We start from the raw sequence: 71287 nt of genomic DNA on the forward strand, positions 1-71287 counted from the left end.
CTTAACCCTGGCGTGAGGTTCTTATAGAGTTTGTTGTTGCTGCTGCTTTTCATTTGTTTGTTGTCTTTCTTTTGCTTTTTGGGTTGATTCATGTGTGTTTTCAATCTTTTTCCTGCATTCTTGGGAAAGGTGTTGTCATTCTTGTTTTCCTTTCTTCTGTGTTTAATACTTTCTTAAGTGTTTCTTGTAGAGCTGGTCTGGAGGTAGCATAAGCTCTTAGGGATTGAATGTCAGGGAAGGATTTTAATTCTCCATTACCGATAAAGCTTAGCTTAGTTGGGTAAGTAATTCTTGGTTGAAATTGTTTATCGTTGAGAACTTTGAAGATTGAGCTACAAGCTCTCCTTGCCTGAAGTGTTTCTATAGATAAGTCTACTGCTATCTAATTGATCTTCCCTGGTAGGTAGTCTGACCTTTCTCTCTTGTTGCCTTTAGGATTTTTTATTTTATACCTACTTTGGGTAGACAAATTCCTATGTGTCTAGGAGTTGGTCTTTTCATTTGATGTCTTGCAGGGGTTCTCTAAATCTCTTGTGTTTGAGTGGTCACCTCACTGATGAGATGATGGACGTTTTCTTGGATAATTTCATGGAATGTTTGTTCCAGAGTGGTCTCTGTCTCTCTATCTGTCTCAAGAATTCCAATTAATCTTAGGTTTGGCCTCTTGAAATATTCTCTCATCTCTTGGAGGTTTTGTTCGGTCTTTTTAAGCTTCTTTTCTATGTTTTTAACAGTTTGGATTAGCTCCATATTTTGCCCTCAAGATCTGAGATTCTTTCTTCTTCTTGGTTAATTCTGCTTTCCATGCTTATCAATTTGTTGTTTATGCCCTTCACTGTATTCTTTATTGCTGTTATCTCAGTTATCAACTCCTTCATTCTTTTATCTCTCCTCAATTCTATTTATTTTCTTTATTAATGTCTTGATATCTGGGCTTGTGGTTTGAGACCAGTCATTCTGGGGGTTCTTCATTGTTTGCATTCCAAAGTCTGTATTCTCAGTAACTGATCTCCCAGGGGTCTGTGTGAGACCCATGTTCTTCCCTTGAATTTGTTCATTAGTGTAGATTTTCCTCTCCCCTTTTTTTAACCTCTTCTTTAATTCTATTGTTCTTGGTTGGGGGAGGGGTGACTTTTACTTCTGTTTGCTCAATCTCCTATCTTCCTCATGTGGATCCTCTGGCTTTGTTCAATTTTGAAGTTGGACTGTGGGTGGGGGCTGTACTTTTCGCAGTTTTGGGATTTAATTGAGGGGGAGCTGTGATTCAGATCCAGTATCCACTGACAGGTGTGTGGGCCCCCTGGAACCAACTTCTTACTACCTTACAATCTGCTCATGCAGTGGGGGTATAGGTTTGCCCCCTAAAAGCAGAATGAGGTAAGAAAAAGGAAAAGAATGGAAAAAAGAAGGAGGAGAATGAAAGGAAGGTGGAGAGAGAGAAGAAGAGGAAGAAGAGGGGAAACAGGCATACTAACTAACAAATGAAAAGAAATACAAAGACAAAAGATAAAAAACAAAATAAAACATACAAACAACCATACAACCACACAAACTGACAACCCTTCCTCCCCATTGATGTACTCTCGCTCAAAAATATCCACACACAAACAGGAAATCTAAAAAAGCAGCATTAAAATAACAGAAACAAAGAAAGTATGAAAACATAATCAAAAACAGAAAGAAAGAGAGAAGAGGAAAAGACTAAAACAAAAACAAAAATAAAACTTGCTCTGAGGTCGTTCCTGTAACTTTAATTTCCTTTCAGCTCTGGTCTCCAGCCCCTCCCCTCTGCTCTTGGTGCAAGCTGATAGGGTTGGTTTCAGCATGGGTCAGGTGCCCCACAGACTACTGTGGAGGATGGTGGATCAGATCTGGACTCACCCAGCTTGTTGCCACTGCTGTCAAGTCTCTCACTCAGATCTGACATGTCTGTGTCTGTCTGTTCCAGCATGGAGGAGGGGCATCTGTCTTTCAGAGTTTAACGAGGAGATAACCTCTAGGTCCCAGGTTGGAGGTTGGGTGGAGCTGGGTGGGGCAATGCAGGTCTCTGCCTGGTCCTGGGCTCTGGTAGCATTTCCTCACTGGCATTGAAGCTTCTTTCCAGCTTTCCCCTGCCCTCTATATGGATCTTAAGGACCCTGCCACTCTGCTGTCACAGGTGATGATGTGGGCCAGGCACCAAGTGGTAATGACCAGCTGCTTTCCGCTGCCTCTTCTCAGGAGAGCTCCGAGAACAGCAGATGATCCTGTACACTGGGGGCTCCAATCTCAGGGTGGTGGGGGTGTGCACTCACCTCTGGAGGAAAGCCTGGGGTCCATGAACCTGAGTATCCCCTCAGATGGACTTTCACTCACCCACTGGCAGACACCCACTCATGCAGGGACTCTTTATAGACATTTGCTTTTTCAGAGACTCTCACAATCTGACCTGTTCTGTTACCATCTGTTGGAAATGTTCTTCTTTTGATTATTAAAATGTTTCTTTTAGAAAAGTCAATGTAACAAAATAAGAACCTGTGTATTTATTATTTTTAAAAATTGACAATGCCAGTTCTTCTCCTCTTTCAGATCCAGACCTCTCTTTTTTTTTTTTTTAAATTTCAATAGCTTTAGGGGTACAAGTGGTTTTCAATGACACAAATGAATCATATAGCAGTGAAGTCTGGGTTTGTGGTGTACCCATCACCCAAATAGCGTAATTGTACCCAACAGGTAGCTTTTTGTCCCTCACTGCCTCCTCAACCTTCCCCTCATCTTCTGAGTCTCCACTGTTCATTATATACTCTGTACATAACCTGGCAACATCTGTCTGTGTCTGCTTTTTTGACACAGTGAACTCCAGGGCAGTGATGAAATCCCTTTCCTGCACATCCACATCATTCTGCCTCCATAACAGCTGCTACCAAACCAAACCTTTCACCTGGCAAGCTAGGGTGAGGGGAGCATTATCATTATGTTCTCCCACATTAAATCCTCCTCCCCTGAGCTTGCAGGAACTGGACAATTTTGTTGTCCTGCCCAAGTTGTCTCTGATGTACACTCTGGCCCACACAATGTCAATAAGCCTCTTTAAAATTTTTGTTTTATTTTTATTTTTAGAGATGAGGTCTTGCTCTATTGCCTAAGTTGGCCTTAAACTCCTGGGCTCAAGCAATCTTCTCACTTCAGCCTCCCAAAGTTCTGGGATTACAGGTGTGAACCACCCTTATGTTTGCCCTCCCTCCCTCATTTCCTGATTCTTCTATTTCTTCCCTTCTACTTCCCTTTCTTTGGCTCACTCTGTGAATGACATACCACACTTTTGTGTTCTTCAACACAGGCCAGGCATGAACATGTCCCAGGGCCTCTGACCTGGCCGTTCCCTCTGCTGGCTGGCTTTCCTTCAAATATCTCCAGAGCTTACTCTCCTGATTCTTTTTAGTTTTTGCTTAGCTGTCTCCTTGATGAAGTCCACTTGCCCACCTGATTTAAGTTTAATCTACCCTCCCTAACTACCAACCCTTTACCCTGCTTAACTTTCTTCCTGGTTGCTATCACCTTCTAGTATACTCTATCTTTACAAATGTTTATTTCCATCCCCTCCCCACCCCACCCCTGGATAGGCCTCATAAGGACAAGAATTTTGATCTAATTTGTTTACTGACTCATAGGGCATAACTTCCTACTTCCTGGACTGCTGAACAGCCAAGGCTTTAACATGAAAGTAACACAAATCTTCTGCCTTGTTTGAGTCACTGTCATTTGGTTTCTGTTAAAAGAGCTAAACAAAATCCTGCCTGATTATTTCCATTTTACAAAATATATTTTTTAAAAAGACTAATTCTCAAGAAAAGAAAATTTTCAGCAAGCAGAAAGAATGAAATTCTCTGTGCTTATGTTTCTCATTGTTTGGGCTCACTCTTGTAAACATCAAACTACTTCAAGATTCTTGTGTTAAATTTTTATAGGTCAATATTGTTACAGCCTGACTGGGTTCTTATGCCCACTGCACAGAAAAGAGCCAATGTACTGAGATGGCAGTTTTGCAAAGAATCTAATAATAATAAAGCAACTAAGTGAGAAGGATGGGAGATATTTCTCAAATCTGCCTTCCCAAGAATTTTAAACTAGGGTTTTAGGGGGGTTTTTAGTTTGTTATTTTTTGTTTGTTTTTGTTTTTTGAGTCAGAGTCTCACTTTGTCACCTGCACTATAGCACGGTGGCACACTCATGTCCACTGCAGCCTTGACTTGCTGGGCTCAGACATTCCTTCCACCTTAGCCTTCCAAGTAGCTAGAACCACAGGCGTGCACCACCACACCTGGCTTTTTTTTTTAATTGTAGAGACAAGGTCTCTCCAAGTTCCCCAGGCTGGTCTTGAACTCCTGGGCTCAGGCTCTCGTCTCCACCTCCCAAGTTCCCCAGGCTGGTCTTGAACTCCTGGACTCAGGCTCTCATCTCCACCTCTCAAAGTGCTGGGATTACTTGCATGAGCCACCATGCCTGGCAGAAACTAGGAGTTTTTTAAGGAATAATTTGTTAGGCAGGGGCTAAGAAATGGGCGCTGCTGTTTGGTTGGGGATGAAACCATGGGGGTGTTGAAGCTATCTTCCTGTGCAGAGTCAGTTTCTGGGTGGGGTCACAGAGCCAGTTGAGTCAGCCCTTTGGTATGGATCTCAGGTCCATATGGGGTCAGTGGGCCTGCCATAATACACAATCTGAAAAATACCTTGAACACCAGTCTTAGGTCTTACCATAGTGATGTTATCTACAGGACAAGTCTTGAGACCAGCAGTAAGCCATTATAGAGAAGTAAATGAGGGAACAATGGCTGGTTACTGTTTAACTGGTCTATATCTTAGCAGAAAGGTACGTGGGAGGTGAAGTCCCCAGAAATTAATGCTGTTTGTGCCCTTTCATCAAACATCTGGATGCCGTCAAGATTTACATGACAAAGGGCACATTGCTCTTTAAGAGAAAATAAGCTCATTAAACTTGTGACCAGTTCCCTTCTATCCTCCATCCCAGGTGGGGATCTGGGCATGACAGAATTAAGGCTCTTGTCACAGTTCTAACCTTGTGGCCCATTATTCATTTTATAAAAGCATTTTTATGATGGTGGTTTCAATATTAGTGACTAACATAGTAATGTTATTATTTTTGATTCTTTATAAATAACAAATGTTATTAACATCTAATTCTGTTCATGGCTTTCTAGAGTCTCAAAGAAATCCAGTTTCCCTGCTTTTTCTCCATCCACTTCTTTCTCATTGTTAGTACCATCTTTTGGTCTTAGGCTAAGCAAACAGACCATAAAACATTTTAAAAAGTACAGAAATAAGAAGCGCAGTGAAGGAGATAAGAGTTTGCTCTATTCTTTTTCTTTAATATTTTGGTTTCCCATGACAGAAGACAGAAGCAGCATAAACATTTTCTGCAAGCCTATCGTGTGCCAGGTCATGGTCTTGGTTGGTTTGGACCATTCAGTCCCTGGTGAGGGCTCTCTTAGTGACTTGCAGATGGACACCTTCTCGCTGTGTGCTCATCGGGCATTGAAAGAGAAAAAAGCGCTCTCTCTCTCTCCCTCTCTCTCTCTCTTTCTCTCTCTCTCTCTCTCTCCCCCCTCCCCCCTCTCCCCCCCCTTCTTGTCCTTACATTAATCCCATTATGAGGGCCTCACCCTCATCTAACCCTAAGGCCCCATCTCCAAATACCATCACATTGGGGATTAAGGCTTCAGTATATGAAGTTGGGAGGGACATAGTTCAGTCTGTAGCAATGATTAAGAAGGGCAGCAAGTAAAATAGAGCATGTAGTATATGCCAGGCCTGTACCAGGCACTAAGGCAATCCTGAGAAAATCTCCACAGAAAGGAAAAAGGAAAGCTGGATTCTCTAGGGACTCCTTGGAAGGAGGTTCTGCTTTCTTTACCCAAATCATCTTGAAACTTCACTGTGTTCTAAAGCAGATGGGATGAAGAATGAGAGAGCTGCCCTAGGAGTCAGTCCCAAGACTTACCTCTCTCCCAGGCTGCAGCTCCAGCAGAAACCCACCAAAATTCAATTTGAAAGTTTCTGCTCAATTCCAGTGGATTCAAGAAGTGACTCCTATACACTTATAGCATGTCACACACTTCTGCCCTTCCAGGCCAGAATATAACCCCCTACTGAATAAAGCACATAGGCTAGAGCTTTTGTACCAAACAAGTGCACAATGGTGCCAGAAGAAAATAATGTCATCTGAAAGCTGAGCCTTACAAGGGAGCTGGCTTGGAGGGAGGAACTGCTGACTTTGAATCCATAAGCCTGGCTATAGGACTTCCTGGATGCTCCGCAGGCCAGGGGGCATGAAGGACCTAAGAACAGTTGCTCTTAGGGGCAAATGCCTGCATTAAAGAATGTGAAGGATATCAGAAAGCATCCAAATATCCTTCCCTACTACCTGCTTTGGCGGCTGGAATGCCATCTTTCAAATACTTTTTATTCGGGTCTTGAAGATCTTTCTTCACTAAAAGCCCCACATTAATATGTCACAGCTCCCTAAAAGGAGGCAATCAACTAATTCAGTGTAATGGATTTTATGGAGCATCTATTCTGTGCCAAACACAATGAATAAGAAAAAAACTGTGTCTTTCAAGATGCTCACATTCTAAAGAAAGACACAGGCTTATAACGGGATAGTTATAACTCAGAGATATGTTGCAATTCTAGAAATGTTTGTTTCACCACTCAATCAATATTTATGGAAATCTGCTTTGTTTAGGAGACTGCATTGGACATGAGGGGAAAGATATGATGATGAGTAAGAGAGACATCATCACTGCTGTCATGGAACTTATATTCTCATCATGCTGAGGGATACAGAGACTAGCATGTAAGCCATCGGGCGTGGTGGCTCATGCCTATAATCTCAACACTTCGAAAAGCCTAGAAGAGAAGTTTGCTTGAGTTCAAGAATTCGAGACCAACCTGGCCAACATAACAAGACCCTGTCTCTACAAAAAAACAAATTAGCCGAGCATGATGAAGCGTGCCCGTAGTCCCCGCTATCCAGGAGGCTGAAGCTGAAGAATAGCCTGAGCCCAGGAGGTCAAGGCTGCGGTGAGCTATGAACATGCTACTGCACGCCAATCTGGGTGATAGAGTGAGACTTCAAAAAATACAATACAATACAATAAAAACAAAACCACACACACAGCCCTTTGTGTACACATAAACAAGTAAATTTGATCATTTCAAACAATGAATAGTGTTACAATATTACAAATTTAAAAATGAGAGCTGGAAGCAACTTTGGATTAGAAAGTCCCACCTAGGAAGTGACGTTGTAGCTGAAGCCTAGAAGATCAGAAGGAGTTAGTATGCAAAGTCTGGCAGAACACAACTTCAGGCAGAGGAGTTGCAGAATCTGTGACCCTGAGGAGGCAAGGGTCTCAGCATTTTTGAGGAACAGAGATAAGACTAAGGTGGATGGAGGTTGTGTCTGCAAGATATGCAGGTAAAAGACGATGGGCACCAAGTTCACGTGTGTGACAGTAAACTGTTTGGGGTTTTTCCTCACTGCAACAGGAAGCCACTGGAGGAATTTAAACAGGGAAGTGACTTCACCTGCTTTGCAGTTTTTAAAAGATCACTTCGTGGAGAATGAATTTTGGTGGGACAAGAATGGAAGTAGGAAAGTCAGTGTCGGGTCTCACACTTCAGTCCACATGAGAAATGATGGCGATTTGAGACAGGCAGCAGAGACAAAGGGTTGTGAAGTGATTTGGAATCTATTTTGGTGGCAGAACCAACTGGACTTGTTAATAGATTGGATGTTGTGGGATTGGTTAAAAAAAAACAATTGAGACTGATCATTCGGGATCAGATGAGGTGGATGGCAGTAACATTGAGGGAGGAAACTAAATTTCAAACCCTGGATCTCATCTACCCACTTATGAGACTCTCCATCTTGCTAATCAAAGAGAACATCTAGGAAAAGGGGGGGGGAAGTTAACTGCGTGAGGTTTAGCTTGGGGACACTAGAGAAGGAGCTGTCAAAGGACACTGGAGCAGCAACCGATGAGGAAGCAAGGCAGGTGAGTGCCGTGTTGAGGATGCTAAAGGAGACAGTTAAGCTGTGAGGTTAATGAAGATGGGTGTGAACCAATGGATTTGGCACTATGAAGGTCATTGGTAACCTTGTACTCCTAGGCTTCAATAGAGAGGAATGGATGAAAGCTCTGATACATCTGAAAAGTGGCCAGTCCAGCCTGCCTGAACTCATCACCTTTGGCACTCCAGAAAGACAACACCCTATGAACTCACTGCCCTGGGTCTTGGCTCTTGCACTTACTATCTGTATAATTTGGACAACGTACTAATTCTGAACATTAATTGTGTCTTCTTTAAAATGGAGACTACAGCTTACAGCATCATCACGGATGTTGCTGGAAGTCATATGCAAAAGCACTAGGCACGAGAAAACAGTAGGTGCTCAATAAGTAGTAGCTTTCTTACTTTTGCTATTGTCATCTCACCTATGTTGCTTTGTCCAGAACCCTCCTGGTGGACAACCTCCTCTCTTCTCTGTGTAACTGACACCTCTACTTGGCAAGTCCAGGCACTGAATCGCCTTCCCCAACACAGTGCCCAACAGGGGCTATAAAATATTGGTGGCAATGACAACTGAATGAGGAATATTTGCAAAATGTCAATGGAAACTCTCAGATAATTCAAACAGAGGGTAAAATAACCGGTTCATTTCTTCTCTCTCTTCAAAGACATCCAGGGCCCACACGGTTCCAGAAGAACCAAAAATAGCTCCTTTCCCCATTTTTAGAGAGCAGGATGTCCTTTCTTAAAACTCACCCAGGAATTACTTATTGAGTATTTTCTATTATAGGTATTACTATTCTCAAAGGAGAAATATCACTCAAAGAAAAGTAGACTTAGTAAGATGATTTAAAGTTTTATTGAGTAAGCTTTACAAGTGGGCATTTTGATTGACATATCCAGATATTCACTACATATCAGACAACTAAAGCTTAATTTTAAAACATAAAATAATCTTGCTGCTCATAAAAATCTTTATTTTAAAAACAGCCTTTGTTCCTTCCAACACTTTGGTGACACCCATTTACCCATTATTGGACACCTCCTTTCCAAAAAGAACCAAAGATACTGCTTTGTTCCTGTTACAAAGGTCCATCTTCACCACCACAATAATTAGGGGAAAGAACATCAGACTTAGCACCAGGAAATCTGTTCAAATCTAAATAGTCACACTTCCTAGTGACATGTACTAGAATCAATCAAAATGTTTCTAACCTTAGTTTCCTCAACAGCAAAATGAGGATACCAATGCTTACCCCACAGGATTGTTTCGAAAACTAAATGAGATGCAAATATAGTGTATAAATTATAAAGCATCATAAAAAAGTAAGGTTATATTATTATTCCTGTTCGAAGATGATTCATCCATTATTCAATCAATATTTCTTAAGCATTACCATGTGGCAGACACTTTACTAGGCAGTGAAGACACAAAATCAAAAAAAAGATACTCATTGTCCCTAAGAAGCTCTGGATGCTGTGGAGCCAGAAAGAGACCTGAGAATGGGTATGGGAAGTGAGGTTGTGGGCGGGGGAAATTCCTGAGGACTGACACCAAAAGGAATTGCTTGCCACAGATCCAGCTGCAAGAAAACAAATCCAAGTCATTCTTCTGTGGGGTGGTCCACACGCTCCACAGTCTTGGGTCCCTCAGCCAGTTTAAAAGCATCTCAGCCCTTTAAAGCAAGCTTTCTCTCTCTTTCTCTCTCTCTGTTGTTGTCTGGGTTTTTTTGTTTATTTATTTGTTTGTTTGTTTTTAGTCAGAGTCCACTCTGTCACCCAGGCTGGAGCGCAGTGACACAATCACATCTCACCACAGCCTCAACTTCCTGGGCTCAGGCAATCCTCCTATCTCAGCTTCCTGAGTAGCTGGGACTACAAGGAAGCATGATCACGCCTGGTTAACTTTTTCATTTTTTTTTGGAGATGAAAAATTGTTGTGTGGTCCAGGGTGGTCTCGAACTCCAAGACTAAAGCAATCCTTCAGCTTCGGCCTCCCAAAGTGTTAGGATTATAAGCGTAAACCACTGTGCCTGGCTCAGGCAGGCTCTCTCAACTTCAGCACCAATGATATTTTGGTCTGGATGATTGCTGTGAGGGCTGTCCTGTGCATTGTAGGGCCGGCAACATCCTTGGTCTCTACCCACTAAATGCCATAGCATTCCCCTCCCCAAGTTGTGAGACCAAAAACTTCTCCAGCCACTGCCAAAATCTTCCTTGAGGGGGAAAAACTGCCCCCAGTTGAGAACTGCTGCCTTAAGGGCATGGAAAATCAGTGCAGTTCTAGAAGTAATGGAATTTAATTAATTAATTAATTTTGAGTTGACATATCACTCTGTCACCCAGGCTGGAGTGCAATGGCATGCTTACAGCCACCACAACCTTGACTTGCTGGGCTCAACTGATCCTTCCACACCCAGCTAATTTTGTATTTACTGTAGAGATGAGGTCTCGCCAAGTTGCCCAGACTGGTCTTGAACCTGTGGGTTCAGGAAATCCTCTCACCTCTGCCTCCCAAAGTGCTGGGATTACAGGTGTGAGTCACAGCAACTGGCCTAGCAGATATGAAATTTATGTACATAATACCTAGACATATACTAGACACTCAATAAATATTAAACAAATAAATATGCCTCCTGCGGCCCCTTTGGCATATTCCTTTATGGCTGTCATCCAAAAAGCTGCTAATTAAGGTCTCAGGTGCCCAAGTAAGAGGTAACAACAGCATCACATCCACTTATACAGTGCTCTCTACAAGTTGCATCCCTTGGGTCAATAGCTCAGATTCTCTGACTTTCAGGATGCTTAGTTCTTTGTATTATTACTATTACTTTTTTGGTTGTTTTTAGTCAGGTTCTCACTCTGTCACCCAGGCTGGAGTGCAGTGGTATGATCATGGCTCAATGAAGCCTTAAACTCCTGGGTACAAGGGATTCTCCAGCCTCAGCCTCCTGAGTAGCTGGGACTACAGGCAAAAGCCACCATAGCTGGCTAATTGTGTATTATTTATTTATTTTTATGTAGAGACAAGTTCTCACACTGTTGCCCAGGTTGGTCTCAAACCCCTGGGATCAACAATCCTCCTGCTTTAGCCTTCCATAGTGCTGGAATTACAGTTGTGAGCTACTGTGCCTCATAGGATCCTCAGTCTTAAATGGAGATAGTAAACCCTGCTTTGCAAGGTCATTGGGAGAATTAAAAGACATAACTGTTGTAACACGTAGAGCATTAGAGATTGAGGCACTCACTCCTTTGGTGCAATTGTCAAGAGGACTCCTAGAAGAATATCCTTTCAGTTTCTGTCCATAAGCTTTACCTGCCAGTGCAGTCTGGGCATATACTGTTTTTGTTATAGAGACTGGCACATCAGATATCTAATTCATTTCTCACAAGCAATAGGATTAGTTAAGAGGCCCAGAAAGTTGTGACTCGCCAAGGATTCCGCAGCTAATAAGTGGCTCCCTGAACTCGAACGACTCAGTTCATCAGCACTCAGGGTTAGCCAGCCTGCTGGCCGCACCACCTCCATCACACTGAGGCTTGTTTGAACAGTGGATTTCTGGGAAATGCTTTCTGTATTCTGTGTTCTTCAGTTTTGTATAGACATAGATCACCAGATCTGGAAATTTCTCCTGGAAATACTGGGAAGGCTCTCCAATTTTCGATTTTATCCTGAAATAAAATACAAACAATTTGGCATGCTTACCCCCAAATTACCCTTACCCTCCTTCACAGCATCTAGCCCCAAAGATCTCTTGCTCTCTTGCTTTCTATAGCAGAATGGATAAGGACTTTACTAAGATTCATTTCCTGACCCTTTAACTAGTTGTGTAACTTTTGGCCACTTACTCTTTCGAAACTTCAGTTTGTTCATTCATAAAATGGAAATTATATAATGCCACAATCCCCTGTTGACAATTGTAAAATTTTCAACTGCAAAGTTTTTTTGTGAGTCTGCAATTAATATTTTTGCTATCGATCAGCAAAAGCTGATTTAACTAATGTGGGTTATTTTCAGACTTTTATAATAACTCGATGTTCACTTAACCCAGTCATTCAGTCTCCTGTGTTACTTCACACGAGGGAATCACTAACTTCTATCCTGCTTGTTTTACCTTTTTTTCCAGCAAAAGTTAAACAGGAAGATAAGAGCCTGCTGGACACATGTCTATCAATAATTGTAAGATAGTGATAGCCCTTTTCCAAACGGAGGGAAGGAATTACTTTTCTTCCATCAAAATAAATGTTCTTCTTTCCATAGCAGTTATGAGTTCATAACTCAATTTTTTAACTCTTCTTATTTAACATGTGATTTATAAGAGTAAAAACAATACTTTTCATTCTTTTTTTCATTAATGTGTTCTCCTATATTTCGGATAAACTTCAGCAGATCACCCACAGTGTCCTGGTAGACCTTGTCCTTTCTTCTTTTATAGAACTTATTCATTTCTTTCATAACATATTCATCAATCTAAAAAACAAAACACAGCAAATGCAAAAATGTAGTAGCAACACAAAACAAGTTCTGATGGAATATTCATACCAAAAGGCAAAATATAAATTTGAATATATGCTATCATTACCACTAATTAATAAAGCAAATCAATAGAAAGAAAAACAATGAAAGTAAACCCTGTATATCAAAATGCTAACAATAGTTGTATCTGAGTGCAAAATTATAAGTATCTTAAAATTTGTGCCTCTGTTTTCCAAGTAAATTGTTTCCATAAGAAATTAGATTATTAAAATATGGTAAAAAAAAATCTTTACTGCTCTAGAAAATCTACTCATTATATATACAGTATTCTTACCCTCATTATATATACAGTATGCTTATCCATTCCAAATTCATACTTGATTATATTTCCTCCTTAAAGAGGGTTGTTCAGACTGAAACCAGTTCTGGCAGCCATTGCCAAAGTATGAGTTGTTTTTTGTTTGTTTGTTTTTGTTTTCTTTATATTTCCAAGAGGAAGAATTAATATTGTTAAAATGGCTATACTGCCCAAAGCAATCTACAGATTCCTTAGCAAAATACCAATGTTATTTTTTGCAGAATTAGAAAAAACAATCCTAAAATTCATATAAAACCAAAAAAAGAGCCCAAATAGCCAAAGCAATTCTAAGCAAAAAGAACAAAGATGGAGGCATCATGTTGCCTGACTTCAAATTATATTTCAAAGCTACAGTAACTAAAACAGCATAGTACTGGTATAAAAATAGACACATAGGTCAATGGAGAACTCAGAAATAAAGCCACATGTCTACTGCCAACTAATCTTTGACAAAGTCAGCAAAAGCATACACTAAAGAAATGACACCCTTACATCATCAATCTAAAAAACAAAACATAACAAACACAAAAATGTAGTGGCAATATAAAATAAGCTATGCGTGCTGGGAAAATTGGATTGCCATGTGCAGAAGAATGAAACTGGGCTCCTATCTCTCACTATATATAAAAGTCAACTCAAGATGGATTAAAGACTTAAATGTAAGACCTCAAAGAATAAAAATTCTAGAAGAGAACCCAGGAAACACTCTTCTGGACCTTGGTCTAGGCAAAGAATACATGACAAAGACTTCAAAAGTACAAGAAACAAAACTAAAAAAAGATAAATTGTATTTAATTACACTAAAAATATTCGGCATGGTAAAATAATCAGCAGAGTAAATAGACAACCTGCAAATTATGCATCCGACAGAGGATTGATAACCAGAATTTACAAGGAATGCAAACAAGTCAATAATAATAATAACCTCATTGAAAAGTGCACAGGGGAAATGAATAAATATTTTTCAAAAGAAGACATACCTATAGGCAACAAGCATATGAAAAATGCTCGACATCACTAACCATCAGAGAAATGCAAATTAAAACCATAATGTGTTACCATCTTATACCAGTCAGAATAGTTATTATTTAAAAGTCAGAGAGTTACAGGTACAGGTAAGGATGTGGAAAAGGGAATGCATATGAATTGTTGGTGGGAATATAAATTAGTACAACCTCAATGGAAAACACTAAGGAGATAGCTCAAGGAACTAAAAGTAGAACTACCATTTGATCCAGTAATTCCACTACTGGGTATCTACCCAAAGGAAAATAAATTTTATATCAAAAAGACACCTGCACTTGTATGTTTATCACAGCACTATTCACAGTAGCAAAGATATTAGTAAAAAACCCAAGGGTCCATCAACAGATGATTGGATAAATAAAATGGCTGGAATACTATACAGCTATAAAAAATAAAATTATGTTTTTTGCTGTAACATGTTCAGAACTGGAGACCATTATCCTAAGTGAAACCCAGGAACAGAGAGACAAATAACACATGTTCTCACTTACAAGTGAGCGCTAAGCAATTTGGAGACTACAAAAAGTGGGGGGGGGGGGGTGAGGGATGATAAATTACTTCATAGGTACAATATACATCATTTAGGTAATGCCAGCCCTAAAAGCCCAGACTTTACCACTGTACAATACATCCATGTATCAACAAACAAACAAACAAAAAGGATCCTTGCTTCTCCTTGCTTCTAGGTATGCCAACTCCTTTCTTTCTTTTCTTTCCGCACTTCCTGGGCTTGGGCAATCCTTCCCACCTCAAGTCTCCTGAGTAGCTGGGACTATAGGCAAGCACCACCATGCCTGGCTAATTTTTAAAACAATTTTTGTAGATATGAGGTCTTGCTATGTTGTCCAGCCTAGACTTGATCTCCTGGGCTTAAGTAATCCTCCCACCTCAGCCTCCCAAAGTGCTGGGATTATAAGTGTGAGTCACCACAGCTGGCTCTTTCATATCATATGCCTTCCTCTTTCTCTGTGCTTGTTACCCTCATAGATGGCTCTCATATTTAGAAACAGTTTAGTCTAAGAGAACAAGATAAACAACTATGAAGCCAGTGGGTCACTTAGAAAGAGTAACTGATGAAAAGACCAACACAAGAGAGGAGGCTACTGAGACAGCCCCAGTGTACTATGGGCAGAACTCACATGAGAGACACCCAGCATGTATATGTGGCAGGGTGGAGCCAACTGAGAACAAATGCAGTTGTATCCGTTACAAAACTTGGGCTCTAGACCTGTGCTGACAAAATTATTTGTGTGAACTATGAAAATGGGCAAGTCACTAAAATCGGCATAAGAAGGGAAATGAAAAATAGGAATTGAAAGTCAAAACTTGAAGTCAATCAAAATTCAGTCTAAGTCAATGAAATTTAAGGAAAGAACCAATGAATTAGGAAACAAAGAAACAGGTTTTCTTTCCAGCTCTACCAGTCTCTGGCTGCCCAGACATGGGTAGTTTGGGAATGGTCTCTAAGCCTCAATTTCTTTGGTGATTAAATGAGTTGGTGGACATGCCACCATTACAGCTTCGTGTCGTGGAATAGCCCAAGCACATGGCCTCTGCAGCCATTATTCCCAGCATCAAATCCTGTTGCACCCCTTACTGGCTCTGTGTAGTTGGAAAAATTATTAGTCTGTGCCTCAGCCTGCCCATCTGCAAAATCTTGATTATTGTCTCAGGGTTATAATAAGAATTAAATGTGGTAAGTCACATAAATTCCTGAGAATTACAGCTGCCATATAATCAATCAAGCACCGCATAATCGTTAGCTACCACTGTCATCTACTCTGGTTTCAGATTTCTCTTTTCTTTTGAGTTGGAGTCTCACTCTGTTGCCCAGACTGGAGTGCAGTGGCCGCTGCCAGCCACCGCAGCATCGACCTGCTGGGCTCCGGCAATCCTTCCGCCTCAGCCTTCCAAGTAGCCGGAACTACAGACGCGTGCTACCATGCCCGGCTAGTTTTTTGATTTATTATAGAGATGAGGTCTCACCAAGTTGTCCAGGCGGGTCTCGAACCCGCGGGCTCAGGCAATCCACTCACCTCAGCCTCCCAAAGCACGGGATTACAGGCTGAGCCACCAAGCGCAGCTTGGTTTCAGATTTCTATTTCTGCAAGCTTAACCTTTATCTGAAGTTTTACAGATATTCATTCGGCGGAGCGTCATGGTGTGCCTATTCCATGCCAGGGATGCAGTAACTGACAAGACAATGGGCAATCTCTGCCCTCATGGCACTTACAGACCAGCGAGGAAAACGGACCTTAAGCCAGGAATGGGGTATAGTCTAGAGGCAAATGAGAGAAGGAAAGCAAAATGAGAATGAGAAACAAAGATGTATAGGAGAAGCAGAGCCCTAGGGCAGGCCTGGGAAGCTGTTGGTTTCAAGAACCTAAAGATGTGGTTCTCCCATAGTGCTTTGTGCATGTCCCTCGGGGACCATGCTGTATTCTGCTTTGAATGCTCAGGACCTCGCCCGGGCCTACCACATCATTGGTACTGTCATAGATATTTGGTAAAAATAATGAAAGTTCTGATACTACTGTCTAGATTGAAATGGAAGTTAACTTTGTAGAATTCCAGTATATTTGGTTCACATTAGGTAGAACTTTTCTTGAAGAGGGGGAATTTTACTTTTACATCTTTAATTTTACATCTTTACTTCATAGCCTGTTTCCCCAGGCAGAAGGTTTGTGTGTGGATCTTGAATGCTGGGATATTCACAGGCGGTGAAGGCAGTCAGACTCTCTTTGGACTGAAATGCCTTACGGTGGGTGAAGCTCTATTTAGTCAGCTGCTCTTGCCAAAATGGTAATAGGATTAGCAGGTGGCTCATAGACCAAGACAAAGCCATCCTAAGGAGGAGTCGGAATACGAGTCTATTAGGGAGACTTGAGTCTGTGGAGAAAAGGGAGGCCTGGCCTCTGAAAGAGGGAGCAGAGACCCAAAAGAGCCAAGGATGACTAGGAAGGGGAGGGAGGGAGAGAAAATCACCTCCTTCAGCACCTGGTTGGCCAACAGTATAAAAACTAAAGCAAAGCATTGCACAAATTCTCATTCCTGGAATAACCCTGGACCATAGAAATTGTTTGTACCTTAGAAGGCCACTTGTCAAAACTTTCGGAATGTTGCAGTAGTTTGAGGATATCACTGTTAGGTTTTGGCTTCTTGATGTCAGATTCATTTCCCACATTCCGCAGTGTCCTATAGCGACTGAGGATGACAGAATTATCATGGTCATTCCATCCTTCCCACTCTTTCCAGAAAAAGAAAACCATTAAATTTTGGTTTTTAATAAAATAGTAAAATTATGCTTTCAAATATTCTGCATGATGAGAGAGGCAGGCATCTTTTTTTTCTTCCCTCTTATTCTGCAGAAAAGAAAGCCAGAATCCAAAGAGGTTATGTCGTCTCTCTAAGAACACACAGCCAGAAAATGCCAACCTGAGAGGAAAGCCCAGGTGTGCTGATTCCCAGTCCCAAGTCTTGTCCACACCACCTCACCCTGTTCCGGAAGTCTGATAGCCACTCAAGTTCTACTTACCTCTCCCAAGTCCAGAAGAAGGGATGACCCAGCAAGTCACTCAAAAAACAGTCCCTCACATTGTTCTCCAGGTGGAAAAGATGGTGAATGAGGTCCTTAGTTTCCTCATCTGGAGAGAGTTGAACCACTTCTTCATTACTCTGAGCCTCCAATGTCTCAAAAGAGATAGCTCCCTTCTTTACCACATATAGGACCAGCCGTCCAAGGGCCTGCACAAAAGCCACAAGCAAGCCAAAGGTGCTCATGAATAATTTCTCTATTTGGGTAACCTTGGAGGTGTTAAGCAGGTTATTAGCAAACAGAAGACAGAAATCTCAAGGTGTCTACAGGCTTGCTAGGGAAAGAAGACACAGCTTTGTGCATGGAGAACTCTTCAAGACAGTATATGGTCCCACAATTTAGGTTTATGAAAAGCAAAAGATAATTCTAGGCCAGTGTTGCCAGGGCAGACTGCTGGGAGGGAGAGGGATTTGAGCTGGGCCTCAAATGTATGGATAGAATACAAATAAATTGGGGAAAGAAAGAATGTGTTAAACAAGGGGAGTACTGAGAGCCTGACTGGTAACCCAGACTTTGGGGCTGGGGCTATGTATAGCAGAAAAAAAAGGAGCCAGTCCAGTGACAGCCCCCGGAAACAGGTCACAGCAGGAAGGAAAGGCAGAGAAAGAGGTTATCTTAGGAACTTTCTGCATTAGCCACAAATCAGGGGGAAAGCTGAAATATGGAGCCACCAAACCAAGAGACCAGACACAAGGACAGAGAGCTCTTGCTCATGGGGTTGAAAGTTCAGTACCTTGGGGAGCTCTCTAGGAGAGAACTGTCCTGCCAGGGTCAATTAGCCAGCAGGCTTTGGTCTGCAGAGACCAGTCTCCATGTCCCCTCAGGAGCAACAGCTATTTCAGGGGTTTTTATTGTTGTTGTTGTTGTTGTTGTTGCCCAGGCTAGAGTGTAGTGGCATAATCACAGATCACTACAGCCTCAACTTCCTGAGCTCAGGTGATCCTTCCACCTTAGTCTCCCAAGTAGCTGGGACTACAAGTGTGAGCCACCATGGCCAGCTGCTTTCTTTGACTTTTTGCAGACACAGGGTCTCACTATGTTGCCCAGACTGATCTCAAACTCCTGGGCTCAAGCAATTCCCTCACCATGGCCTCCCAAGGTGCTGAGATTACAGGCGTGAGCTACAATGCCCAGCCTATTTCAGGGTCTTAACCCTTTTGGATAAGCTCAAGCTCTTTCAGGCTAGGGACTGACCCCATCCCTTCTGGGAGTTATCAAAGGGCCTTGGTATCTGACCTTCCTCAGAGCTTAGCTCACGAGTCTGAATGCAGTGGGAAAAAGAAATCTCACTTACTTTGTCCTTAGGCAGGAAAGTAACTCTTGGACGACTTTGGAGATATTTTGAAATTCCCTTCTGGAGGTATTTGGAGAAGAGGTGTGGCATGCTCAATGTATTTACTAATTTAGCTAGCAGAAGGAAAGAGAGTCAAAAAGATATAGAAAAAGGCCACAGCGACAGCCCACTCCACACTGACCCAGGCTGTTATGTCTTCTCTTCTTCATCTTGAAAGTTCTGCTGTGGGAAAGGCTCAAGGAAATGCCATGGTCATCAGGGGACTAAGGATAGTGAACAAGGTGGCAGAAAGCCTGGAATGTTCTTTCCTTCCTGATTAAAATGGGAACATTCTCCAGTTGGCCACAGGAAATAAGGTGGTGAGCAAATAAGGACTTGAAGGAAGAGAAAGTCGACCAGGTTATAGAAATTACCTCTAGATCATTCTTGATCTCCTGTGGGTCTCTAGTCCGCTGGGTGCTTTTGTCAAAATCTGCCAGGCGAACTGCATTCTTAGAATCTAAGGGAACATTTGCAGAGGCACATTTAAAATCTTCATTCTCTATGATGTGAGTCCACAGATTTAAATAAATATATAGCATGCTGTACAGCCCATCATCTCTGAAGAAGTTACTAATATGCCTTATATCTCTATTATTATCTACTTTTCAAGACACTGTCATGTGAAGTGTTTTGTTTGACCTATTAGACATCTGCCAAGAGCAGCCCTTACATTTTATTTTTTCTGGGCAAAGGGGTGGGAAGGGATGAGAGTAAATTTAACCAGTTCCCTATTTATATGATTCTTGAGAACGAACAGCACAGATCTGTAAAGGAGTTACAGTTACAACCTATGGCTAAAGTACAACTAACCAACAAGGCTCTAAATCCAAGACTGTCTTAGCACAGCATTCCACTAAGTAGAGCCAGCTAGTCACAGTCAACTATGGCATTGTAAAGGGTTATCATGGGTCCATGGTGTGCTTGTAATGAGTCACTGCTTCCTTCTCCACTCAGAATGTTTTTCTCTTTAATGGAGCTGCTGCGTCCTCAGAAAAGGAGATGATGAATAGATGCGGGAGGTCAGGAACAAGATAACAGGAGGGGAAGTAAGCGATGTGTCCTCTAAGAGGTGGTCCCCTGCTTCTGGCTTGAAGGAGTCTGAGAAGAAAGGCTAAGTAATCCCAAATAGGGCCGTGCCCAGTACAGTTATGTGCTTCTAGAATCTCTTTCATTCTGAACTTAGATATTAAAGTTGTGTGAAAACCCAGGGTATGATAAAGATGAATCCATTAAATTATTCCACAAGTGTTTATTGAGGGGTAAAACATCAGGTGAAGAAGCACACAGTCTAGGAGTTTAGAGTTTAGAGTCTCTGGGCATGGACACAGATATTAAATGATAAATTTCACGAATACCTGTAAAATCATTGCCACCTTGGAAATGCTAGCAAAAAAGTGCAGGATTCTTTGAAAGCAGCTACTTGGCTAGCAGTGGGAGCAGGGGACCTTCCTTAAGAAAGAGACACTTAGACTGAAAAGATGAGTAGAATTCAGATTGGCAGTGGAGTGAAGAGGAGAGGTTCCAGAGAGTTGCAGAGAGGGATTCCTGAGGCCTGAAGGAAATTCTGGAAAATTCCAATCTGATGGAAAGAAGGTTTGAGTGCTGAGAAAGTAGGAATTAAGCCAGAAAGTGACTTGCAAGAGTCTGAAGCAGTAGACAGGGTGCAGATCAAAAACCAGGAACTGGCTCCAGTTATTTGAACCAATGAATTCCCTTCATTGTTTAAGCCACTTTGAGTTGAGTTTTCTGCTATTGGAATTTGAGAGTGCCTAAATGGAACACTTTACTTCTCTCCAAACACTTTTTTCTTTTACAGATCCCATTTTTTTACTGTTACATTCAACAGACATTGTTAAAGTACTCTAAGAATCTTTAAACATTTAGGCTTAGTTTCTGTAATTAAATAATCTCACACTGGTAACAAGAAGTTTTAATAGGCACATAGGATAAAATCTGTCCTTCATGCTGGAGCCAGGGAGTCAGGAACCCCAGTCCTGTCTCTTTACTTTGCCCCTCCTCTTCAACCCAGCCCTCATTTCCACCACAGCAATATCGTCAAAATTAGTACATTTTTTATATTTATTTTTTTTAAAAGCAACTCACACTTAGGTAACTTTAAAAAGTTAATAATTTCTTGCAAATTAAAATCACAATGAGGGCTGGGCTCAGCCTGTAATCCCAGCACTTTGGGAGGCCAAGACAAATGGATTGCCTGAGCCCAGAGGTTCAAGACCAGTCCGGGCAACTTGGTGAGACCTTGTCTCTACAATAAATCAAAAATTATTAGCTGGGTGTAGTAGCGCGTGCCTGTAGTTCCAGCTACCTGGAAGGCTGAGGCGGAAGGATGACCGGAGCCCAGCAGGTCGAGGCTGCGGTGGCTGGGAGCGGCCACTGCACTCCAGTCTGCGCGATAGAGTGAGACCGCAACTCAAAAAAAAATTAAAATTAAAAATAAAAATAAAAATATAGCCGGGCTCGGTGGCTCAGCCTGTCATCCCGCGCCTTTGGGAGGCTGAGGTGAGTGGATTGCCTGTGCCCGCGGGTTCGAGACCCGCCTGGGCAGCGAGACCTCATCTCTACAATAAATCAAAAAACTCAGCCGGTCGTGGTAGCGCATGCCTGTAATTCCGGCTACTTGGAAGGCTGAGGCGGAAGGATCGCCGGAGCCCAGCAGGTCGAGGCTGCGGTGGCCGGAAGCGGCCACTGCACTCCAGTCTGGGTGACAGAGTGAGACTCCAACTCAAAAAAAATAAAAATAAAAATAAAAATAAATAAATAAATTAGCTGAGCATGGTAATGCATGCCTGTAGTTTCAGCTACTTGGAAGGCTGAGGCAGAAGGATGGCCAGAGTCCAGCAGGTGGACGCTGGAGTGGCCATGAGCGTGCTACTGCATCCCCACCTGGGCCACGGAGTGAGACTCCAATTCCAAAAAAAAAAGAAAAGAAAATCACAATGAGATACCACCTTACCCCAAACAAAATGGCCATTATTTAAAAAGTCAAAAAACAATAGATGTTGGTTTAGATGCAGTGAAAAAGGAACACGAACACACTATCAGTGGGAATGTAAATTAGAACAATCTCTATGGAAAACAGTATGGAAATTTCTCAAAGAACTAAAAGCAGATCTGCTATTCTGTCCTGCAATCCTACTGATGAGTACCTACCCAAAGGAAAAAAGTCACTATACAAAGAAGACATCTGCATGTGCATGTTTGTTACAGCACAATACACAATTGCAAAGATGTGAAATCAACCTAAGTGCCCATCAACCAATCAATAGATAAAGAAAATGTGGTATGTGTGTGTGTGCAACACACACACACATATATACATATATATATTATATATATATATATATATATATATATACACACACACATATATGTGTATATATACACACACGAAGACAAAATAATGTCTTTTGCAGAAACTTGGATGGATTTGGAGGGTAGTATCCTAAGTGAAATGACTCAATAATTAAAAACCAGATACCGTATGTTCTCACTTATAAGTAGAAACTAAACTAAGGGTCTGCAAAAGCATATCAAATGGTATAATGGATACTGGAGACTCAGAAGGGGGAGGGTAGGAAGCAGGAGAAGGGATGAAAAATTATCTGTTGGGTACAATGTGCACTAGTCGGGCAATGGGTACACTTAAAGCCTAGACTTCTTTACCACTATACAATTCATTCATGTAGTCAAAACCCACTTGTATCCCTAAAGCTACTGAAATAAAAAATAAATAAATACATAAATAAATCCTTTTGGTGAATTAAAAAATAAATAAGTAAAAAGTTAATAATTTCTTTGTTCAGTCTTACTTCCTATAATTCCAAGTTTTTTTTTGTTTTTTTTTTTGAGTTGGAGTCTCACTCTGTCGCCCAGACTGGAGTGCAGTGGCCGCTCCCAGCCACCGCAGCCTCGACCTGCTGGGCTCCGGCGATCCTTCCGCCTCAACCTTCCAAGGAGCTGGAATTACAGGCATGCACTACCACGCCCAGCTGATTTTTTGATTTATTGTAGAGATGAGGTCTCGCTGCCCAGGCGGGTCTCGAACCCACGGGCTCAGGCAATCCACTCACCTCAGCCTCCCAAAGGCGCGGGATTACAGGCTGAGCCACCGAGCCCGGCTTAATTCCAAGTTTTAACAACACTGATAGAAAGTTTTTTGAATCCTGCAACACTTAAAAAATTTTGTTTATTTTGAATTACATGTAATGATAATTTGGCTGTTAAATACGTTCTTTCTCTTCAGCTCTTTTTTTTTTGCATCCAGATTGCTGATGAGAGATGTCCTTATGCCAGTCTCATTCTGATTTCTATGTAGGTAATTTCTTTTTTCTTTAGTAGCTTTTGAGTTTTGGGATATTCATCACCTCAAACATTTATCTTTTCTTTGTGTTGGGAACATTACAATTCTTCTCTTCTAGCCATATCAAAATTTTCAGTAAATTAGTGTGACGTATAATTTTCCTACCGTACTATCAAACTCTAGAACTTATTGCTCCAACCTAACTATATTTTTGTACCCACAAACCAACTTCTCTTCATTCCTCTCTAAATTTTCAAAAATACTTTCCAGCCGTTTATACTTTTCTGTTTTTCCTAGAAGAATTTCTTAGGAAAAATTTTCTAGCTCCCTAATCTAATCTTCAATACATTCTTAAGGTTTGCTTTGTTTGTTTTGTTTAGAGAGTTTTAGGTTCACAGCGAAATCGAACAAAAGGAACAAGATTCCCATATGCCCCTCCCGCCCCCCACATGCACAGTTTCCCCCATGATCAGCATACCCCATCAGAGGGTACATTTATTTCAACTGATGAAGCTACACTGACACGTCATTGTCCGAGTCCATAGTTTATATTAGTGTTCCCTCTTGGTGTTGTTTGTTCTACAGGTTTTGACAAATGTGTAATGAAATGTAGCAACCAATGCAGTATCATTAAGAGCAGGTTCATTCATCTCTTCCCCCACCCAATCCCTGGCAACACGGATCCTTTTACTGTCTTCATAGTTTTGTCTTTTCCAGAATGGCATATTGTTGAAATTGTACAATAGATAGCTTTTCAGATTGGATCCTTTTACCTAATACTGTGCATTTAAGGTTCCGCCACAGCTTTTCATGGACGAAATAGTCGATTTCTTTTTAACCCTGAATAACGGTCTGTTGTATGGTAAGATGGGTAATACTTTTGGTGTTGCATTTAAAAACCCATCACCGGCCGAGCTTGGTGGCTCACCCTGTAATCCCAGCACTTTGGGAGGCCAAGGCGAATGGATTACCTGAGTCTGTGGGTTTGAGACCAGCCTGGGCAACTCGGAGAGACAAAAAATTTTTTTTAAAAATCAGCCGGGCATGGTAGCACGCGCCTGTAGCTCCGACTACTCGGTGGAAGGATCGCCAGAGCCCAGCAGGTCGACACGGGGGTGGCAGTGAGTGTGCCACTGCACTTCAGCCTGGGCAACAGATTGAGACTCCAATTAAAATATTTTTTAAAAGCCATCACCAAACCTAAAGTCATCTAAATTTATTCCTATGTTACCTTCCTGGGCATTTTACAGTTTTCAGCTTTTATGTTTATATCTGTGATCCATTTTGAGCTAATTTTTTTAAAAAAAGATGTAGGTCTATGTCTAGGTTCATTCTGTTTGCATGTGGATATCCAGTTGTTACAGAACATCGCTGAAAAAGCTATCTTTTACTCATTGTCTGCCTTTGCTTCTTTGCCAAAGATAAGTTGACTTAATTTGTGTGTGTCTATTTCTGGACTATCTATTCTGTTACGTTGATCTATTTGTCTATTCTTCTGCCAAATATTATACTTTCTTGATTTCTGAGTCTTCTGCCTCACCAATAAACTTTAGAATAAGTTTGTCAATATCCATGAAATAATTTTCTGGAACTTTAATTACGATTGCTTTGAATCTATAAGTCAAGTTGGAAAGAACTAACATCCTGAAAATATTGAGTCTTTCTATCCATAAACATGGAATATCTCACCGTTGCTTTAGCTCTTCTTTTATTTCTTTATCGGTCTTATTAGTTTTCTTCATATTGATCTTGTGCATATTTTGCTAGATTTAGACCTAAGTGTTTCATTTTAGGGGGTGTTAATATAAATGGCATTGTGTTTTAAATTTCAAATTCCACTTGGTCATTGCTGCTATATAGAAAAGCAATTAATCTGTTTATATTAACCTTGCATCCTGTAACTCTGCTATAATCACTTACTAGTTTCTTGAGTGGTTTTATTTTATTTCTTATTTTTTGAGTCAATGTCTCACTCTATTACCCAGCCTGGAGTGCAGTGGCATGATCAGAGCTTGCCGCAGCCTCAAACTCCTGGACTCAAGTGATCCTCCTGCATCAGCCACCCAATTTGCTGGGACTACAGGCACATGCCACCACATCTGGTTAACTTTTTAAAATTATTTTTTGTAGGGACAAGGTCTCACTACTTTGCCTAGGCTGGTCTCGAACTCCTGATCTCAAGCAATCCTCTCATGTCAGCTTTCCAGAGTGCTGGGATTACAGGTGTGAGTCACTCTGCCCAGCCACTTGAGTGGTTTTAACGCTTGCTTAATAAATAGCACTTAGGCCTCATAGTGACCTTATGAAGGTAGCATTATCCGTCTCAAATGAGGAAACTGAAGCTGGAAAACAGCTCTGCCTGTTTCCTTTAGTGTTGTTTTCATCTATTTTGTTTTGGGCTTGGACCAGTAGATTCTGATTTGTTCTGCTTTAGAGTTCGTGGCTTCACTGTGTCACATATTGTTCTGACTTCCTCGATTTTGGCCTCAATAGTGTCATTCAGTTTCACACTTACTACCATCCTGTTTGAAGGAACTCACTTATAGGATTATCTGGTTTGCAGACTACTTTAGGAATTCAAATTTCTGGAGCGGTTTCACCTAAGACATACCTTCATATTGTTATTTTGCTAACAGCAGTAAAAGGTTAGCCTAGTATTTTGTTGCCATCCACTGACCTCCGTGTGGAGTGAGGGAACCCAGTCATAACTGGCAGCAGGAGAGATTGCACTGTAATTATGAACTTGCTGTAATGATCCTCAAATTGAAGAATCCACATTTACTCTAGGACATTCCTCTCTGCAATGAAAAGCTTTTCCTTTTGTAACAAGACCCCACAACTTCTAAGGGACAACTGGGGATCGGGGACTCACCTATTAAGACGTTTTGTGGCCGCAGATCCTGGTGAGTGTAACCACACGACACATGCAGTTCTCGAACAGCCTTAAATATAGACGAGAGAACATTCCGGGCAAATTCATCTTCTTCATTTTCCACAACTTCCCCTTTGAGCTCATCCAAGCACGCTCGCAGAGTCTGCTCACAGAGGGTGACACACAGGTACAGGCAGCCCCTGTGGCTTTCACTCCCATAGAATGTCACCAAGTTACTGTTCTCTCGGCTGCTTTGCAGGCAGGAGACTTCCTGCCGGGCACGTTGGCTGTCTTCACGAAATGTCTTCACAGCCACCTCTTGGCCCTCATAGAATCCCAGGTAGACGCCGCCTTCAGAAGTGTCAGCGATTTTATACTTTTCAAGAAGAAAGGTCTTGAGTTTGCCGATCATAGGGCGGTATATTCTGCGGAGGTTTTTCAGGGGTTCGGCCCAGCGGGAGCTCTGAGGCACCCAGTCTTCCGCAGGAGGGTGAAAATGTTCCTTAGCACCACGAAGGCGAAGAAACTTTACAAGCCCAGTGTCATAATTCCGCCTGGCTACCATCACAAGATCCCCGCAGTCCATGCGGGCTTCTCTGTCGCACAGCAACTCAACGATTTCCTTCAGTTTGAGTTCGACAGCCAGCAGCAGCGCCGTTTTGCCCTCGCTGTCTGTGTCGTCGATGTCTATGTCCTTTTGTCCCAGCAGCATCCGCACCAAACCCAAGCGCTTCTTCTCCACCGCCAGGATCAGGGGCGTCTTCCCCCCTTCTCCCCTCACCTTGACATCAGCCCCATGGTCCAGCAGGAGGCGGGTGACACCCTCCACTCGGTCATCCTGGGCGCGCAGAAGCGCGCGAATCAAGGCGTTTCGGCCCTTATTGTCACGGGCATGGACATCCGCCCCCATCTCATCCAGGAGGACCTTCAAGGCCTCCAGACAGCCGTTTTCCGCGGCATCCATGAGCGCTGTGGCCCCTCCTCCCCCAAGCCGCCTTTGCGCCTCCGTGGTCTTCCGCCTCGAGTTCACCTCCGCTCCCCTCTGGCGAAGAAACCTTAAGGCGTCGACCCTATTGTAGGCAGCGGCTTCCATGAAAGCTGTGAAGCCATGAACGTCAGGGTCATCGACATCTGCCCCTGCAGACAGGAAGAGTTCGAGGAGCTTCACGTTTCCCTGGATGGCCGCGAGGATGAGGGCCGTGGCCCCGTTTCCCTTCCGGAGGTGAGGGTCGGCCCCATGCTGAAGCAGAAGCTCCACGATGTCCTCCCTGTTCATCTGCACGGCGTTGTGCAAAGGTGCCCAGCCCCCGTCTTCTTCCTGGAAGTTGACGTCAGCCCCGCTTTTCAGCAGTCGCTGGACCCGGTCGACGTCTTCTTCCTTAACAGCGTTGATCAGCAAACGACCGTCTTCCGCTGCAGCCCTCCGGCCGCTGGGGGACGCGGGTCCCTCCCGGGGGCTGGGGTGACCTTTGGTCTCCATGATGGCAAATGCCAGCGGCAACAACTTTTGGCCTTTCCCTTGAAACTAGGAAAACGTATCTCCTAGGCACTTAATCCAAGCAGCTTGGAGGGTAAACGGGGACGGCCTGACTCTAGGCCAGCAGTATGAGGAGAAAGAACGCTCTCGGTCTTCTGACATTCCACCCAGAGACAAAGAGAAGGATTTTATACTTTAACATGTTGTTATTTGATGGTAGAAGACATTGTACAATAGAAAACCTTTGACTCAGAGAAATTAATTTTACTAGCAACCTTTTAGAAACATCTACTCATTACAGAATTTTTAAATTATAGAATATTATGAATATATATACATTTGAAATAAGAAAATGATGGCTCTATAATCCCACTGCTCAGAAACAGCCACTTTTAATACTGTAGTATATTTCTTTATTTTTTTTTTTAATGTCTTTAAATATTTTTCTGAGGCTTTTTTTTTTAATTTCAAAGATGCGGGGTACAATTCAGGGTTAGGTATACAAACGTTCACCTTGTGGATGAGGTGTGCCCCTCTCTCCCCTGGCAGTTTCCCACTACTGCCAATCCCTTTCTTATAATATTATGATAATTGTTCAAGGTCCGCTTATGAGTGAGAACATGTGGTACTCAGTTGTTTCTGTGATAATATTAGAAACTCTAAGTCTATGGAAGTTCATAATTTTGTCCTTCTTTATGGCTGCATGTAGTCTATTTCTGTAGAGTTTTTATAGTCAGTGGGCTCATGCTATGTAAGTAATTTTGTATTCTGCTTCCTTTCATTTAATGTTGTCCTATAAACAATTTTATGTTATTACAAAGTCTTTTAAAACATTTTTAATGACTGTGTAATATAAAATCATGAAGTTGTTTTATTTCCCTATTACTGAGTGGTTTTCAAAAATGAGTTGTTAACAAGATTTTTTTTTTTTTTTTTTTTGAGTTGGAGTCTCACTCCTTCACCCAGGCTGGAGTGCAGTGGCACTCACGGCCACCCCAGCGTCGACCTACTGGGCTCCAGCGATCCTTCTGCCTCAGCCTTCCAAGTAACCGGAACTACAGACGTGCGCTAACACGCCCAGCTATTTTTTTATTTTATTGTAGAGACAAGGTCTCACCAAGTTGCCTGGGCTGGTCTCAAACCCTAGGCTCAGGCAATCCACTCACCTCAGTCTCCCAAAGTGCTGGGATTACAAGCTGAGCCACCGAGCCCAGCTAATAAGATTTTTTAAATTGAATCTTTAAAAATAATTCTAAATGATGTTGCAGCAAATTCAGCTTATTTTAACTTATTTTCTTATGATAGACCTTAAGAGAGATTTCTTATGATAGACTTCAAATAACTGAATGACTGGTCAGAGTATATGATTGTATTTAGGACTTTCAACCTATATTAGCAAATTTCTTTCAACATCACGTAAGCATATTTTTACCAGAAATAGGTGGTCTCTTAAAAAAAAAAAGAAGACCCGAAAAATATGTATATCAAGGATGTATAAATAAAAAGAAGAGCCCTCATTCAATAGGAAAACTGTATTTCATGGCCTGTGTTCATTTGCTTTTTAAAAATTGTATTTTAAACCGGGCTTGGTGGCTCAGCCTGTAATCCCGCACCTTTGGGAGGCTGAGGTGAGTGGATTTCCTGAGCCCGCGGGTTCGAGACCCTCCTGGGCAGCTTGGTGAGACCTCATCTCTGCAATAAATAAAAAATTAGCCGGGCGTGGTAGTGCGCACCTGTAGTTTCAGCTACTCGGAAGGCTGAGGCAGAAGGATCACCGGCGCCCAGCAGGTCAAGGCTGCGGTGGCCGGGAGTGGCCACTGCACTCCAGTCTGGGCAACAGAGTGAGACTTCAACTCAAAGAAAAAATTGTATTTTATTATAGGAATATATAGTACAAATGAGGGTTAACTCATAAGTAAACTGCATGCAGGTGAAGTTTGGGCTTCTAACTGGCGATGACCCAAGTTCCCTTTGTGTTGTTATGGGCCCTCACCTCTGCCCTCCCTCCTTTCCCTAGCAGTGCCCAGTGACTGCAATCCCTCCCTGTGCTAGTGTGACTAATGCTCAAGGCCATCCTATGAGTGAGAACATGACGTATTCAGTTCTTTGTTTCTGTGATGTCCACTTATATCAGCAGGAAGGTTGCTCACAGTGTTCGCTGACTATGCATATTCTCTTTGTACAACTGTACACCCCTCTTTAAAGTACAAACCATCTCCGACTTATCATGGTTCGACTTGTGATTTTCTGACATTACGATGGAGTGAAAGCAATATCATTCAGTAGAAACCGCACATCGAGTATCCTTACCACTATTCTGTTTTTCACTTTCAGTACAGATTTCAGTAAATTGCATGAGACATTCAACACTTTATTATAAAAGAGGCTGTGAGCTAGATGATTTTGCCCAACTGCAGGCTAGCGTGAGTATTCTGAGCCCATGTAAGGCAGAATGGACTAAGTGATGATGCTTAGTAGGTTAGGTGTATTAAATACATTTTAGACGTACAATATTTTTAACTTGCGATGAGTTCATCAGGACGTAACCCCATCGTAGGTCAAGAAACACCTGTAGTTCCAGCTACGGGGAAGGCTGAGGTGGAAGGATTGTCTGAGCCCGGCAAGTCAAGGCTTCAGTGACCATAAGCGTGCCACTGCACTCCAGCCAGGGTGACAGAGTGAGACTATGACTAAAAAAAAAAAAGAAGGAAAAAAGAAACACCTGTAATGGTGGAAAGCGCTTGGATCATGACCTAAGGGAGATCGAAGTTTGAGCCCCTGGCTGTGTAACATTAGGCTGTCACTTCCTGGTGTGTAACCTCAGATGGCTAAGTCTTAATTTTCTATTTCCTCAAACCCTAGAACAACAATAAGTACCATCATGTGTGTAAAATGCGTTAAAGCACAGTATGTTGTAAATATTAGACACCCAATGAGTAGTAGAGCTAATTATGTTGCTTTATGAAAAGAAAAATTTTAATAAATCCCAGTCTCCCTACCCACATGCATAAAGTTACTACTAAAAGAAACCTGGAATTATCAGCTCCGTCCACCTGTCCTCAGTCAGACTCTGATCTGAGAATCAGACAGCCCCAAACTGTGACATTAATATTGAAATAACTGCATCTGCTGAAAGATTCATGAAGCAACCCTTTTTCAGCAATCTATCCACACTGATGGTTTCAAAGCCTCAAGGGTTAATGGCCTAATCGATTGTGCAGCACAAACACAATCACCAGGCAATGAAATCCTTCAACCAAGTGTTTATGTAGACAGTTCCCGGGTGTCAGGTGGGCTGCTATAAATTAAGAAGCAGAGAAGGAAAGAACGTCAAGGAAACCCTGAGGAACATATCAGTGTAGAATGAAGATGCCCCGGTGAAGGCACAGCAACAAGCAGGGTCTCCTTTCAGTTTCATTTTCTCCATGTGACCAGAGTTGCCAGGAAAACAGCAGGCATGAATAAATGGTGTGTGGATGTGACAGAACCTTGGAAGGGGGCCTCTAGGACTGCCAGCAGATCGGAGTGCTCCTCCCACTCCCCCCGGGACTTCCAGTCCCTCAAATCCCCAGACCTCAAAGCCCAGGGACTTCTTCAAGGTCGACTTCTCAAGCCTTCCCCGCCCTTTGTCCGTCTTACCTTTTCAACTCAGACTCCTCAGTTATTCCTCCGGTGGCAACTAAGCCTGGAAGACTGTTTGCAGCCAGAACCGTCTCCTCCCTGCCACGTCACTGAGCCAGCAGGGTGGAGCCAAGAAAGGAGTGAGGAAGGCAGACAAGAGGGGAGGGTAAGCAGGCACACACCCTCCCTCTGGCGTCACCGGCTGGAGCAGAAACTTGCACACCCCCTGGAGGAAAGCAATGACTGTTCTCTGATCTCTGATGATGGATTAGATGTCTAGGATTGTACCACTCACCTCTCAGCCTTTTAACCTTTCAGGTCGCAGCAACCAGCTTCATCCATCACTCTGTATCCTTTCCTTTTTAAAAATTATAATGGGGTCTTGCTATGTTGCCCAAGCTGGTCTTGATCTCCTGGCCTTAAGTGATCCCCCCAAATTGCTGGGCTTACCGGCGTGAGCCACTGTGCCCCGCCTATATCCTTTCTATGTCGTTGTAATTCCTGGTCTTCTTGAAAGAAAGAAATAGAAAATAAACACTTATGGTGCACCTACTATGTGCCAAATATTGTGCTTTACATGTGGCATGGTCTCAGTTAATCCCTAACAATCTTGTTGATCATGAAACTGAGACTCACAGAAGCTAAGCAGACCCCAAGCCTGAGCATCTGAGCTCACATAACTCATCTCACTGCCCTGAGGCAATGTGACCTCCTGAGAGGGACCCTGGACTGGCAGTGTGGAGATCTGGCCCTGCAGCCAGCATGATGGCTGTTTAGCTGAGTGACCTCAGGCAGGTGGCTCCACTGTTTGGGTTTCAGTTCACCCTTGTAACTTGAATTTGAAGGTTCCTTTCTGCTCTATAAGTTCTGTCCTTGGCCACATTCCTGGCACTGAGCTGGGTACCAAATGTTGCGGTGAGAAATATTCTGTCCCCAAAGTCCTGAGAGTTGTAAACACAAGCAGTGCATGGTCACATGATGGTCACCTGGGCCACATCATCTAGACCCGGGGCCTCTGCCACTCCTTGCACACCAGTGACCCCCAGGCCTCTCCCTTCAACCCCAGCCATTCTGCAGAGCTTCAGACTCACAATATTGAAAACATCCCAAACAGATGCCCTCATCTCTCTCTAGATCTGCTCCTCCTCCCTTTTTCTCCATCATGTGGTGGGGGCCACTCCTCACCCTCATCCCAATACCACACCCCCTGCTTTCATCTACAAAGGAATGACAGACAAAAGCCCGTGTCATCATGTAGTGCAAGAAACTGATGACTGGTTTTCTGGGCCTCAGGCGTCGACCCACCCTGAATCACGGATGCACCATGGTTTTCAGACAAGCCTCCAGATCTTTAACCCACTACTCATGCAATTAATACTTGCTGAGCCCTGACTGTGTGGAGTACCAGGGACTGTTCTAAACACGTGGGACTAAACCAGTGACTTAAACACAAGTTACTCCTGGGTTCTTCATGAAGCACGCATCTTAGTGGGCAGAAATAGATCAAGAACAACTGGAAACTCCACCATATGATACGATTTCTGGTCATGATTCCGTCCCTGACTGTCCCCACACCTTGGTAGCATCAACACTGCCACTCTCTGGTTCCCCACCACACCATGCTGCCTCTCACCTCTGTGACTTGGTCCGTGCTGCTTTGCTGCGATCATATAAGGTAATCCTCATGAGGTAAGTATCATTTTTGTTCCCATTTTACAGATGAGAAAACTGAGGTAAAGTGATTAAGCAGCTTGCTCTGTTCTGAGGCTTTGGGCTATGTTACCAAACAGCACAGAAAAAGATCCTGCCCCTGTTATCATTGAAGTCAGACAGTGAATAAAATAAGCAAATCATATAGTATGTTGTAGGCAAAAAAATCTACAGGAAATAATAAAGTAGAATAAGGAGCATCAGGATGGGAATTGTGATTTTAAACAGAGTAGTCAGGGAAAGCCTCATTCAGAAGGTGACATTTGAGCAAAGGCTTGAGAAAGATGCAGAAGCAAGCTGTGCAAATTCTGCATCTAGAAAACAATAATCAAAAGGAACCACAAGTGCAAAGTCCCTGAGGCAGGCGCATGCCTGGTGTGATGGAGGATGACAGTGAAGCTGGAGCACAGTGACGGGAGATGGTAAGCAGAGGTTCGGGTCATGTATGGACCTAGGGCCCATTGTAAGGACTTGGTCTTCTACACTGAACGACATAGAGGCCACTGGAGAGTTGGAACAGAAGAGTAGCATGATCAGAATTCTTTTTAGAGGCTCACTATGGATACTGTGTTGAGAAGCTCCCGGGGGTTGGCGAAGGTAGACGTTGGAAGGACAGTTAGGGCTATCCTGAGGATACAGCTGAGAGCCTGCGGTGGCCCAGACCAGGGCAGTAGCACTGAGGTAGCAGCAGACATCAGTCTGTCCTGAGCAGATGACTTGATCAAGACTCCTGGAGAACGCTGAGCTTTCTGATCTTGTTAGCATACGTTAAGTAAGCAGGAATACACCTGGAGTGAAACCCAGTCAGGTGTGTGAACTACTACAGTGAGGGAGATCTCATCCCAGAACTGCAGAGTGTCTCGGGCGGGGGAGTCAGAGACTTGTTACAGGCGCATCACAGGGTCTGGGCTTTGTGTCAGGTGATGTGAGAGAGGGTTCAAGGAAATAGAGGCTTTCCCCAATGGGGTGTTGTCAGGAAGCAGAAGCAATTGGTCACGGGTGGCTTAATTATTAGTCTAGGAATCATGAAGTACAAAGTCCAGCTAGAGCTGTTGCTGCTAAGGAAACAGCAGTTGCTCGAGCTGACTGGGAGAGGGCGCTGTTGGGTCACTTTAGTGGTAGTGGAAGTCATAGCATCCTGCCTTTGCCTCAGTTCAACTCTCGTTGAGAAGTGGCCTTATTTTTGTCTTGTTCCACTATGGGGCGTGGGATAACCTCGTCTAATTATTGTTGACATTCTGTGGAACTGTGTCTGCTCGGTGGGGCACTACAGCCTAGCTGTCAGCTGCCAGAGCCATTTTTCTCATTTTTATTTGTTTTCTCTCCCTCACATATTTAGAGTTAAACCATAGTTCCAGAGAAGATACTGGTTTTATACACAGGAACAAGCTCCATGTAGAAAAATTGTACTGCTCTGAATGGATCATTTTAGAAAATTAAGTATCACTTCCTTCAATCAGACACCTCCCTCCTAGAGGAGAATTTTCAATGACCCCAGACCAGATCCGATGGGTGTGACAGATTATTCAGAGATAGGCTGGCACGCTGGTTCATTACATTTTTACGACTCGCACACCCACTTCCAAAAAGGATTTGAGGCCACTTGTAATAAAAAACTCAGATATAATAAAAACCCAGGTTTTTTTTTCCCTCCCAAGTGCTAGGCACTTGAGCTATCATCAGCAACTCTGCAGGGCTGAGGACAGTGCTTATGATAACCTGAACTGTCTCAAATTTCCCTGCCCTTGAAAATTTCCCACCTTTCCCTAGAACCCCAAACCTAAAATATGCAAAGAAATTTAATACATCTGTGTCAGTTAGGGTTATCCAGAAAACAAAAATTATATATGTATGTGCATATATATACACACACATAGTCTCTACAGGAGCCTTATACATACTTATATGCGTGTGCTCTATGTAAATACACTTATATATTTTATATATGTGTGTGTGTATTAAAGAGGTAGAAATTCATTTCAAGGAATTGAATTGCATAATTGTAGGTTTGGCAAGCCAGAAATCTGTGGGGCAGGCTGGGCATTCTTGGGCAGACGCTGACACTGTGATTTGAGGCAGAATTTCTTCTTTCAAAACTCCAAACTATTAACACAAAACTCAGAGATGCTGCAAATGATGGAGAAGGATAATAGTCATGTTTAGATAGACAATTCTGGGTCAAGGCCCAGGCAAACAGAGTAAAAACTAACCCCCCGTCCAAAGGAACACAGCAAGGTGTTCGTTCAAAACCTAGTTCACTGTGGTCAGCTATAATTGTTATATCACACAAGCAAGCACAAGAGGAGTGGCACCTGGCACCAGTGCCCCTCCTGGGGAAAGATGGGTGCTAGGGACGTGTACACAGGGGAGGGTCGGTCTGATGGGCAAGCATGAGGCAGAAACCATGAACCCCCAGACCATCTTGAACCAGAGAATCAGGGAGGGGGTAGACCAAGAGACAGTGGTGTCTGACAGCTGTCCTGGCAGAAGGAGAGAGCTGTCCATCCACCAAGACCCCGGTAATCGGCTGGTTTCAGAGGCCTAGACTCTGAAGAAGAAATCACCAAGAGCAGGAAGGAGCCAGCTCAGGAGTGGGCAGGAATCTTAGGCTGGGACATGGAAAGAGAAACCAAGGCCAAGGTGGAATAAGGATGTCTCCTAACTTCCCTCTGACTCCCTCCTGCCCACATGCAAGATGTTAGGATTGGGTAGTGTCCTCATCTTTCTTTTCTTTGACGGGAAAGACCCCGTAAGATAGCAGGGGATTTCTCTAAGCTTAGGAATAAATTGCATTTTACTTACCAAAAGCCCTGCTTGGATCTCGGTGAGAAAACAAAGGGGTCAAATGGAACCAAATATAATACTGGTGTTCTCGCATCAGTAATGTAAGAATGGTTTGGATTGATTTGTTACACAGCAATAGCTAACTGATAGGGCTACTTTGCGACCTCTTTGAACTTGGGCAATTTACTTAAATGTTCTAGGTCTTAGTTTTTACATAGGTAAAATGGGGGTGATGATAATAGTAGGTAGGCTGAGCACAGTGGCTCATGCTTGTAGTCCCAGCACTTTGGGAGGCTGAGGCAGAAGGACTGCTGAGCCCAGGAGTTCAAGACCAGCCTAGGCCACATAGCAAGATCTTGTCCCTGCACAAAATAAAAAACTTAGCTAGGTGTAGTGGTGTACACCTGTAGTCCCAGCTATTCGGGAGGCTGAAACGGAAGCATGCCCTGAGCCCAGGAGGATAAGGTTGCGGTGAGCCATGATCATGCCATTACTTTCCAGCCTGGGTGGCAGAGTAAAACCTCAACTCAATACTATAATTAATAATAATAATAATAACTATCTCATAGGAATGTTATGAGGATAACAGAAACTAATATGTGTGAAGTCTTTAGAACAGCACCTGCCACATATTCGTTCCCCTTTTTGTTTTTTTGTGGGGTTATTTTTGGTTTTTTTGAGTTGGAATCTCACTCTGTCGCCCAGACTGGAGTACAGTGGCCGCTCCCGGCCACCACAGCCTCGACCTGCCGGGCTCCGGCGATCCTTCCACCTCAGCCTTCCGAGTAGCCGGAATTACAGGCGCGCACTACCACGCCCGGCTAATTTTTTGATTTATTGTAGAGATGAGGTCTCGCCTGCCCAGGCGGGTCTCGAACCCGTGGGCTCAGGCAATCCAGTTCCCCCTTTTGAACACTTACTGTCAAGCACCATGAAAAATATTGTTCATAAATGTCTCATTCTTCCATCACAAAAGCCCTACGAAACCAATACTATTGTTATTTACCATCTATAGGGAAAAGGGAGGCTCTGAGAAACTGAGTCCTGTGCTGACGATGACTCAGCAGATACGCAGGGGATGTGGAGCTGAGTTCGGGTGCCTGACTTCCAGGCCTGTCTCCATCTTTATTCCACACTGTCTGTGTGTCCCCTTGGCGCTGCGAGGTGGACTTAGCTAAAGCAATTCTACTCTCCAGCACGGGACTGTCCTTCTGTCCTTTAGGTGGGCACTCATTACAAATATTAGATTGACCCACAAGTTATCCCTTTTTTCAAAGTTTACATTTTTTTATTTTTTATTTTTCTATTCAGTGGCTTTAGAGGATACAAATAGTTTTTGGTTGCATGGTTGCATTGTATAACGGTGAAAGAGTCTAGGCTTTAAGTGTACCCTTCATTGCCACCTGTGTGCATTGTACTCAATAGGTGACTTTTCATCCCTCCACCTCTTCCCCCCTCCGGAGTCTCCAGTGTCCGTTATACCATTCTCTCTGCCTTCGCAGATCCTTCATTTAGCTCCCACGTATAAGTGAGAACATGCAGCGTTTGGTTTTCTGTTCCTGAGTTAGTTCGCTTAGGTTGATGCTCTCCAATTCCATTCAAGTTGCTGCATTCTTTTTAATAGTCAAATAGTATTCCATAGTGCATATATACCACATTTCCATTATTCACTGAGCAACTGATGAACATTTAGGTTGATGGCACATCTTTGTGATTGTGAATTGTGCTGCAGCGAACATGCGGGTGCAGGTGTCTTTTTATATAATGACCTCTGTTCCCTTGGGTAGATACCTAGTAGTAGTAGTAGGACTGCTGCATCAAATGGCAGATCTACTTCTAGTTCTTACAGTTTAAGTTAAATCATCCTCCAGTTCCTGATCAAAGGTTGAAAATCGCCAACGTTGGAAGTCAGGTGTTGTCTTTTCTGATGATGGAGACTCAACTTCCATTGTCCAGAGCCTAACTGCCTTACACCTCTCACCGTTAGGACCACGCTTCACTTATTTAAATTTCAAACCTTTCTTTTCTTCCTTAAAGTAATTTGAATAACTGAACCAAGTTAAAGATTCGGTGACAGCGAATTACCCTGAGGTCAGCAAGGTAATAATAGGCCCCGACACCTTTTTCTCTTTACCTAAGAGCTTCCATTTTTAAAGTTAATTTCATCCCTGTGGACCCAAGAAATCTTGGTTTAACTCCTATGCCCACTGGGCTGTCTGAGCAGATATGTTAATCATTCTCATTTCTATTAAAAGTTCACATTTATTAAAATGTGAAAGTTTATTAAAATAAAACTACGGTGAAACACATTTTAGTCGTTGGGTATGTAATTCTGACGGAAGAAACCAAATTACAGATGAAGTCGGTCAATGCCAAGGAAAAACCTGCATTGCCCGGCATGGCCACGGGGAGACGCTAGAGAGAGGTGAGCCGGCCTTCCCCAGTCACCTGGAAGCAAGGACTCCTGGGCAGATACTGTCGGCTGCTTGCTGACCTGGGTTTGTGTGAATGCCATGGTCCCTGTGACACACAGACTTGCTTAATGCCTCCAACCCTCCATTCCTGTATCTGAAATTCTGGAATATTCTGGACAACAGACAAAATAGAATGTTGAAACAGCTGTGGATACACTGCACTTGGGGGAGAAAAAAAAAAGCTGACCTGGAATCCTGAGTTTGAATCTTGGTTCTTCTACTTTACGAAAAAAAGTCAAAGGATTGTTGTTGACTAATGCCTACGGTATAATACAAGACACTGTGCCAAGTCCTGGGAATCGGACAGTAATAGCTGATATTCATGGGACATCAGTATTGTGCCAACATCTTTATCCCATGTTCCCTGTGAGATGCATGCTTATTTGATCCTCATTTTACAGATGGGGCACTAACTTTGGGCTTATGTAACTCCCCTAGGCCAGTGAGCCAGGACTCCAGCTCCAACATCCTGACTCCCAGCCAGGACTGGGGACCCATCTTGCTGTGCTCTGTCCCATCCCATTTTATCAAGGTGAGTAATTGGGCCCTTGCCTTTGAAGAGCTCAGCTTAATGGAGGAGCAGGGACTGTGAAGAGGCGGGTGACGGAGGGAGGTATTCTGGGCCACAAAGTAAGGACAGCGTGTCTTAGAATCATGCAAGTCGGAGCAATTAACTCCACACGGAGATGTTTGGGAAGGCTTCACAAAGGAGGTGATATTTTTGCCGGGTCTTGAAAGTTGGCATTCTCCTCCTTACCCTCCAACCTCCACTTTTAAAAAACAAGAGGTGTCTAAACAGGAGAAGAGCATGTGCCATGATGCAAACAACAGAAGGAAAGAGCCAGCGAGTGAAGGCCGGAGGTAGGAGATACGTCCGAGAGGGACTTGGGTCAGCTCAGAGAGAACCTTGTGTGACACCGCAAGAGTTGGACTTCATCTGATAGTCAAAGTGAGCAGCTGAAGGGTTTTAAGGTAGCTGCAAAGTCTCTGCCCTGTGTGGTATGGATGAAGACAGACACAGCAAGGAGAATGAGCTGGCCTGGGAGAGGCAGGGGTGGGGAGCCCAGGTGAGAAAGAGTTATGATATCCCAGATTGGAGAGGATGAGAAAGTCCTTTTTTTTTTTTTTTTTTTCAGAGTCAGGGTCTTGCTCTGTCAACCAGGCCGGTGCACTGTGGTGCGATCACAATTCAATTCAGCTTCTACCTCCTGGCCTCAAGCGATCCTCATTCCTCAGCCTCTCAAGTAGCTAGAAATAAAGGTGCACATCACCACGTCTAACTTACATATTTTTTTGTAGAGATGGGGTCTTGCTATATTGCCCAGGCTGGTCTCAAAATCCTGGGTTCAAGTGATCCTCCCACCTCAGCCTCTTGCTGGGATTACAAGCGTGAGCCACCACACCCGGGTTCGAGGTGCCAGTTCCCTTGTGCCTGCATCTCTGCTGTGCAAGCTTGCCCACCCATCCCGTGGAAGTCTCGGGGCCCAGCCCTACCCTAGGGCTCTCCACACCACACCTCCTCCCTGTCCCTGTCTCTTCTGACCACTCAGTCCTTGAAGACAGGATGCCATATTTGAGTTTTGTTTTTATTTTACAAGAATATAACATGCTGAAACAGGAAATCAGGGATCACATACATAATTCATCTCTAGGAAACCAGCTCCATGTGTCAACAACAAATAAATATTTAAACAATGAGGAGTTCCTGGCGGGCTCTCCCAGGTTCCCAGCACGTTCAGAGGTAGAGTCTGGTGGCCGGAGGGGGACAGTCAGGCTGCACCTCCTGCTGAGATGCTCCAGTTGAGGCAAACGGAAGAAGTCACGATCATAAATAACAACAGCACCAACAATAACAGGAAGAATATGCTACGACAATCGAAACAAGAGCAACGATGCGAAACTCTTACATAAGGTTCTCCTGGAGGAGCTCAGGGTGCAGAGGGAACAGTGTTGGCGACCTGGGGCCATGAGAGGCTGCCCTGGTGATTCACCTGCCAGCCTGGGCTCGGGCCCAGGGAGTCCCGCCCAGGAATGTGTTCAGTGATGCCTTGAATTCACAAGCAGGTTCTGACCTCTCCAGTCCTGCCTCCCCAGCAGCCCCGGTCCCCAGCTTTGCTCCTGGCTTCTACATTCTGCCCAAGGGCATCACGGTCCCTGCAGGGTACCTCATGCCCATAGGAAAGGAAGCACGAGGCCCCTCCCATCCCAGGGAGTTTCTTCCCCACCCGCCCCCACCGTTCTCACACCCATGAAAAACACTGGCTCGACTTCAGCAGGACTTTAGGAACTGCTAAAACATTTGTTTTAGGATCTTTTTCTGTCTTGTTCCACACAATCTGGAAGGCCACCTCCTCCCCTTCTCCTCTGGGGCTGCCCTCCAAGGGCAGCCCAGAGCTCAGAGGGGACACATCCCAGCAAGAGGCCTCTCAGCGGGCTGCTCATAGGCCAATTCTGCCGAGACTGACTTCATACGGGCCACATGGCACTCGCTCACAGGCCAGCATTAGAGGTACAGAAGTCTCATTTGGGGCCAGAGTCACATCGACTGGCTGGCCTTGACAAGACTGCAAGGTTGGCCACACATGAGTGCTAGCAAGTACAAGCTTAGGGGTCCTGGGTAGCCCAGAGGTCGCTGAGAAACACGGAGGGGAAGGCTCCACACCCTCGGCCCCTTCCGTGCCCAGAACAGCCTGGGAATAGGAAAACAGGATGTGATCAGAGTTGACTGATCAACAGGCAGAACAGCTGAGCTGGGCATCTTATCCCTTCTCGTTTTCAAGTTTCCCTTTATCCGCTGGTTTCCTAAACCTCCTGGAAGCTGTCCTCCTCCAGCGAGGACAAGAGCCAGTGCTCACTCGGGCACCACCCTCCTCGGCCCCCAGAGCATCCCACACAACCTTGCCATTAGCCCTTATTCAAGGTCCTGGAAGAGGGCTGGCCCCCCTGGGTGCACAGAGTCGAGTCCCACAGTATCTGCTGCTCCCCAGAGGGGCTGCTGGATGGCTTCTTCGTTCGCAGTCCTCTTTGCAGAACCTGCCTCCCCCTCGGGGGCCGCCTCAGGGATGGGTGACTCAACCTCCCCTCTTCCCAGCTGGCTTCCTCCCTGCCATGGAGGCTCAGGTGTGAGAAGGCTCGGCTACGTTGCAGCTGGACGGAGAGGCTGAGCCCGCCGAGGCCTGGGAGGCCAGGTCTCGGTAAGCGGGTGACTTCAGGAAGCGCGGGTAGGAGTCCTTCTCCATCAGGGTGCGCGTCTTCCCCTGAGCCATGTCGAAGCACGTGGCCGAGGCGGCCTGCAGGTTAGTCCTTGTCAGCTCCCGGGTCTCATGGTCGATGTTCACCTGTGGGAAGGAGGGCGGTGCAGGGTGAGGAGGAGGAGGAGGGCAGGCGAGACGGGGGGTCTACTGGCTGGGGAGGGAGTCACTGACTGGCAGGTGGGGCGTCAGGAGCCTGCAGGCTTCTGAGTCCATCACTTACTGGCTTTTTAGCCCTGGGCCTGTCTCCACATCTGATCCAGGGTCTGCTCCCCAATCTCAGAGTGAGCATGGGGACGTATTAAGGATGTCTTCTCCCCTTCTGCTGCAACCCTGCTTCGAGTCACCACCATCTCACTCCTGGATTTACTCCAGAGCCTCCTAACAGGCCTCTCTGCTACCTTTGCCCCTGTGGTCTGTTTTCCACCCAGCAGCTAGAGTGAGCCTTTTAAGGCCCGAGTCTGTTGGGAAGCACGTCTGTGGTCTTCTCATGTCCCTTAGAAGAAAAGCCATAATGCCTGCCGGGCTCACAGGGGTCCCCAGGCCCATACCTGGCCACCCGCCACCCTGTCCGACCTCATCTCCAGCTCCCCATGGGCCCGCCTGCCATCCTGTGACTACAAGAGGCACGTCCTGGCCTGAGCACTTGCTGTTTCCTGTGTTAGAATGTTCTTCCCTTCTTTAATGCTCTCTTATCTCTGTTCACATGTCACTGTATCAAACAGCCCAGACCTGACTTCCTTTTATAAAATAGTAAGACCTCATCTCCCCCAGGCCACACCTCTGATGCTCCAGACCTCTCATTTCTGCTTTATTTTTACCAGAGTATATATCATCATCTGGCATATCTTTGTTTGATTTGTTATCGGCATTTTCTCCCATTAAAATATAAGTTCCATGAGAGTAGGGACTTTGTTTTGTTCACTGCTATATCCCAAGTTACTATAACAGTGCCTTGAATGCAATCGGTGATCAATATCTCTTTATGGAATGATGTGGAATAAAAGTGTTCAGAAAATACAATACAAACTAAGGCACTACTCCTATCTCTCCACCAGGTGGCACCATGTTCTGTAGCAAATGCAGCTGCCACACAGAGGCAGCCACAAGGAAAAATTTGACAGACCACAAACCTGCCAGCCTGAGGCTGGTCAGTCAGAGAGGTGAGCCAGGTTATCTAAGGTCCCCGGAATGACCCGGTTTCCGTAGTTGGCAAGTGTGTTGAGCCTCTAAAAAGGGACTGGGTATGGACGAAGCCTTAAAACCCATCAACCCATCCTGTCCCACTGCAAGTCAGAGGGTAGCAGCCTCTAGAGTCTAGCTGTCCTAGCCTTTGGCCACAGCAGAGCCTTCCTCCGCACTACCTACTCGCCCCTGTGCCACGCCAGGCCCCCTACTTCTAAACCAGTCCAGCCGCTGTGCCCTCCACTCTCCCTGATTCTCAGTGGGGAAGGAGCAGGCAGAGTGTGGAAGATTCACAGGGCATGCTGGGACTCTCACCTCTTTGGGGGCTTCGCTGCAAATGAACTCCTCAAAGATCCGGTGGGCCCTGGAGGCCAGCTTGGAGGCCGACCGGATCTTCTTGAACTCCTCACACGCGAGCCAGAACTCTAGGTTCTCTTCGCTGAACTCTGTCTTCAGGAAAGCGTGGAAAGCGGCCACTCCATCTGGATTTGTGGGGAGAGAGGAGGAAACAGGTCAGACTGGGGGACAGCAGGGAGGGAAAGAAGAAAGGACAGCGATTGCAGTTAATGGCTCTATTTTTAGACTGCAATCTTCTTGAACAAGGACCTGCCTTTGTGCTTTAAATAGAGGCTGGTGCACGAGGAGATCATTATTATTCCTACTACTACTACTATTATTCTGCCCGTGCAGTCAGCATCAAAAGCACACGAGGCTGGACCCAAAGCACACAAGGACACACGTGCCACCCTCAGACAGACACCATGAATCCTACTCACTTTTACTGCTCAGCAGCAAGTCGAACGACTCTCTCCACCGCAGCACATCTTCTGAGAAGTTTCTACTGAAAAAAAAGAAAGAGAAAAAAGTAAGCGAAGATTTTAAAATAAAATAAAAAATCAACAAACCAAAGCACAGCAAAAATCCTAGCTGAGAAGTCACATGATTCACACAAAGGCCTTCTTGGTGGCTGTTGAAAATAACTCCTCAAACTCTCAGTTGGAGTTAGGGTAAACAGTCATGTTCCTGGAGGGCAATTCAGCAAGAAGCTGAAGCGAGGGACTCTTTAGTCCCCAGACAGAATCGCTAAGGATGTCTCTACTCTGTCCAAATATTGCTTCTATTCCCCTGACTCTCTGAGCTTTGCTTTGTACCCCCCTCCCCAAGGAAATAAGGGCCTCATGAATAGAGATTACACCTGTCCCATGTCCCCAAAGCCTGTCCCAACTGATGTCCAACATGAAAGGCCTTCTAGGCATGGTGCATGCTAATGGAAGTAGAGTCATTCATTTAAAATACCAAGTGGTCTTGGACCCTGTCCTAGCCCAGGATGCACCTGTAATGACAGCTCCAGGTGGGAGTGTCTGGCAAGGAGACATTCATGCCCTGTGTGCCATTACCTGCTGGGGACTGAGAGCCCCCTGCCCACTCGCCCGTGAGCCACAGAGTCACGGCAGACCGGCAACAAGTCTCCCTGAAGTCTCCAGAGAGGGACTGCCAAGGTCCACCTAGCATGTCCTAGTTTCTCCTTGGATTTTCCTTCTGGTGACTCCTTCCCTTAGTCTGGCTACCTCCCCGGGAGGTCCTGGGCTAATCAGCAGAACATACCTGTCTTTGCTGTGTTTGCTGGCCCACTCGAGCTTGCCAATGCTACCAGCATCAGAGCCCAGCTCTGATTTGTGAAGAAAGATCCCCAGCCGTGTCTTGAACTCCTTGGCTCTGAAAGATGAACCATGAGCATGTAAGGATTCTCCATTTGCTCAGCCAGTGCACAGAGGTTTACTGCGTCCCACTAGAGCTCTGGCTGGTGCCACTCAGATTTCAGCCTCAAGAGTTCCTTCCTGGGATCAAACAGTGCTTTTCTCATTAGTGTCACCAACCCCAAAGCACCAAAAACCAGGTTAGAGCTGGGCCTTGGTGGGTCATACACTTTCTAGGTTTACAGCACTGCCTGCATTTGCTTTTTCCCACTTAGATCACACGGATCTATCTGTGTGCCTGTTGATTAGCAAAAGGCAACTCAGCATCCTCTAGGCCTGTCGGGTATTTCTAGAACTGTGTGAAAACTCATTTCCATCTTCATCTATACCTTTTCCTTCCCAGCCATCAGCTCCATTAAAGACTGTAGGCTGTTGAGTAGCTCCTGGGAAATGGGTGCACCCTCACCGGTGGGACCCTCCCCCCCAGAAAAACCTCCCTGCCTTCCCAGGGCCAGAGGAGCCCATGCCTCTAGCTCTGGGCTGAGGAATGAAATCCAAGGGTTTAAGAAAAGGGCCGACTGTTCTTCCAGGAAATGCCAACGTGGTCTTCCTACAGCCTCTTCAGCAGGTCACCTGAGAAAGTCTGCAGTCTGTCAAGGATGAGATGGGCCCTCTGCTCCCCTTTTCCTGCTCCTGGCATCTGGGCACGTGGCATCTATTTCGCCTGCCTCTCCACTCCAGTCTCCAGCTCTCCATCCCCGCGCCCACCCGGGTCCCTTCAGCTCTCTAGGAGTTGGTGGGATTATAGAGTTCTTCCTCAGGGCAGTTGTACGACCTCCTCTTACCTCTCCAGGCAGGTGGTGGGGAAGGCGGCCAGGGTGCGGCACATGGTTACGAGAGCAGGACAGCACGTCGCGGGGAGGATGGTGGCGGACTCTGGTGGGCTCGGCTGCAGAGGTTAGACAACTTGGCCGGATTGATCAGCCTGCACGCGCCGGACGGCTGCTGCCGCGGCTTTTATTTCTTCGGAGGGGGCGGGGCCAGGCGCTTCTGACCAATCGGAGGGCGGAGGCGGAGCTCAGGCGTCCGACGGGCGGGGCGCGCCGTTCACACTAGGGGGCTTGCAGCCCGGCGGGCGGGGCTGTCCGTCCTCCCCCGGAGACGCGGCGTGGGGAGGGAGGAACGGCAGGGAAGTGGCGCGGAGACGGGACGTGCACGCCCGGTTTTATAGGAAGACAACCCTGCCGACCTCTGGTAACAGCAGAAGGCCAAGGCAGGGGTGTTGAGATAGTTGGGGTGGGGGTGGGGGGGCTGGGTGGCAGGAAAGTCTGAGCCTGTTGGGTCCTGAAGGACAGAAGTGCAGGGTGCAATCCAGGGAAAACAGCATCGTGGTTATACTGATAACTACCCTTTGCTGTACCCCTACCCCAGTACACCTATCATCATCATCTCCATTTTATAGCTGAGGAAACAGAATCAGAAAGCTAAAGAGACTTGCCCAAGATCAGAGTTGGAAACAGCAGACGTATGATAGGGAGAGGGGTAACAGTTTTACTGAACACCTGCTATGTGCCCAGCACACAACCTAAGTTGTAGGTTAAATAACAAAGATAAGCAGTTAATAAGTTCTGGCACCAGAATTTAATATGAATTTACCATGCTTTTTCCATTGCCAAAAGACAGAGAGAGAGAATTCTACACACACACCCCCCCCCCCCCCCCCCCCCCCCCCCCCCGCAGTGATCCTGGGTTAAGCAATTGCTAAGTGAGTGTCTCCACCTCTCACCTAAAAACGCCCTGCCTCTGTCCTCACTGAAGCCCCGCAGTTCCCTTTGGGATTGCCATGAAACTGCTGCATGTGAGGTTAAGAGTACAGGTTCTAGAGCTGGATTTTCAGATTTCAAGTCAAGACTTCATAGGAGACCTTGGGTGACCTTCTTAACCTTTCCTTGCCTCTATTTTCTTGTTTCTTAAGAAGATAATACTGACATTTCATTCCCTTCATTTTATCAGATGGTTGTGAGGACAAAATACGTTAATGCTTAACCGGACTCTGAGGCAGAGATTTGCATGCAGGAGGTTTAGTGGGGCGAGCTCTTGAAACTGAGAGGGTGTGAGGGAAGCAGGGCTGGACAGGGGGGAGGAGTTGGAGGCCAGTCATTTCAAAAAAGACTCCAGCTGGGCCCAGGGCATGCTCTGATGTTCATCTGGCCCTTCTGAAGTGTCTACAACAGTCATTCACTGGACACAGCTGCCCAGTAATATGGCCTGATCTTAAGCAAGGCAGCTCCCTTTGCAAAGAGTAGCTCCTAGAGAGGGCCTGCAACAGACAACACACTGGGGGATGACAGCCAAGCAAGGCATCTAGTGGCACACCACAGTGTCCACAACAGCATGTAAGTTTCTTAGAACAGTGCTCAACATGTAGTCAGTACTCGATACATGTTAGTTTTCAGTTTTACTTAATAAGGACACTGGGATTGCTAGACAATCAAGAAAGATGGTGAGTTTTTGCATGAAACCAACCCAGCTGTCCATTGACAGTGGACTGGATAAAGAAAATGTGGTACATATGCACAATAAAATACTACAGAGCCATAAAGAACAAAATCATGTCCTTTGCAACAACATGGATGCAGCTGGAGACCATAATACTAAGTGAACTATCACAGAACCAAACTAAATACTGCATGTTCTCACTCATAAGTGAGCCCTGATCACGGGTCACGTGAGCACAAAGGTGGAAACAACAGACACTGGACACTGCTGAAGGAAGGAAGGAGGGAGGAGGGCTAAGAGGCACACCACCACACACTGGGTACCAGGTCCACAATCAGGAGGAGAGAGGGCCCGCTAGAAGCCCAAACCCCACTTGCACACAATTTCCACATGTAGCAAATCTTCGCATGAACCCCACAACTCTAAAATTTAAAAAAATAAATAAATGAAAACTAGTGAGTTTTTGGTGCCTCTTGGATAAAAAAAATAGGTTATTTCATAAGGGACATCTAAGAGTTGCTATTCCTCAGCAAGACCTGCTCTGTGTTCCTGTATGTCAAGGGTCAGAAAAGAAAGAAGCAAGGGGAAGAGAAGAGGTTCCCCGCCCAAAAGAGCTTGGTGAGAAAAGGCAGGATGGGAAGCAAGGGAAAAGCCCACAGTGGGGGAAGAGCAGGGGGAGAGCTGTGAGACAGTGGTTGCGGCCACTGGAGCAAGAGAGGCTGAAATCAGAACACTGTGCAGAATCATTTGTCAAAGTCAATATCCTTGCTAAGTCAGGGCCTGGAGAAGCTGCCCCAGTGAGTCCAAATAGATGCACTCTGAAGAGTTTTGCTGTTTTCTTTTTTTATTTTGTTTTGTTTGTTAGAGATATGGTCTCACTATTTTGCCCAGGCTGGTCTTGAACCCCTGGCTTCTGGACTTAAGGGATCCTACTGCTTCAGCCTCTCAGGTGGCTGGGACTACAGGTGCGCACCACCATGTCCGGCAAAGTTATTACCCTTCCCCACCTCCTGCTCACTGGATAACAGAGACAGATGCAGCCACGGCCTCTCCCATGGCAGTGCCATCTCAGATGTCACTGGCCCCCACCCTATCTTGCCAGCCAAGGCTCTCTTTCTTCCTTTCTCACAAGTGCAGGACTGGGTTGGTGTGGGGGCAGGCACTCGTGATGCGCAAGGGTTGGGAGTGAGTAGTGGTGTGCCAGTAGACAGTGGAAGGACCCCTTTTTGAACATGTGTGTCTCTGCACAGTCCTTCATCCACACGAGGAAGCAGCCGCCCAGCCCCATCAGTGGGACCTTCTGCTGGGGAAGCTGCTGGCCAAGGCGAGGGCTGTTGATTCACCTGGTGCTGCTCATGCCCCGAAGCACGTTTTTACCACACAGCTGCCAGGTGGGGATGTGGGTGTTGTCTGAGAACCAGCTTTTCTCCATTTGACAAAAACGTGTTTGTGGATGGATCAAATGCCCAGTCTCACGCTCAGTAGCACCGTGTTTGAATCAGCCCAGACATGGTCAGACGACAACAAAAATAGAAATTATCTAGAGAATATCCTCAAACCTTCCTGTTCTGTCTGCATCCCTGTGAACAAGCCACAGAAGGTTGTTAATTTCTATTTTGCATACATATAGCAAAACAGTAACGCCTGGGGCACCCTTCGTTAAGTGCGGTGAAACTAAAAACAGCTGGAAACAGTGCCCTATCTCCGGGTTCTTGAGCTGTACTTTCTCCTATTTGACAAAGAAAGGGAAAGAGACAAAGAAATGGATGCATGGTGCGCAGACAGGCGGATTTGAGAGCACAAAGCTCCCTGCTCAAGATGAAGAGCCCTCTCCCAGTTCAACCTGGCTCCCGGTTGCCATGGTTACCTCTTCAGTTTCCAGGCAGAAACTTTTTGAACTTCACAATTTATCCCAAATTCTCTTCCCAGCAGGTCGGTTCGTATCTACAATTTCAGTAATGCGGGATGACTCGACATCTGCTGTAAAGCCAGCAAACTGAGCTCACTTGTGAATTGCACTGGCTTTGACAAAACCTGACCTCATTTTTGTCCAGCACCATCAGGGCAGCTACGATCTCTTTAATGGACAGCGGCGTGGGGACACAGCTCTGCTCCCTGGGTCACCTGGGGTCAGCAATCTGGGCAAAGCTGCGGTCAGGATTAAACGTGCTACGACGTCCCCACTACATTGCCTTCTGTTTCCTTTAGGCCTCGGCCGCCCAACACCACCCTTACCACAGAGGCAGAAGTCTAGGCAGGATCTTTGTCTACTGAAAATGGCTAGGGGGAATGAAAACACTGTCTTGATTTCTGATTCAGCTCAGATGATCCCCACAGAGGTCTGGATCCTCCAAGTTCTATCATCAATCTACCAATAAATATGTCTTAAGCATGTACTATATACTATATTCCCAAGTTGGTGGGGAAACATCAGCTTTGAAGCCTCTTCCCTGGCTTCACGGACCTTATCATCTAGCTGGGGAAATAGAACTACTCGTGCACAGGTGGGGGTGAGGCTAGAAGGAAAGGAAACTATTATTTGTTGCTGGACCAGATGTCAAGGGAAGAGGCTGATCAGAGAGGGCTGGCGGTATTGAAGAAGGAGTGAGGGAGTGTTAGTGGCCACGGTGAGGTTCAGATGCAGGACAGTTAGGAGGCACATGCTTGAAATGAGAGAAACAGCTAGGAAAAGCTGTTGTAATTGGGGGTACAGCAAAGTGCAGAAAGATAAAGAAATTCCTTACATATTAGCAGCTTAGGCTGTGGGACACAGTTGGCTGCCACTTTAGGTGTAGGTACATTAACTAAAGGAGCAGCACGTGTCCTGCAGCAGCTGGGTGAGGAGGCACTGATCACCTCCTGTGGAGGCGAAATAGGCAGTCCCTGAGGACATTTCTCTGCTGGGTCATGACAAAAACTTTGGGCACCATCTCCTCCTGGCAGAGGAAGTTGACCAAGTTCAGCTTGGGTGCAGGAAATGACTGTTTTTCCCTGATTATCCTTTAGGTCACTGGGTGCAACTTGCTGTGCTGTTGTATTAGTCCTCTCTGACTTCTCTTTCTTCCCCAACCTCGGGCTTGGAGGATGATGTCCAGACACGACTGTAAGGCATCTGAGGCTCTAACCACCTGGTCTCACGACCTTTGCCTCACACCCTAAACTCTATGCCGCCTTACACCTACCAACCCTGAGTGTGAGAATCTCTCAACCTGGAGGTCCCTCCCCACCCTGCCCTACTCATTTAAAAAATATTTTCCAATAAATTCTTTTACTTATATATAGAAATGTAACCTACATATGATAAAAATGCACAGATCTTAAGTGTACAGTTAGATGAGTTTTGACAAATGTATACACCCATGTAACCAGTACTCAATCAAGCCACAAAACACTTCCATCACTCTCTCATGCCCCCTTCAACCAATCCCTCCCCCAAGCAGAGGCAACCACTAGTCCCAGAACCATAGACTGGTGTTGACTCTTCTTGATTTTTCTACCTATTTGTGAAATCTGGCTCAAGGGCCTTCTCTTCTCTTGCTCCTTCCCTAATCCCTTCAGCCCTATGCCATCTCCAGGCAGAGTTGACCATGCCTTCTTTGGCATCCCTGTGCCTTGCTCACTGCTCTGCTGTCCTGTACTCACTCATGAAATCAATTTCCAGTCTGTTTCCTCCGTGAGCTCCTGGAGGGTAGGAACCAACACCTTGGTCATCTTTTACCTTCATGCCCTCGCTCCACGCTCAGTTCAGCGTACCTTCCACAAATATCGGCTGGGTAGATGGCTTACGTTTCAACAGATGATCAAAGCTAACATTTATTGAACACTCACTAGTTGCAGGCTCTGTCCTGTGTGTTTTGACCTGAAGTATCACTTTCCATTCTCACAATAAGTATAAGATGGGTACCACATGGATCTCATTTTGCATTTCCATAAACTGTAGCAGAGATTAGTTAAGTAGCTTGTCTATGGCCACAGTGCTCATAAGTGCTTGTGATAGGTTTTAATCTCAAATCATCCAACCCCAGAGCCTGTGTTCTTAAAGCATACACCATGTCAACTTTCATGTGGTATTTTCTAGAACTCAGAACTGGTACACTCTGAGGAGAATGAAGCGCTTCCCCAGGGAATAATGGTAGGACGTTGTAACTCATTCTTCTGTCTTCCGTAATTCTGTTTCTCATACCCTCTCTTTCTTGGTCACTCCATTCCTTTCTCCCCATTCACATTTTCCACTTTCTGGCTTTGCCCTTAGCCGTGGTATCGTCACTGGCTCTGGATTTTTCTGCTTCTTTGCTTCCCAGTCCCTTGTGTATACAGTTCCCAAGCGAGGCTGCGGAGAGCCCCTTTCTCTGCTAGAGTCCCTCGTTAGGATCTGGGCTCTTATTTCTCTTCGTAGGAAAACCCAGAGTTCCCCTGCCACCCTTTCTGGCCCATGCTGTCCTATCTGCCTTTGCTCATGGAAGACCTTGGCTCCCATTGGAAAAAAGCCCAGGGGAAGCTGTCAAGGGAACCAACCTTACAGCTCTCAAAATCTTGGGAATGTGTTGGCTCCAGGATCTTTGTTCCTCCCCATCCTCCTGGAACTGAGTGCTGGTAGCTGGAACCTGGCTCTGTGATGTCTGTGCTTTCTTGGTTCTCACATGCTGGCTTGGCTCTTCCTAAACCCAGAGCTTGCCGTTTTGTGGTCTAAGACAAGCGGGCCTGTCTGCCTGGCTGCAGGGTCTGCTCCGCCCCACCCTGTAACCCAACCAGCCTCATCCACCGCCTCGGGCTTCTGACCCCTCCCTGACTGCCAGTGCCCTGAGTCCTCTCCCTGTGCTGGCTGCCCCGGGCTGCCTCCACTCTCACCTGCAAACATTTCCGCCCACCCCTCACCATCATGTTGCTGCATTCCTTAAAGTACAACTAAATCGTTGGCCATACACAGGCACATCTCATCCTAATATTGCCGTTTCCAAAGCAGAAGAATTACTCAAGATTCCCACGTTTCTCAACATCTTCCTCTTTCTCACCATACCCCCATCCCCTTCTTCTCTTTTGTCATGAATGTCATTTTTCTGAGAGCATCTCACTTCTACTCATTAAGACTTAGAAACAAGGTTTATCAAAATGTGGATTTTTCTCATTTAATAATCTCCTAAGGCCCTGAGAAGCCAGCCAGAATGAAAGACTAGATGGGGGTGGGGGAGGTGGGGCGGGGTAGAAGGGAGAAGTTGGGGAGTGAGGCCTGGGATCTGCATGTGGCGGAAAGGTGAGACTTGTTTCCGATTCCCTCCTTCCTTTGCAGACTGAGGACTGAGCACTTTTGGATTTCAGAACTGGAAAGTCAGACAGGTAGTGCATCCTCAAGTCTGTCTCTATCTCCAGCGAGGAAAGAAGCCCTAGAGGAAATCTAACAGATGCTACCCCTAGTCTAGGAGTAGGGAGAGGGTATTCTGACCATCGTCTCCCCCCCCCCCGCTAACACTGGTGTATGATGTCATGGGCAGGGGGGAACACACTGCTCTTAGGGAAGACTCTGCAACAGCCTAACTGTTGTGTCCAGGGTATGACAGGGATATAGACTAGGTGGGGAGGAAGCATTGTTTTACAGTACTCTTGAATTGTGTGTGTGTGTGTGTGTGTGTGTGTGTGTGTGTGTGTGTGTGTGTGTACATGGGTGAGGAACTGAAAGACCCTTGCAAAGGAAAGCTTCTTTGAGTAGCCAGGGCCCCCCTTTCATTTCTTGGGAAACAGCAAGTCATACTACCCTGGTTCCAAAGACACTTCATGCTCTTCTCAGTTGGAAAGCTGCCTTTGTGATGTGGGTGCTTCCTTGGCCAAGTCTAACATGGCCTCAAGAAGCCTGGGTCTCCAAATCTTGGTGCCTCGCACGAGATGAGTCCTCATTAAATAACGAATGAATGAATCCTACTCTAGACATAGTGGATATCCTTGGAGATTCACTGCCAATCCTGCCTCGTCAGGGACCCTAGGATTGCAGGCATTCTCAGTGGAACCTCAGCCAAACAACTTTCTGGAAATGGATCTCAGATGGGCTGGATCATGCAGTGAAGTTTATTACTATGTACCCTCCCACACATCTACCTCCCCCTGTGGCTTCCAGAGACTCCCAATGCAGAGCAAACTGGAATAAAGTGAGGGAAGGGTCGAGCAAACACCAAGGGCTCCAGAACCTCCCAGCCAGAGTTGGAAATAAGACACCAAACACACGTGACACCTGTGCCAACAATCCCTACCCCTCCCAAGGCTGCGTAAGAAGCCCCCAGCACGCCAGCCTCCTTCCTCTTCCTCTCCTTGGTTTTCCGCACGGGCGTGTGTTAGAGAGACCCCAGCTCTGGGTTTGATGGTAAGATCTCAGCCAGCCTGAGTGGCTAACATCTGGCCCTGATCTAGGTCCATCTTAGAAAAAGGAAAACTACCATTTTTAGGGTTCTCTGTGATCTGACAGTGTAGACATCAGTGGTAAGTAATCTACCCCCATGTAATCTACCTATAAACAGGACTGCCAGGATTGAAACCCAATTCTTTCTAGAAAGTGCAAGCCCAGCGCTTCTCAATACTGCATTCCCTGTCCTCCAAGCAGCTCTGCTGCTGGACCCTGGTGATGCTTCAGGCTGTTTCTCTACCCTGTCCTAGTCAGGGATATCTAGGTGCTTATCTAGGCCACAGATGAGACTCAAGGACCCCAAGAACAACAAACGCCACCGTGAGGTCATGGCACACACGTGCAGGGATGTCAGGTCAGGGATACGGGAGGGGCTTGTCATCTCCTGGGAGTTAGGGACCTGTCCTCTGTTCAGCTTCTCCCTCTTTTGGGGTCACCTTCCAGGAGCCCCCATGTGAATGGGGACAGTGAGGTGTGGGGGTGCAGAGGGCCAGTGCAAGGGCACAGAAGAAAAGCAGTTTCCCAGGAAAGCAAGGGGGCTTGACAAAGCACCAGCACTAGCTGTGATGCGGTGACAGGTTGTAAGGGAACGTGCCTCTCACCATGTGCCCACAACACCTGCGCAGAGAAACGTGGTGTGGTGTGTGAGCGGCTGGCAGAGCAGTGGGGGGGGAGGGCAGAAGAAAGCAACAGGAACAGGTGGTCCTTTCACAGGCGCCCAGGCCATCAGCCCCTGACACAGCAGCTGTCCTAGAAACAGGCCCAGGTGGACTGAGGGATGAGCACAGCAGGGGGTGCATGATGTTTGGAGAGAGAAAAAACGAGCTCTCCCTAATGGGCCCCACACATCTGCGCAGGGGGGGACACGCGGTGAGCTGTGTGACTGAGCCCAGGAGAGCCAGTCCTCCTCCACCAGCCCTCTGGCTGTGCTGCTTCAAGTGCGGCCACGAGGGAACCTTCTGGATCCAAATCCCCAGGCTTCCTGACAACTTGGCTGCAGGAAGAGCAATGACAGTCACTAACAATTAGGGAGCACTTCTTCTGTGCTCCACTTATGGTTATTCTAATCCTCCTCTTAGTTTAATCTTCACCTCTGAAGGAGGCACTCCAACTGTCATTTTACAGATGGGGAAACTGAGGCATAGAGCGATTTGATTATGGAAGGGACAGGACAGTGCTATGATTTGACACTGGGTCATCTGATCACAGTGTGTCTGCCTCCCCCGCCATCTCCTGTCTGTTCGTGCAATATAAGTGGGGCTCGCAGTTGTGGCCTCTGCCTGCTTCTCTTTTTACCACAGTTAGCTACACTCGGCAGACTGCAGATCCCTGCCCCAAGCTCCCAGAGTTCCAGAAAGTTCTTTCCTGCCCTGAATTCTGAAACATTCACATTCCCAGCGCCAAGATTTATGAAATGAACGTTTGCTTTCCCTTATAACTTAATAGAGAATTAACCAAGAAGTGAATGGTCTTCACTTCTTCCTTCACTTCTTGGGAGGAGTCAGAAGAAACGGAGGACAAAGACTGTCAGCTTCCTTAGTACAGCTTAAGGGGAGACCAGGCGCTGTCACTCTAGAGCCACTTCCTTTATCTAAAGCAACCCTCCCTTCTGACAACGGTACTTCCACTTATCTGGCAACTACCAAGTCCTACCCTGGAGTGTGGAATTTCACAACATAGGGCCTCATTTAATGCCCACTGGAACTAGCCAGGCAGGCCTGGCCACAGTGGCTCTTCTTCCTCTGCCATGCCCCCACCCCTCATCTTCTGTCTGTCCCTGCAACATCAGCACTGTTCACAGTTGTGCCCTCAACTGCTTCTCTTCTCGTACTACAGCCTTTGTAGACTCAGTTGCCATTTTTTCAACTACTGTCTAGGGTGATGACCCCCCATGCCTTATATCTCTGGCCCCTACTGAGGTCCAGACCCATATTTCCACCTGTATATAGATGTCTTCAGACTTAACTTGTCCACGATTAGTTCAATGTCTTGTACACATCTCCACATCTGACTAGATTAGAGACATTAATAAATGGCATTACCACATCTATTGGTTGCTTTAGGAAGAAATGTCAGTCATCATCAGTGATCTCTCATGTTTTAGTCTGTTTTGTGTTGCTGTGATAGAACACCTGAATCTGCGTAATTTATAAAGAAGAGAGGTTTATTTGGTTCTGCATGGTGCTAACATCTGCTTGGCTTCCAGTAAGGCCTCAGGAAGCTTCTGTTCATGGCAGAAGGTGAAGGGGAGATGGCTCGTCACATGACGAGAGAGGGGCAAGAGAGATGCCAATCCTTTTTAAACAACCAGCTCCCGCATGATCAGAGCCAGAACTCATCACCATGGGGAGGGCACCAAGCCAATCATGAGGGATGTCCCCATGGCCCAGGCACCTCCCACTAGGCCCCACCTCCAACACTGAGGATTGCACTTCATCTTGAGGTTGGGCAGGACAAACATCCCAACTCTATCACCTCATCCTTCCTCCCGTTTCTAATCAGTCTCCCGTCCTATCTACTCTCACCTGACCTCGGGAATCTTCCCCTCACCCACACAACCACTGTTCTCACCCTCTCACATCCTAACCCATCTTCCATATTCTAACCATCCTACCTGCTCTGGGTTCAGATAAGGGTAAATCAGGGCATGTCATCCTCCTCTTTCAAAGCTGCCGGTATCTCTCACCACCCCAGGGGTTACACTGAAAGTCCTTATCAGGATGTTCCAGTGCCTTCACAGTCTGGTCCCAGTCAGTAACTCCCACCTCTTCTTGCCGCAGATCCCAGCCCCTTCGGGTCACGCTCAGCAACCTTCCCCCTACATACTCCATGTTTCTCGCCCATTTGCCTCTGCACACATTGTTGCCACTACTTGGAATGACCTTCCCGCTTTTCCCATAAACTCCTATTCATCTGACAAGACCCAACTCAAAATTCACCTCTTTGAGTGTCCTCAGTCTTAGAAGATGCATGGTGAAATGTTGAGGCATGACCATCCCTCACTTCCTTCCTGCTTCAGCTCTCTGTCTCCATGTATGTGATTCACCTCTATGTTTACATCCACTTACCTACATATCAAGAAAGGGAAAGCCAATATGCCAAATGCTAACAGTGGTTGAATCTAGGTGGCAGTCAGTCATCGTACCCATCTCCCAACTATTCTGTATGCTGAACATTCTTAGAGTTAAAAGTTGGGGGAAACTTTAAAGTCTTCCTCATGTCCCCAACAATGTGAATGACCTCTTTCTCTGTTTCCTTAATATTGTGTATTTGCCAGCAACTTCATCACATTTTATTGTAATTATGTGCTCAGAAACTTCCTCCCACTGATGTTGCACAGAGTGGGCCCTCAATAACTGTTTGCGTGCATGAATGTCCATCAATGAGGCGGGAGGAGTAAGAAACCACAGTCGAGGAAGTCACCAGAGTTTCCACACAGTCCCCCCACCCCATGCCTCATCCTCCATAGCACAGGGGGCACTGTAGCAGGAGGAGGGACAATAAATGGCTATTTGCCCAGTTACAGCAGAGTTTAAAACTCAGGAGATCCAGTCTCTGTGACTGGTTCTAGGATTAACAAGCTGTGTGACCACAGTCAATCACTACCCTCTCTGTGCCTCAGGTTTCTCAGTTGCAAACAGGAAATAATAATGTCTGTCTTACCCAACAAATGGGGAGAAATGTCTCAAAGTGCTCTCAGCCATCTAAGATGCCATGCAAATAGTGTTGCCCTGTCCTTATTTTTGTTATTGAAGTGAGCAAGGCTTCTTGACCAGCGAAGAATTCTGAGTCACTCCATGCTGGGGTAGGGGGCAGGGGAAGGGGCCAAGCTTCACTTCCATGAAGAGTGGGAATTTCCACGCAGCTGGAAGTAATGAGTGCCCATGGCTCCGGCCTCATTGCCTCCTCCCCCGCTTTCCCTTTCCTCTGACCAAGTGACAACTGCTCGGAAACAGACAGGACTGAGAATCTTAAAATAGAGCAGCAAATATCTGTGGCTGGCAGCCCTGGGCTCTGTCGCACCATCAGCCGGTTTGCGCAGTACACACACACACACACACACACACACACACACACACACACACACACACACACACGGCTGCTCACATGGCCCCCAGCCTCTGCTCCGGAAGAGCCACGGCCATGGAAAAAGGAACACACGCCTTCCAGAAAAAAGCCGCCATCCAGGAATGCAGTGTTTGGTCGCCTGCCCATCTCCAGCCTGTTAGGGGAGATGCTCCGCCCCAATGCTCCTGCAGGCTCCCCAAGGAGCAGATTTTCTTGGAAGCAGTGGCCATCTGCTGGCCCTTGCAGGCCAGCGTGGGGCAGGGGAGAAAGCGGGTGAAAGGCCACCGAGGGATGTCCATGACTCAATGGTTTCAGAGAAGCTCAACTTCCCAGGCTCTGAGGGCCAAGTTTGGGACTTATATAATAACAACACGTGGGAGGCACAAAGCACCCTGAAGTAGAGCATCACCTTGAAAGCTGGGCCTTTAGCTCTGTGCTCAAACAGACCCAAAATTTCGATCTAGCAAACTTTCAGCCTGACCCTAGGTTCTCAGCGTTGTGGGGATTCCACGTGATGTGACAGTGATCTTAAAATCCTAAAAAACAACCATTATTGTCATTCAAATTTCTCCAAAGTGCATTCATTCCTAAACACTATGTGTCAGGCGCCCTTCATATAGATCAACTGGTTTAATTCTCACTACTGTATCTAGGGACTGTTCATCTCACAATGGCAGAGCCATGGTTCCAAGCCAGGCAGTCTGCTCCTGCATTGGTGGCCTTAACCTCTACAGTCTGCCACACAGCTCCCAGGAGCCTGGAAGCGAGGGGTTGATGAGGACTGCAGATGAGATTCCTCAGATAGGGTACATCCTGGAAGGGAAGACAGATGATGAACATGTTTAAAATTGGTAAAGTAATTATCAAGTGTGACTGATGTCATAAAGGAAGAGAGTCGAAAGGAGAACTACTTTAATTGAGACAGTCTGGGAGGGGTACTGATCAAGTTTCAACCTTCTCTAACTTAAAAAGAAAAAAGAAATGATCTAAGGAGTCTGAGGTAACCCACAGAACATTCGGGGAGTCTCAGAATGCAGACAAGAACAAAGGAGGCCTGGCAGCCAAAAGTCCCTCCCCAAAACCCCTTTGATGAGGCTCCAACAGATGCTACTCTGAAGGCTAGATGCCACAGCCCACTCCACACCAACGCTGGGACTCCCCAGACACCTCCAAACCGGATGTGGCAGCCACTGCTGACCCAAGTGTACTCTCAACCACCCATTTCTTTGCCTCCTGGCAGTGCCTAATTGGTGCCCCACTGCTTCTGATGCAAATTTCAAGCTGTGCTGGATCTAGACGGATGCACAGACATTGGTGTTATTCCTTTGCTACTGAGTTTGCAGACCTGAGCACAGGGTAGGGTGGGGTTAGAGGGGGAGAGAGACAGATGCTCCATCCACTCTTTATTGAAGTCCCCTCAAATACACACGACCCAGTCTGGCTAAGGCAGCCTTTTTTTCTCCTTCTGATAGGATTTCAGCCTCTCTTCCAATAAAAATAATAGCTACTAATTCTGGGTGTCTATTGTATGCAGATCCTTCACAGGCACCTGCCTTTCTAAGGCTCATTACCCCCTTGCAAAGTAATTAATTTCTCAATTCATGTTCAGGCTGAGAGAGGTTAGGAATCTTCTCCAGGCCCTGGACTAAGAAGTGACAGATCTCATGCCGTAATCCTAGCACTTTGGGAGGCCAAGGAGGGAGGATCACTGAACTTAGGAGTTCGAGATCGGCCTAGGCAACATAGACTTGATCTCTTAAAAAAAAAAAAAGTGGCAGACCTCAAATTTGACCTCAGACTTGTCATGCTCTCAAGAGCACACACTACCTGCCAAGGGGTGTGACAGGAAAGGCAGATAAATTATTAGCACAGAAGTGATCCCTGCTCCTGAATCTCGGTCATGACGTGTGTAGGGAGGAGACAGTGTCTTCTCCATCTGGATTTATAACCACAGCCTCTTCCCTGCCCATCCCTTGTAGCCCCTCCAGACACCCTGACAACTGCAGCTGTCCCAGCCTCCCAGGTGAATGGGCTCTAGGAGGCCATTTGGCTCCATCTGTGTCAAGGCAGACACCAACACCCTACTGACCCCGAACTCACAAGGTTTCCGTAAAGGGTCTCTGGGGTTCTACCCCTCTCGGTTTACACTGCTGCAGGCAAGGTTCACTTTACACAAAATGTATATGACCCCTGAAGTTGTATGCAGTATGTGTGTTGTATGTTGATGAATTGATTCCATACTCATTGGCTTTCACTATTATTTCAGAAACCATGGCTGGTCTCCAACTGCTTTTCAGCTCTCATTGACAACCAGGCATTTCAGCTTAGAGTTTAACTGCCCTCCTTTCTTAACTTTTCTTGGCAAGCAAAGATCTTTATACATCATTATTTAAATGTACTAGGGCATCTTGCCTGTAATGGACTCCCAGGAGGAATCATTTTATAAAGTAGAAAAAAAAGCGATACTTTTTTCTGCCATATGAGAATGAAAGATCATCCCCTAAGACATTTGTATTATGAATTAGATTTTCTTCTTTGAGTTTATTAATCAGGTTGCATGTATATACTTAGTGGTCTAGTAATAAATTAGTATTTTAAAGTGGGTAATTTGGTCAAAGAGAATGGAGATAGGGGAAGAGAGGTGGAAGCAATCAAATGAATATAGATTTGGGGGCCTTTTCATTTCTGGTTAATCATGAGCTACCCAGCCAACCTTTCAGGACTCAATTTTTCTCTTTGCAACATGGAGCATAGAGTCTTTTGTATATTTCATGAGATTGCCATAAGATTTTAATGAGACTCTGTGTTTAAGGCCCTTTGAGATAAGCTCAAGGTATTATTGAACTGCAATCTGCATGCATCTATGAAGACAGAAGCGTCTCACCTCTGGGTATGATAGAGAGATTGCTGTCTCTGCTTGCTAAGTGCCCTCCTCTGGACCAGGTTTCTATTTTTCCCAAAGTGCCAGCGCCTGAGTCATTCCTAGCAAGGAGGGTTGGCATTGCATCATTCACACTTTCCCCCAAGGCCCAAGCAACATGACAAGCAAAATGGCTATAAAGTTGAAGACTGTCTCTGGCTGCTGTGAAAGTCTACACAGAAGTGTTTCCTCTGGCAGCAGACAGCTGCCATGTTAGGTGTGAATCAAACATGCAAACCTCTGGAGATTTCTCTCACTTCTCCGAGACACAACTAAGCAGAATTGCTGAAAATATGGTGACATGTTGCCTCAGCACTAGGACGCTTGGGGAGATGAAGGAGGGTTGCTCCTCACAGGGCTTGGGGGAGAGTCCAGTCCCTCCCGTTGTCTTTCCTGTGTGCCTCCCTGCCCTGATTCTATCTCTCTTTTCTACACTGCCTTTCTGCAACTATCAGACACCTGCCCTGGACACCTGTGTAGGACTGTGACTGCATCTCTAGAGGCACTGGGGCCCTCCCTAGAGCCCTCTGGGCAGGGATTGGGCGGAAAGTGAGCTTGGTTTCCCCATCTTCCCCTATCCCTTGCATGATCGTGTGAATTAGGAACCCAGTCTGTGTGTGTATGCATGTGTATATCACATATGTGCTTCCTGAACTGAAGGACTGAAATTCACCCCAGGAATGTCGACAGTTTCAGCTGCAATTTTTAACTTTCCTGCTGAGGTTGGGGATTCCCAGATGATAAACAACTGCAGTGGTGTAGGGTAGAAACATCCTCCGGCCTCCTCCAATGACTGATGGGGGCTAGATCCAGAATGTAGAGGCTGAGGGCAGCCAGGGAGCCTAAGAATCCTCTTCAGAACTCCTGCATTTGGAGCCTAGGAATTTGTTTTACGCCATTATTAGTTAATATACTTGGCATTCATTTATATGAAAATGTATGCATACCAGTTATGGATCCCAGTCCACAAATCATTTTCTTTATTTCCTAGAACTTAACCTGATTTCTCAATCAGAGCATTCATTGTCTAGACTGCTAGACAGGCACACACACACAAAAAAAGGCAAAATAAGGAATCAGACCTTCCCAAGTTCCCCTTCCACAAGTGGTGCCAGGTTTATGAGGCTTTCTTGGCACAAGACCAAGACACTGAGGAGTGGGTGTGGGTGGTCTTCTGGTCTTTAGTCTTTTGTCCACTCAGGTTTCTGCTAAGACAGCCTATCCCTGTCTACATGTCTCTCAGGTCCAGCAGGTCTCTGTGGCTTCATTGCTTCCCTAACGTTCTCGACAGGAACGTTTTACAGTATAGTCTATGAAGCCCTTACCCTCCCAACCAATTCTCTCTAGAGTCTTGCTGACTCCCCTGGAAAACAGGCCCAAGCTTTGATTATCCAGAAGCTGTTCATTCCTTCCTGTCTCAGCCCAGCAGAATCTCTTTCGAATACAAAGACCAAACTACTCCAAAGAGGATACTCACAGATGCTGACATGTGGGGTTCCCCACAGAGAAAACCAGCCAGCAGCTCTGAAAGTCCTGTTCATGCACACAGAACCCTCAGCTACATTCCTAATGCACTGCTTTTAAGTGTGAGTGAATAGCCAAGGACCACCAGACCTTAGAGCAAGCCTCCAACTTGAGAGAAAGAGATGGAAGCAAACAATGAAAAGGAACCCATGAGAAACAGAAAACAGAAAAAAGTAAGTAAATTTTTTAAAAAACACTAACATCTTTAGAGAAAAGGGAAATATATTTTTTAAACTGCATTCATAAAACAAGAAAATAAGAGAAGAGACCACAAAAAACTTGGAATTTATTTATTAAAAATTGTGTATTTATTCTTACATGTTTAGCTTCAGTCACAAAGTACTCTTTGTTTGATGCAATACACCTATTGAGATGCTTTTCCCACTGCTCAAAACAGTTTATGAGCTCATCAGTTTTGATGACTCTTAGTGCTTCTGCCATTTTTTGTTCCTCCTTGGCAAAACATTTCCCTTTGAGGACTTTTTCATCCAGGGAAACAACAACAACAAAAAAGTTGCTGGGGCAAGATCGGGTGAATAGACACCAGTCATGCCATTTTTGGCCAAAAACTGCCAAACATTTAGCATAGTGTGGGCAGCTGTGCTCATAAATCACCCATGGTAAAATGGGCAAGCACACTGAAAGAATCTCAAAAAAAAAAAATTCTCTGAATGTAGACTTTCACACCAATACTAGCTGATACATTGATGCTGATGGGTTCCTAGAACACTTACCTAATGGGGGAAGCCTGTACTACAAGGGGCCTAGCCTCCAAAAGATAATTCCAGGTTTTTGGGGGGTTCCCCTCATATTTTCTTAGGAACAATCAGAGAAAAAGTATAACCTTTTGAAAATTTAAAATATGATACCCTCCCCCAAAAAAAAAATCGACAGAAGTGTTCGCGGACAATGATGAAGAAGTCTTCCAGGAAGTCAGAAAAAAAAGAAAGAAAAGAACAACAAGAAAGAATATATAAGAAAATTGGAGAATAAAGCCAAGATGTTTCATTTCTAACTAATTAAAATGCTGGAGAGAAAATTATCAATGAGATAATAAAAGCAAACCCTTCTCAAAGAGTCAGTCTCTAAACTGATAAGGGCTACCAAGCATTCACATTGAATGTAAAAAGCTCTGCATCATTGTAAATTCAGAACCCTGGGAAACAGAAGCTCCTAAAAGTTTAGAGACCAGAAGATAGGGGATTAGGAAACAGTCTGCAAACAATAAAAAGGAATTGGAATGATATCCATCTTCTCATTAGCAACACTGAAGACAGAAGACACACATAGTAATGCTGTCACAGTGAAACAGCAAATTAACTCACATAACTAACTCCATTTTTATTTAAAGGACCTGTACCCATTCCTGCACGTAGGCTAGGATAATTTTAGTGCACTGACATAAAACACGAAGACAGCAATCGTGTGGTTTTCGAAATTCACTCTGGGATTAAAGAGGAAATATGTAAACAACTCACTATGTTTTGTTGAAGACTTATAGAAATATTATGATCTGACCAAGGGCCAAGAGGCTTCCCAACCTCATCTGACTCTTGCTGACACCCAGATAGGATCACCTCTAGACCCCAACTCCCTCTTTTTCTCCCTTCCCTTAACATAAAAAGAGCCTGAATTTTGTACTGACTTAAGGTGGTTTTAAAGGGCATTAGTCCACCATCTCCTCAGTTTGCTGGCTCTCTGAAATAAAGTTGCCTTCCTGGCTCCAACTCCTTGTCTCTTGACTTATTGCCTGTTGTGTGGCTGGCAGAACAAATTTAGGTTCAGTTACAAAGTTCTAAGTGAAAATTATTTCCAACTTGGAATTCCATACCAGTCAATCAAAAGTGAGCAGAGAATGAAGATTTTTCAAAGTTTCAACAACAAAAAAAATGATCTGTCATATATGCTTTCTTAGAAAGCTACAATAGAATATATATTTTGCTGAAATAAGGCCATAAAACAAAAAAGAGGATAGAGTGGAAGACAGAAATCAGGAGGCAAGAGAGCAATGAAAGGAATTCTCAGGAAGTAAGCAAAGAAAAAGGCCAGACAATAGTTGAACTAGAGAGAAACCAATCCTGAATAGGAGGTCAAAGAGCTCCAGGAGAGAAGCCTCAGAGGGGGAAAAATGATTTGACAGGCTTGACAATGTGGATATGTTATGGAGCACTGTTTCACAGAGCTGTGGGAACATGGGGGAGGACTTAGGTGCTAGCAGAAAACTAAACAAATAAAAATTAGAATCAATTATTAACTTCAGGGAAAAAATTGTGCAAGAATGTATATGAGGGAGAAGTCCTCTCCCAAAAAATGGAATCATTTTTTGGAGAGCAGGCCTTTTGTACCACAGGCTTCCCCTGTAGGTAAGTGTTCTAGGAACCCATCAGCATCAGTGTATCCACTAGCATTGTCATGAGAGGTTGCATTCAGCTTCAGTGATTTTTTTTTTTTTTTAGATTCTTTCAATGTATTTGCCCATTTTATGGTGGTGATTTACAAGCACACCTGCCTACACAACACTGAGTGTTCAGCAGTTTTTGACGAAAAACAGCTTGACTACCATGCCCTACCCTCCCTATTCATCTGCTCTCAGCCTGGGTGACTTTTTTTTATTTCCCTGGATGAAAAAAGTCCTCAAAGGGAAATATTTTGCCAATGTGAAAGAGGTGAAACAAAAGAATGACAGAAGAACTAAAAAGCACCAAAATTGAGGAGTTAAAAAACTGTTTTGAGCAGTGGAAAAGGCATCTCAATAGGTGTATTGCATCAAATGGAGAGTACTTTGAAGATGACTGAAGTTTAAACATGTAAGAATAAATAGATCATTTTTAATAAATAAGTTCTGATTTGGGGGGTCCTTCCCTTTATGTAATTAAACTATATTACTTGACTTCATAGTAAACAATATTTATACAATCACAATAACAATTTTTGTTAGCCAAAAATTGGGGAAATAGGAGATTAGAAGAAGAAAAGAGGAAAGAATACATGAGGTTAAAATCCTCGTTACTATAGTAGGAAGTTTATAACTAATGTCTGAATAATGACTTGAGAGAATTGCATACTCTATGAGTCACAAATATAGGGAAAATACCAGATGAATAACTTAGAATTGAAAGTGGTTTCCTCTGGGGAAATGGAGGTAGGACAAAGGGAAATGAATAAGAGGTATCTAATTTTTATTATGTTTTTCTACATATATAACTTAAAACCAATTACCCAGTAATGCTTTTATTTAAAATAAAAGTATATTAAGTAAATATAAAAAATCTTACTGGTCATCTATGTGAGACAGACAGGTAAACAGATTAGCAAAGGAACATTACAGGTGCTACCCGTGTAGAGGTGAGGTGTGGGCATAAAAGAGAGAGTAACCAATTCCATTTTGGAAGAACCAAGTACTTCCTGATTCCTACTTCCCCTTCTTCTCCCGGGGTACTGCTGCTCATATGTACATATAGATTCAGCTCCCTTGAAAAAACCTGAGGAGCAGAATAGAAACTCATCAAATGCTATTGGAGAGGTGGCAGAGTCAACTGGTCAGGGGCCCAGACCAGAGTACTAGACTGCCTGGGTTTGAATTCTGGCTCTGCCAGCAACTAGCTGGCAATTATGGACAAGTTACATACCTTCCTTGGGCTCCTCACATGTTCCTACTCCATGGGTTTACTTCAACGATTAAATGGGTTGATGTATAAAGGGCCCAGAATAATTCCTGATGACACAGGACAGGGACCTCAAAGTTGGGGTCCATCCCAAGAAACAAGTGGGTTCTTGGCTTCACACAGAAAAGAATTCAAAGCGAACTACCAAACTAAGGTGAAAACGTATTAAAAAAAAAAAGATGAACAGAGAGAAAGCTTCTCTATAAGCAGAACAACCCATATACATCACTGGGGTTTTGGTTGGAAAATGAAAGCAAGTTTATTGAAATAACAATAAACAACTCCATAGGCAGAGAAGCCTGGGATGGTCTATAGAAAGAACAGTAGCTGTATTACAATGGGATTTTATTTTTATAGTTGTTTCTTGATTATATGCTAAACAAGGGATGGAATACTCATGGATCTCTTGGGGAAGAGGTGGCAATTTCTAAGAAATGGAGCTCCTCCCAGTTTGTGACTATAAATGGGCAAGGAACTGTCATGATGCTGGAGGATGTATCATTTAGCACGCTAATATATTATAATGAGCATATAATGAGAGACCAGGTCAGGTAGCAGGCAAATTAGTTGCCATCTGGGTTCTGGCAGGCTTTAACAGTTCTCTGCACCCTGATTTTCTCAGTGGGGTCTCAGAGAAAGAAACTGTTACAGCTACCTTTCTTGAAACATTAGTCTTGTTGCTTATTCTAAGAAACTAGGCCTGCAGAACTTCTATCTCACTGATGCATGTAAGCATGATATTCTCTCAGCAGACATGAGATGAGTCTGCCTAGTGCAGGCACTGGATAAGCACTGGGGGGGGGGGGGCGATGTCCAAACAACTATAAGCTTGCCCCTGCCCTGGACATTAAGGAGAGGTAGGGAGTGGAATACAAGATACACCTACCTATAAATAAGCATGATACCAGCAATGGTATCCTGGTGGCGGATGCAGAACAAGGAGGGGATCAGTTTCCTAGAGGAGGTGGCTGTAAAAATGTGTTTCATGAGAGGGTCTGGGTCACACCTTTGGGATTTTGGCCCCAATATTCTTCTCTCTGGGAAGTTCTGATTCCCTTCCTGCACCCACATGGTTGCAGCAAAAGCTGCGGTATTCTAATAATGTGACTTCTCCTTCTTGAGCAGAGTGAGAATGGCCACTTCAAGCTGTGTCTGGGAGTTTTGGACTTGAGACTGAGAGACAGAACAGTCTCCCTCCTTTTTTTTTTTCTTTAGTTGGAATCTCACTCTATCACCCAGTCTGGAGTGCAGTGGCACTCTCACGGCCACCCCAGCATCGACCTGCTGGGCTCTGGCAATCCTTCCGCTTCAGCCTTCCAAGTAGCCAGAACTACAGGCGCGCACTACCATGCCTGGCTAATTTTTTATTTATTGTAGAGACAAGGTCTCGCCAAGTTGCCGGGCTGATCTCGAACCCACGGGCTCAGGCAATCCATTCGCCTCAGCCTGCCAAGGTACTGGGATTACAGGCTGAGCCACCTAACCCTGCCGGTCTCCCTCTTGATACCTTTGTGTTCAGACTGATATGTAAATGCAGGAACTATTGGCCATTTTTTGCCACGTGACCTGGGAAACAGAAAAACCATTTGCAAGAAGAGGAAAATGTAGAGCTGGTACACAGAGAGAAACTGAAAGAGGAGAGACAGGACTTCTGGTTCCTTAGGGTTCTACTTCCTGTTTCTGCTCACAGATTCCACATGGGTCTAGTGGACTCCCACTTCCTTTTATTAACGCTGGTTTGAGTTGAATTTCTGTTGCAAGCCAAAAAATGTTTAATAGTGGAGGGAAGGAGCCATCCCCACTTCTCGCCTGACAGACAGCAGAAAAAAAAGATTTGACTGTATTTCTTGGTCTGGTGAGACATTTGATGAGTCTAAGTCTGGAAAAACCCAAAGGAGTCCCTAGGGTTGCACTGAAATGTAATCTGGCTCTGGGCCTAGGACAGAGCAGCTTCAGTGTCCTGGAGGAAAGGCTAGGGTTGTGGAATGGGATGGCAGAATGGACCGGAATGGCTGAGACCCTGGGTTGGAGCCAAAAGGTGGGGGCATCTGAGGCTGGGGTTCATTCAAGCTTGAAGTGCAGAGGCTGCAGTAGGAGGAAGAAAAGGGGGAGGTGGAGAGGATCAGTAACCATGGCCACAGGAAGGTCTTCCTTTGCTGTGTCGGCAAAGGTGAACTGATGGGTAAGAGGTAGCCAAGCAAGGATCAGGGACGGTCCAAGCAAGTGGTGGACTCCGCCATCCATTGGGTATGTCCTTTCCTGCCCATGGTGTGCTTGGCAGCAAAATCTTAGACAAGGGAATGAGTCACTTTTCAGGGACCCAGCTATAGAGGCAAGTCATGGAATTAAGGGTATTCCCACTGTGCTCCCTTAAGCAGGTGTGGCTAAGGAGTCCCCGGTCTGCAGGTGAAAGCGTCTTTCAAAGCTACGATTCAAATACTCCAAAGAGGCAAATATCAGAGATTACAGCTGACTGAGAAAATGGAGAAGGCTTCACGGAAGAAATGGAACTTGAAGGCTGAACAGAATTTAGAAATGTAGAGGCCAAAGTGATCTCCAGTAGCTAGACATTATTCCTCTTTGTAGCTCTATAGCTGACCGTTCTGACACACAGATGTTCAAACAGTTCCACTTAATGGGATGGATTCTGGGTATAGGCAGTAGTAGAAGTAGTAGTTGAGGCAAGGGATAAGTAAGGGAATGGGGTGTGTGTGTGTGAGGGACACAAGGAGAAATCCTATTTGTTGGTAACAGGAGACACAGACGAAATCAATCTGTGGAAGATATGCCCAAAAAAGACAGTTGAGGCCAGAGCTGTAACTTGGGGTGGTTGATGAGTCCTTGAGCTTCCTGAGGACAGAGCCCAGGGTTTTTAACCTAGCCTGCTCAGGGCCTATTGCAGAGTAGGTACACAAAAGTTACTTAAATGGAAGAATATAGAAGGTTGGCTGGGTATGGTAGCTCATGCCTGTGATCCCAGCACACTTTAGGAGGCCAAGAAGGGAGGAGGCCAAGGAGGGAGGAGCCCAGGAGTTTGAGACCAGCCTAGGCAACGTAGTGAGACCTCATCTCTATAAAACATCAAAAATGTAGCCAAGCATGGTGGTGCATACCTGTAGTCCCAGCTACTCAGGAGGCTGAGGCGAGAGGATCACCTGAGCCCAGGAGGTCGAGGCTGTAGTAAGCTGGATCGTGCCACTGTCCTCCAGCCAGGGCAACAGAGTGAGACCCCAGCTCTTTCTGTCTCTCTCTCTCTCTCTGTCTCTCTCTCTCTGTCTCTCTCTCTCTTCTATAAATATCACACACACACACACACACACACACACACACACACATATGGTTATCCCATTAACAAAACGTTCACCCCTGGGTTCCTCCAAATCAAATAGTCCTTAGTCTATTTAATTTAGTACTCTGCACAGAAATGAGTTTGCACGCAGCTTTTAGAATGAAGCCCACTGGTGTGGTGTATCAGTGAGCTTCACTTTGGCATGTGAACCTGGGTCTGAAGCCCACTTGACTGTTCAGGGGAAGAGTTCTTTCTGATTCTTGTGTTTTCATGAGCAGGGGTTGCCCTAAAGTTATGCCTACAGCCTCTCTCCACAACTTTCTCCCCAAATTTCGCCAGTCCTACCTTGGAAGTAGCAATTCATTGGTTGGTGAATTTAGAAAAAAGAACTGGACGTGCCTGCTTCTCTTCAGGGGTGGCCTGTCCCCAGGAAACCCGCAATCCCTGTTCTGTGGAAGGTTTAGTGGAGCCCGAGGGGAAGTCTGCAATTTGAGAGTTAAGTTCAATTCAGGAGAATCTATTAGCAGACCCATTTGGCACTATTTGGCTTCAAGCCAAGCCCTCGAAACCAGCTTTTATCTGTAATGAAGCTAACATTTTCATCATTGGATGTCTGACTCCTGTGTCAAAGGGTTCAAAACTCAGGAAGTGGGTGGAAAAATGGGGTGTGAACTCTGGCTCCCTCAAACCCCAGCTATTACTGGCTTGATAATTTCCTTACCAGTAAAATGGATATGATGATAATATCCGTCTTACATAGGGTTTAGTGAAGATCAAATAAGATAATATGTTAGATGCCTCATAAATGTTTGTTCTCTTCTCTTTTTGAAGTCCTCTTCTTTAAGCACATCTTCCTGAAGGCGGAGTCTATATTATTCTATATGTCTAGCATATATTTGGGTGTCCTATAAGGGTTAAAAAGGTAGAAATATTGTAGAAACTCTCAGTAAGTAATTTCTGTCCATTAAAAAAATAGTTTTATTAAGGGATAACAGATAAATAATAAATTGTGCATGGTTAAAGTGGACAATTTGATAAGTTTCGACATCTATAAACACCTAGTCAAATCGTCACATCCACTCTGGGTAATGGAGTAGTATATCCATTACCCAGAAAGTCTGTCATGCCTCTTTATAATCCCCGCTCCCCTTTTCCCTGCCCTCTTATCCCGGGAAACTACTGATCTGCTTTCTGTCACTGTGGATTAATTTAAATTTTAAAGAGTTGCGTGTAAATGGGATCATACAGCGTATTCTCTTTTTTTGTCTGTCTGCACATAGTTCTGAAGAGCACTAAGTAGATATCATTGAATAGTAGAAAAACACTGACCTTGGAACCCAGAGATCAGGGCTGTTGTTATGCTTAGACAGTAACATGATGTGTGACCAGGTAACCTTTCTGTACCTCAGTTTCCCTTATCTGCACTAAAGTAAGGAATAATCATGCCTGCACTACCTGCCAGATGTATCCATGGTGGAAATACTGCATAAGGTATGATACTAGAAAATGTATGATACACATGCATGTGTGAGTAGCTAGATGATATTTGACAATATTAACTTCTTATTTTTTTTCTACCTAAAATGTCATCTTTCAAACAAATAGCTGACACTGTCACTTATTTTGTCAGTCAAGTATTGAACAGAGTGGAAAAGCAAAAGTAGCCTACAGATCTTACTGGCTTTGGATTTCCCAAACCTTAAGCCTTTAGAAAAGTTTAGTTTTATAGAAAAGTAAAAAAAAGAGTTTGTGTGGCCACTCAGGTGGTCTTGTAGGGGAGGAGAAGCAGGGTGAGGTGAATGCTTCCCTGCAGACGCTCACACAGTCCTGTTTCCCCCTCACCCATCTTCCTGCTGGTTCCTTTGGTACCTGAGCCTTTCCAGGACTTTTGAGGCAAACAACTCATCTCTTGCCAATCAACCAGCAGCCCCCCATCCCTCCATCTCCCCCTCCTCCCCCCCTCTCCCCCTGGGCTCAGGCTTGTCCATCCTCTCTAGTGAGTCATTTGTCATTCCCTCACCTGCTTTCTGTCTCCATGTAGCATTGTGGAGTTATCTAGTTTCACTGAACTAAAATTTATTTTGCCATTTCTTGTTCTACTAGTTGCTTGTGGGGTTTTTTTTTTTTTCATTTTTTTTAATGTTCATGTTTTTCTTTACACCCTTGAGCATTCTGAATATATTTATGAAAGTTGTTTTACTGTCCTTGTCTGCTAATTCCATCATCCCTGTCAATTCTGGTTCTGTTTCAGTTGAGTGATTTTTCTCTCGGTTATATTAGTAAGTCATATTTTTCTGCATTGTAGGTTGTTTTTAAAAGAGAAGGGTGCAGAAAAGTCTCAACTCTTGACATCAGAAACTAGAGATTTATTTGCCTAATGCTTTTTTTATTAGGCTTTATTTTTAAAGTTTTTTTCATTAAAAAATGAAATTAATAAAATAGAGATAGTCTCACTATGTTTCCCAGGCTGGTTTCAAACTCCTTGGCTCAAGGAATCATCCCCCTCCCACCTCACCCTTCCAAAGTGCTAGGATTACAAGCGTGAACCACCACACCATACCTATTCATTTTTAGAGCAATTTTAGGTTCACGGTAAAATTGAGCAGAAGGTACAGGTATTCCCATATACCTCCTAGCTTTACACATGCACAGCCTCCACATTTATTACCATTTCCCACCAG

General features: G+C 45.0%; 2 protein-coding genes across 3 annotated transcripts; both read right to left on the minus strand.

The window, feature by feature from the left end:
* Positions 1-11215: 11215 nt before the first annotated feature.
* Positions 11216-27534, minus strand: RNASEL (ribonuclease L). Its single transcript, XM_008074405.2, has 6 exons — positions 26055-27534; positions 19236-19321; positions 17469-17677; positions 17020-17137; positions 12407-12543; positions 11216-11744 (listed from the first exon to the last, which is right to left on the minus strand). Exons 1-6 carry the CDS (start codon positions 27532-27534, stop codon positions 11558-11560), a joined length of 2217 nt encoding a protein of 738 aa, XP_008072596.1. The 3' UTR covers positions 11216-11557.
* A 13586-nt stretch (positions 27535-41120) lies between these two features.
* RGS16 (regulator of G protein signaling 16) lies at positions 41121-45201 on the minus strand. Of its 2 annotated transcripts, none has more exons than XM_008074406.2 (5): positions 45099-45201; positions 44162-44272; positions 43333-43397; positions 42872-43038; positions 41121-41458 (listed from the first exon to the last, which is right to left on the minus strand). In XM_008074406.2, the coding sequence occupies exons 1-5, from the start codon at positions 45140-45142 to the stop codon at positions 41237-41239; spliced, it is 609 nt and encodes a 202-aa protein (XP_008072597.1). In that variant the 5' UTR covers positions 45143-45201; the 3' UTR covers positions 41121-41236. The 2 variants fall into 2 exon arrangements, with proteins under 2 accessions (XP_008072597.1, XP_021562879.1); XM_021707204.1 differs by having other exon boundaries at positions 43333-43394; positions 45099-45197.
* Positions 45202-71287: the final 26086 nt, after the last annotated feature.

The sequence above is a fragment of the Carlito syrichta genome, unplaced genomic scaffold, assembly GCF_000164805.1.
Source record: "Carlito syrichta isolate Samal-C Ts95f unplaced genomic scaffold, Tarsius_syrichta-2.0.1 Scaffold316427, whole genome shotgun sequence".
Lineage (NCBI taxonomy): Eukaryota > Metazoa > Chordata > Mammalia > Primates > Tarsiidae > Carlito > Carlito syrichta.

What these genes read in the sequence shown, in the direction of transcription:
- RNASEL (XM_008074405.2), bottom strand. Translation starts at nt 27,534, where the DNA reads ATGGAGACCAAAGGTCACCCCAGCCCCCGGGAGGGACCCGCGTCCCCC. An exon ending in TTCTTCTGGACTTGGGAGAG is followed by an intron (nt 17,138 to 17,468) that starts GTAAGTAGAACT and finishes TGTCATCCTCAG; the next exon opens with TCGCTATAGGACACTGCGGA. An exon ending in AATGAAAAAAAGAATGAAAA is followed by an intron (nt 11,745 to 12,406) that starts GTATTGTTTTTA and finishes ATTTTATTTCAG; the next exon opens with GATAAAATCGAAAATTGGAG.
- RGS16 (XM_008074406.2), bottom strand. Translation starts at nt 45,142, where the DNA reads ATGTGCCGCACCCTGGCCGCCTTCCCCACCACCTGCCTGGAGAG. An exon ending in CCCACCACCTGCCTGGAGAG is followed by an intron (nt 44,273 to 45,098) that starts GTAAGAGGAGGT and finishes TTCATCTTTCAG; the next exon opens with AGCCAAGGAGTTCAAGACAC. An exon ending in CTTGCTGCTGAGCAGTAAAA is followed by an intron (nt 43,039 to 43,332) that starts GTGAGTAGGATT and finishes CCACAAATCCAG; the next exon opens with ATGGAGTGGCCGCTTTCCAC.